This window comes from Helianthus annuus, chromosome 5, assembly GCF_002127325.2.
Source record: "Helianthus annuus cultivar XRQ/B chromosome 5, HanXRQr2.0-SUNRISE, whole genome shotgun sequence".
Classification (NCBI taxonomy): Eukaryota; Viridiplantae; Streptophyta; class Magnoliopsida; order Asterales; family Asteraceae; genus Helianthus; species Helianthus annuus.
The window spans coordinates 141417378-141489466 of record NC_035437.2 but is presented as its reverse complement, the minus strand read 5'-3'; the positions used below and the strand labels follow the sequence as shown (position 1 = coordinate 141489466).

The 72089-nt window shown below is 40.0% G+C and overlaps 4 protein-coding genes across 16 annotated transcripts; 2 read left to right on the top strand and 2 right to left on the bottom strand.

Annotated features, from left to right (window-relative positions):
* Positions 1-20799: 20799 nt before the first annotated feature.
* On the bottom strand, positions 20800-22777 carry LOC118492555. The gene is made up of 2 exons (XM_035990739.1): positions 21968-22777; positions 20800-21595 (listed from the first exon to the last, which is right to left on the bottom strand). Exons 1-2 carry the CDS (start codon positions 22513-22515, stop codon positions 21451-21453), a joined length of 693 nt encoding a protein of 230 aa, XP_035846632.1. The 5' UTR covers positions 22516-22777; the 3' UTR covers positions 20800-21450.
* Positions 22778-24297: 1520 nt separating this feature from the next.
* Positions 24298-36501, bottom strand: LOC110941476. 13 transcript variants are annotated; one of them, XR_004894469.1, is made up of 4 exons: positions 36135-36500; positions 35929-36067; positions 24409-24480; positions 24298-24319 (listed from the first exon to the last, which is right to left on the bottom strand). XR_004894469.1 is itself a non-coding variant. In XM_035990737.1 (3 exons), the coding sequence occupies exons 1-3, from the start codon at positions 36327-36329 to the stop codon at positions 24467-24469; spliced, it is 306 nt and encodes a 101-aa protein (XP_035846630.1). In that variant the 5' UTR covers positions 36330-36501; the 3' UTR covers positions 24452-24466. The 13 variants fall into 13 exon arrangements, 3 of the variants coding, with proteins under 3 accessions (XP_035846630.1, XP_035846631.1, XP_035846629.1); XR_004894467.1 differs by lacking the exons at positions 24298-24319; positions 24409-24480 and adding exons at positions 29136-32784; positions 35714-35816; XR_004894465.1 differs by lacking the exons at positions 24298-24319; positions 24409-24480 and adding exons at positions 29136-32784; positions 35714-35801.
* On the top strand, positions 27187-28825 carry LOC110889043 (O-fucosyltransferase 23). Its single transcript, XM_022136532.2, has one exon. The coding sequence runs from the start codon at positions 27493-27495 to the stop codon at positions 28705-28707; it is 1215 nt and encodes a 404-aa protein (XP_021992224.2). The 5' UTR covers positions 27187-27492; the 3' UTR covers positions 28708-28825.
* Positions 36502-59321: 22820 nt separating the features above from the next.
* On the top strand, positions 59322-60602 carry LOC110943715. The gene has a single exon (XM_022185450.1). The coding sequence runs from the start codon at positions 59322-59324 to the stop codon at positions 60600-60602; it is 1281 nt and encodes a 426-aa protein (XP_022041142.1).
* Positions 60603-72089: the final 11487 nt, after the last annotated feature.

Here is a 72089-nt window from a genome sequence, read left to right as displayed (position 1 = left end):
GTATATAATGATTTGATCTAGTGAAACAATAAGGAATCTGACACTTCTTGATTTAAACAAAAAAAAATTATCATGTGCAATCAGCTAGGCATTAACTTTGTTTGAACCGAGAATAATATTCTGACCCAAACCCACTAATTCATATTACTATTGGACCTTTGAAAATCAACACATGGGCCGAATAAGTATCTGTATGACAACAAATAAGGATATCTCAATTTAATGATGGGCTAACAACTCTGATTCTAATCAATTTCTATTGGGCCGCATCACTACATTGGATAACACTGTTTCATCTTGAACTGTCAGCTATGTACATTTTCTTTAACATGAAGACCACCAAACAGCCATTTATTAGTAATTTGGTACCACCAATTTCATGAAATATGTCAGTAGGGCTGTAGATTTGCATGAGAGTTATCACATGTTTTATTAAGTGTGCATCATATGTTTATTTAGATTACATGATTTAGTTGATTTTGGATCACTATTATGAACATTGTACGCATGATCTGGGACTTTTGTGTGGACCGAATATTTGGACAAGTTACATATATTGTTTGGGCTGATAATTGTTTAAATGGATTGTTAGAACTATTGGATAGGTTTATTAATTTGGGCCGCATATAACTGTTGGACACACACCCACTTCATGTAATTGAGAGCTTGTAACATGCAAAAAGGACTCATCTAGTTCATAAGGGCCAAAGCTGTTTTGGGCAGTGGGCAGCCGCACAATCAGAATGGGCTAGGCCCAAGCGGGCCGCACACACACACCTACATTTTTTTGAGGGCTCATTAGTTTGGGTCGTGCAATTCTTAGACGGACCACTAAATTGATTGTTACATACATTCAGATATCAAAGAATAGAATGCTATGTTAATCGTACCTATGAAACCATGAGTTGAATAAGCTTATGGACTGAATATATATTAAGAGGTTATTTCATGATATCAGGTTGATAAGTTATTATTATGACTCGAACTATAAGTGGATTACGTATACATTAACTTGTGTGGCTTGTGACTAGGAAATTCGTGAATTAATCGTAAGTGTAATATGTGGCTTATGTGCATCTGAGACTGATTGTTGTCGGTAACTATGATAGGACGTGTTTGACCATTTGATAAACAAGTAACTAATCTTACCGAGCAAACCAAAGGTGAGTTCATCTCTTGAGCATGCGTCCCGGTGGTTGGGATAGTAAGTGGGTATCCCGGGGAGGGATAAGTCTTTTGGGTAAAATGGGAATGTTGGATAATATACTATTCCTATCACCTTTAAAGTCCCTCCGTGTTGTTTGGTTACCAGAGAGGAAACATGGTATTAGTTAGTAGCGCTACTTAGGTTTGGCAACCTCACCCCGTACCTGGGAGGACGGGTGTTGAACTAATGACCTAGTCATGACCAATGCTTTGATAGGAGCATTGGAGAAAGGGCAAAATAATCAGAAGCCATCTTGTATTCGGGGTATAATCAACATTACTTTCAGAATTAATTTCAATGGATTAACTAAACACTTGGTAACCAACGTTTTCGTAAAACTATGAACTCACCAGCGTTGTCTGACACACTTGTTGCATGCTCGCATGTCGTTAGATGTCTTGGATTGGAACTTGCTGTCTGGAGTAGCTAGAGTGGTCATGGGTCGACTGGAAGGATTTATGTGATTGATTTCTTGATACTATACTTTGGTTTTGAAACAGTTTAACTTGGTTTACTATTTGCTTCCGCTGAACATATTGGTTTTTATTTAAACTTGTTGATGGTATTTATTTAATGATTAAGAACGTTATTTAGAATCTTGTATGGGTTCAATGTGATTAGTGGCTCATTGTTGGTACGTCACACGCCTAATAGGGACACTCCCTAGGTGGTATTTTGGGGGTGTGACAGATGATGCCATTCTGTTCACTCGTATGAGGACACGAGCGACGATGTAAAATACCATGGGATGTAAAAAACTGAGTAAGGTTCCGAAACTCGCCACCCCAATCAGTTTGAACACTTTTTAGTTTGGTGTTAAATTGGCGTTCAACTAGGCGAACGAAATTTGTAAAGGTGTTAAAAACGTCGGATTTTTGCATGAGCGAGAAATACCACATATAGCGGGTATGATGGTCAACACATAACAAAAAATAACGATAACCGTCAAAGGACGCGGTAGTATGGCCCCAAACATCACAATAAACCAAATCAAGTATGTTTTTACTATGAAAATATGAAATAGGCAAAGTAAGTTTGGACATTTTTCCCAATTGATAAGAAGTACACAAAGATGAACAAAGTTTGTCAGAAACAGGTAAAGAAAATGTTTTAACAATATGTTGAAAAACTCGAAAGTGAGGATGCCCAAGTCGTTGATGCCACATAGTAGATGGAGCCCGAAAAGCAGTGAACGCCATCTTGGAAACCGGATGAAAAGAAGGTAGGCGAATGGTGTAGAGACCCTGCTCACTGGGGCCCGTGAGGAGGATAGCCCTGGTAGCCTCGTCCTTCACAACAAAAAAAAAGAAGTGTGAAATTCAAAGAAAATGTTATTATCTTTGCAAAATTTGTGAACAGAAGTAGGTTACGTTGTAGGACAGGGACATGAAGTATGTGGTTAAGTCGTAAGTTTTTGTTTGAGGTAAAAAAGGATTTTGAACCGACATGAAGAATTGGAAGAGAGTTACCGTTACCAACATAGAGGGAGTCATTACCGTAATAGACGTCCGAGTTGTCCATACTAGCAAGATCAGGAGTACCATGGGAATTAGCGCCTGTATCCGATGTCCAAGTAGTATATGAGCCCGCCTCAGAGTTAGCATAATTCGCTTGAGGTGATCCACGAGAAGAGCCAGTGTGATTCGGGCACTATGAGGGAATATGACCAATACCGCACCTATTGCATTGACCGTAAACCATATTTTAAGTGGACGCCCAAGCAAATTGGCGAGAGCCTTGTGAACCACCACGGCCACGGCCCCCGCGAGAAAACGCACGGCCCCGACCGTATCCACGGGTCGGTCTTGAAGAAGCAGACCGATTCGCATAGTTTGCCTGAGGAGCCGATGGTGATGCTGACGGTTGAGTTGTGGAAGCAAGTTGGTTTGCCAAAAGTTGAAGGTTGGTAATCTGCCACTGAATCGAAGCCAAATCAGGGGCCTGGGAAGTAGTTGTTGCCGCAGTAGTAACATTGAAGACTTGTGGAGAGGCCGATGATGAAGAAACAGTGGACCGGGTGATATATTCATGATCACCAATCAGACCGTGAAGCTCGTTAAATTGAACCGGTGGGGAGCGGGCAAGAAGGTTGCTTTTCAAACCATGGTATTCCTCACGTAAACCGGCTATAGTAAGCATGACGAGATCTTTTTCTTTGACGGGTTCACCAATATTTTCAAGAGTCGTTGCATATTCTTGAGCACGACTGAGATAATCGATACCTTTTTCACCATCTTTCATTGAAATCTTTAAAAGCTGCGTTTTTAGTGTGAACTCATGAGATGAATTCGAAGGGACATATGCACGTGCTAGACTTAACCACACTTCCCGAGCCGTGTCTCCTTGGATGTGTTGAAACGAAGTCTCAGAAACGGTGGATATAATGATCATGCGGACATGTGCATCATTAGCAATCCAGTTTGCAAAATTAGGGTTTGTAGTAGTATCATCACCAGTTGTAATTTTCTCTTCCGGGCAAGATAACGTGTTGTCAACATAACAATATAATCCATTGGCCTTTAAAAACGATTCCATCATGGCTTTCCAGTAGCTATAATTGTTTGGATGTAAGATTGAATGCAAACTTGTGGGAATTATAGGATGTACGTTCTTGAATGCTAAAAACAGTAATTGTTGTCATGATGAGTAAAAACGGTGATTTTTTTTTATACCTGAGGTAGGCAAGTTGCAGGTCAAAGGTTCGTCAGATGATTGTTCGTTGACTGAGGGTTTGTAACTGAAGGTTCGTCACTGATGGTTCGTTGACTAAGCCGTTGTTTTTTGATGTTTATCGAAAATAATAGTGGGAATTACCCACTGATGATGTTTCGAATATAATATTAACAATTGCTATATGATTTCCGCCTATGCCCTTTGTCCAACTCTTGTGCTTTTCGAAAACAATTAATAATAAAAGCAAGCACCTAATTTTTCTTTGCTGCCTTTGTCGCCTGTTGCTTCTGTCTTGCTTTTTGTCTTTTTCGAAATTAATCCTCAGAATGTTGATTGATGGTTCGTAGATGGGGGTTCGTGATTCAATGTTCGTTGACTGAGGGGAACATTGTTTGACGGCTGGTTATTTAGGGTATTTAGGGTTGCAGCCGAGATGTTGACTGACGGCTGGTTGAAGGAACGTTGTTTTGGGTTTACAAGTTGATAGGCTCTGATACCATATCAACTCATAATTTCATTCATAATTAAATATTTATTACAAAGAGGTTTATATATATTCTACTAGTTACAATAATAACCCTCTAACTTATGACAATTAAATATTTGGCTTAACACTCCAAAACACTCTTATACTGCTCATAAGTACAAAATTATTAGAAATTAGAAAGCAAGTGCATCATACCAGATATGTGATTCCCAACGACCAGTACGCCGATAAAACGTCACACCGCGATATTGTGAGCTTCTAGACCTCGGTCCACGTCGACTTTTCTTTGCTTGCCGCAGCGGCGGCACAGGCAGATTATACAACGCCTGAGCAGGCTCCGGAACCTTCAGATTCAACCATTGTGATCCTAACAACGACGTTCCAACTGACGCCGACGATATTGATCGAGAACCTAACTCCTCCTCATCAATCTCAACTGGAAAAAACTGCCTCGTAATCAAACCAGACTCTGATCCATCCGAAACTCCTTCCACTACTTTTCATAATCGATCAACAACACTAAACCGATACGAACACCTCTCAACATTATACAACATCTCGTCTGTCACACCCCCAAAATACCACCAAGGGAGTGTCCCTGTTAGGCGTGTGATGTACCAACAATGAGCCACTAATCACATTGAACCCATACAACTTTCTAAATAACGTTCTCAATCATTAATAAAATACCATCAACAAGTTTAAATGAAAACCAACATGTTCAGCGGAAGCAATTAATAAACTAAAGTTAAACTGTTTCAAAATCAATGTATAGTATCAATAATTCAAACACATGAATCCTTCCAGTCGACCCATGACCACTCCAGCTACTCCAGACAGCAAGTTCTAATTCCAAGACATCTAACGACCTGCGAGCATGCCACAAGTGTATCAGACAACGCTGGTGAGTCCATAGTTTTACGAAAACGTTGGTTACCAACTGTTTAGTTAATCCATTGAATTTAATTCTGAAAGTAATGTTGATAATATCTCGATACTAAACAAGATGCTCCTGATTATGTTTTGCCTGTTCCCCAGTGCTCCTATCAAAGCACTGAGCCCGACTGGGTCATTAGTTCACAACCGTCCTCCCCGGTACGGTGTGAGGGTGCCAAACCTAAGTAGCGCTACCAACTAATACCCCGTTACCTCCCCGGTAACAAAAGATGGGACTTAAGAGTGATAGGGTGAGAATATTATCCAACATCCCAGTTTTTACCCAAAAGACCTATCCCTCACCGGGATACCCACTGACTGTCCCAACCACCGGGACGCATGCTCAAAAGTAATGAACTCACCTTAGGTTGCTCGGTATGTTATGTTATGTTATGTTACCCGTTCCAAGTTGGTCAACCAAACCCTAATGTGTTTATCAATAACAGTTAGTTTCGTATTCACACAAAGCACGTATTCTCTACACATACCACACCAGTAACATACAAGGATTACACACACCGTCACACAAGTCATACCAGTTATTCACTTAACTTATCATTACAATGTCCTCATATACATATAATGGGTATTTATTCCTCATACAAGTCCACATTGCAAGTCCATGTTTTATAAAATATGTAACAGTTCTTAACACCCCATAACTTACATGAAATGGAAATCATCACATACCACATTGATGGCATTCATGTCACATACATATCCCTAGCACGATTTATGATTCTAGTAACAGTTTCACCACCTAATCACATTATTCGATATGGCGTACGGCCCAATTGGTTTAAGGGTCCAACCGAAGGTGTGCGGCTGGGTTGTGCGGCCCATGTCTTAGCAGGCCCAACAACGCGAAGCCCACAGGACTATGCGACATCCCAAGAGTGTGCGATTCAACTGAAAGTATGCGATAGTGTTAGTGTGTGCGATCAGGTTTTGGATTATGGCCCAACACTTCCTTTCGGCCCAGTTCTAAGTGTGCGGCTGACTTAATTATTTGGTCAATACGTAACCCCCACCAATTACAAGCCCATGATTTGATCAAGTCAGTTATGCAATTAGTAATGTAATTCAATCAGTTACATCCCAAAACAACTTTCCAAATATTTATGAAACCTCTACTCATTAGTAATAAAAAAAATCAACCATTTATTTTGGATCAGATCATCACAGTCAACACCTAATGAGATTCTTAACATTCACCAAAATTATGTGATCATTATCATAACAAGCATTCGATTAGCACAAGACTTATCATTCAGATCTAAGTTTCACATAAACAATCTGGCTCCATCGCTATCACATAATCGCAATTATTCTTGTATACATGATACCATTATTCATCAATTATTCACCATGTACATTCATTACTGCTCATACCATAAACCAACTATACAAACAACCGCATCACGGAAGCAAGGATTGAGAGCACCAATTATTTATTGTTTCAAAAACATTAATGGTGGACGTCCAAAAAAACAAACTTGATCCAGCCATGCAAAGTCACGACAACACCAATAGATAATATTGAAATTGTTTAGGCTTTTTATCTTGTGGGCTTTGAAACAAAATAAGCGGGTTACAAGGAAAACCCTAGTGGAGGCATTATTCAAGTGGACGTGAGTTGAGATTTTAGGGGATATTCGACAACAGAGGCTATAACAATTATTATTGTTGTTTTCGAAACAAGGTGGGAGGACAGAAGGCAAGTATCAATAATATTTCATATAATCACACCCTACAAACAAGAATATTCTTTGTATGAATTGTAACACAATATAACTCAGAACATACTAACACAAACTCGACAGAAAATTGCAAGAACACGTAACGAACATACTAACCCGATTTCAAGACGTAAAGGAGGGTGTTAGGGCCAAGAAGAAGGCTTCAATCGAATGAAAGAGGCTGTCGACACTTCCAGGAACAAAGAGAATGCTAGGGTTCGTAAAAAGGGAATTATACGTATCCCCTAATACATATACGTGTGATACAAAAGGTGGGTTTGGGCCCGGTTTGGGTTTAAGGGTCTTGGGCCGAGATCATTGGGTCACGCAGCTAAGGTGTTTGATCCACTCTACAATGTACGACTCGGGGACAATGCAACTAATCATTTGATAATTAAGTTATATCGTTTATATAGTATGCTCTCAATCGCCAAAATACAAATCCTCACTAATCATAAATTATCTTATACAAGTTTAACGTAATAGTCCGAAACTAATAAACAGAAAATACAAATCCTCACTAATCATAAATTATCGTTTAAAAGGAGTGGGCTCATGCGTCTCAGAGTGGGTTTCACACGAATATGGGCCAAGATGATATGTATCGAACCACTTAGCTAAGAGGGGTGTGTGTGTCAAGTAGGTCTGCGGCCCAAAAGATTATACGACCCAGTTTAGTTAATACCCAATTTCCCAATAATTAACCAGCATATGAAAACATTCAATGGAAACATTCAATGGTTCCATTATAAATAACCAATACGCACAAGAACGTCTAATGATGCAATAGTGTAATGTGTAGGTAATTGAACGTAGAAACACACGCCAAAGATTGTGGAATATAAGTAGCGCTAACCTCAGAGATTCGGGTTGTCACATCATCCCCAACTTGAAAGAAATTTCGTCCCGAAATTTGACAAGTAAACACAGAAGAGTGAAGCGATAGAAACTCTAATTAAACTATATGTAATACAACACAAATAATAATCACAAATAATAATCAAGCATTACACGCAATCACTGAGCATCCAAATAACTGCACAGACACCACGTAAACCAAATTGTAAAACAGGATTGCGAGGTCAGTTGGGTGCCACATCATCCCCAACTTGAAAGGGAATTTCGTCCCGAAATTCGCCAATGATATCGAAAGTTGGTCCCACCGTTTGAACAATCGGGGATAACAGAGCTTCACCTGATCTTGGCGTTCTCAAAGGAACTTCGGTCCACATCTTGGGTTCCAACAAACACTCATGATTGGAATTCGACTAAGTTAACGAACCTTGACTTCCTGGTCCATGTGCTTGTTAAATTCCTCCAGTAAAGGTATCGCACGTGTTTCATAAGACAACCACTGCCTTAGATCCGAAACATAAATGACATCGTGTACGTTACCCGATTCGTCGGGTAACTCGAGTTTGTAGGTTACGCTACCGATTCTTCCCAGACCGTTGAATAACTCAACGTAACGTAAGTTAAGCTTGCCACGCTTCCCAAGCGTACCACACCCTCCTAGGGTTTTAAACATGATTCGACCGCCTACAATGACCTTCCAGTGTTATCCGATCCCAGCAATCTTCCCAAGAGTTTCGAGTACAAGTGCTAGACCCGTGATTAGGTTGTCATCCATCCCAGTCTATCAAGAAGGTTGGCATTATTGTCTTATGTAATGCCTCAACAGAGCTGTCTAGTTACCAAGATGATAACTGCTGCAGTAGTACTCAACCATAGGTAAGAGTCCTTCCAATTTGCACCAAAGCCAGTCACACACATGCTCGCAACATGTCTTCAGGTGACAGGAGAGTTTGTTTTCTCGGATCGTTTGCCCAACGACGATAAGCAATGCTCTGGTCCTGACGTGAGCCAAGGGTGTTGTGTATTGGCTGCATAGATCAAATTCAGAGGTAACAGGAGTTGGCACCTCATGCCTAGAAGCCGCCTCTCTCAGAGGAACATTAACCACTGTGAAGACTCGTCAGTTTTCTTGATTGCAAGAAAGCGTGCTGGTAACGTGTGTCCATCAACGATCATCCAGGTGATAATGTTTCCGTTTCAAGTTGTAAGTAGACTAGTGATAAAATCAATGGCAGTCCGTTCCCATTTCATGCATTTCTGGTTGCCAATATCCCGCCTTGACTTTCCCACAAGTCAAACATCGTTCTCATGTGTTGCTATGTGGGCCTTCAGGCCCGGTCACCCATACATGGTCTTCAGGTTTTAATTCATCCTATCTAAACTCAGATGAATATGATATCGAGGCCTGTGTGCCTCGCCTGCACCAGTTCCCTAAGGTTGCTGTATAGTGAGGTCCATATTCGTTCCATGAAGTAGCAAATCGTTCGACCCGCCAAAGGTTGCTTCCCCATGCCCCGCATGGGTCAATCTTGAGAACTCTCTACTTTCAGTTCTTCAGTTCGAGCAAGGCGAGTCTGATCAGGTATGTTAGAGTCAATAGCAAGCTGCAAAGCTCATGCACGTCTAGGTTTCGCGGCCGTATTCATTCAAAAGTTCCACCCAGTATCACCATCACATGTTTAGCTCTCTTGAAACAAGGGTACACGGGAGGCCCTTGTGATCGGTCTAAGTGGTGCATTCGGTACCATCCAAGTAATGCCTCCAATTTAAATCCAAAGACTACGGCTCCCATCGCAGGTCGTGACTCATGCAGTGCTTCCTGTAAGTCCATTACGTAAGTCATCACTTTCTCGTGTTGCGTCGGTGTGTAACCATTGCAGAGTTGGGATTCGAAAGCTGAAAAGACGTCCACCTGTTTTGTCCTTCACGAACACAGCACCCTACTATGCTAAAGAGATTTAAGCTGCGCAATCTTCGAAAATCCTGTGGTGAATCTGCGATAGAGTCTAGTGTGACCAAGAAATTGCTGCATCCTCGAAGGGATCTTTGGTGCCGAACAATATCTAACGAAATGGTTCTTTAGCGAGATCCACGTGTATTCCCACTTCGTTGATCATATGACCGAAAAGGTATCTCTCGAATCCAGAAGTTACCTTTAACAAGACTTCACCCGGAGTGGCTCCTCCCTCAGGAGCCCTAAAATAAGATACAAATGCCGCCCATGATGTTCCTTCCTCTTGGAAATGATCCAGAATGTCATCCATAAATATGGTCGATTCATGTGGTCCATAAAGCTGCTGGTGTGTTGATTAACTCAATGGTCATGGTGTACAAAGTCTCAATGGCCGTATTGCGTTCGATATGCCGTTTCAAGAACATTCTCCTCTTGGTCTTCCGTCAATACATGGTCGAGGCAAACAGTTCTTGATTGTCACCTTGCTGAGTTCTGGATAATCAGTTAACATACGAAAAGGCTTTATCTTCCTGCATATAGTTGGGGCTCCCCAAAGCGAACAAAAACTATGTCCAATAAAACTCATGTCCAACAGTTCCTGTAGATAGTCCTTGTAAACCTCTTGGTGCAAGACGGTATGTAGCACAAGTGATCAGGGCTGCCCCTGTCATGAGATCAAACTGAGATTCTGCCTAACAGTGGTGGAAGTAAATCTGAAAGCTCTCGGGTAGCACACTGAGAGGAATCACGAACAATTGGTGGATCCTCGATCCTCTTTTCCTTAGCCTCAACATCAGTAACGGTTGCTAACGTAGCGGGGTGATCCCTCCGTAGACACTTCTGGGCCTTCATAGTTGATATGGTGCTAACCTTTGCACCACTCTGTTGCTTTAGAACAAATAACGATTCTCCACACAAAATTTTCTCCTCACAAGGTATGTCTGCGCGATTTCTAAATAACCAATCCACACTAACTACTGCATTATAATCATCAGGGGTAGTAGAAGGAAGGTCGATGTCGAACACCTGTCCCCCAAGGTCAAGTTTGCATCCCAGCGAACATATAAAGCTTCAATTGACTTGCATAAGCCGATTCCACAATAGGTTCGGTTTCAAGAAGCATCAGGGTTAAACAGAACAGAGACGAAGCAAATAGCTACCCATCCAAGCTATCGTGTTGCTATTACGCCTGGTATAGCCTATGCCAATACTAAATGTCCTTCCATGAGCTTCATTTCCAGTGTTGTTTTCGTCACGAGAATTTCCAGTACTGCCGTCGTTCCCTTGGTCGTCGTCACCTTCGTTTCCATACTGTAAGCTACGATCACGAGTACCTTGATGTTGCCGCGACCGTTGCCTCTAATATTGTTGCCTGTAACGGTGTCCTGCGTCCTTTCACCAACAAGGTCCATCTTTTCACATTCTGTGCCACGTCCTAAGGCACTACTCATGGTGCGGGCGGTTACACAGTCCGCTCTACAGTCAATCGTCATCGATTTTGTCCCGATTGGTTCGTAAGAGTCGACTCCCATGAGTCGCTGGCTGGGGTTAAGGATTGGAGTCAAATCGTTGTTGTTCGTTGCCGGTAACTAGGGTCGTTCAAATGCTGAAGTCGTTAAGGTACTGCGTTTACCCTCTTGTCCATCGTTCTTAGAAGTTGACTGAGTAATACACGGTATGTCGCGAGAGTGTTGCAGAAGTGATCGCACTTCGGGATCTAAGGCGTCAACACGCTAGGTTCCAGCAAAAAAAGATAAGTGAGGAAAGTATAGTCCAATCATTTGACACTGAGCCATCCAACTCAGGGACGTTCGTACTAGAACCTAACATTCTACACAGTTCGCTAGGCGTTCAGATGTGTGATCAGGTGATACTCGATCGCATCGAGATTCGTAAGGATTCAGAAAGGGGTGAAAAGATCATGTTCGAGTAGGAGACGATCACTGCTATGACTCCTATAGACTGCTGAATTCTAACATAACATCAATTAACAGAGCGGAACCCCTCTCACACTCGTTAAGCCTTACTGGGACTCACATGCACCCCACATTATTATTATGTGTGCACCCATAATAATAAGGCAATTTGCATGCTTATCTCAGTGCCTCTTAACTCGCACTAAAAGGTTCCCCGAATTCGGCAATAAGACAGATGACGCCACAACATAGATCATGAAAGTTCAAGAAGAGTCGCACCCTTAAAACACGTAACATGGGTTGGTAACATAGAAGTTCATACTGCAGTGCTAAGTGTGCATTCACGTGTGATGTTACTCATAAGCAAACACTAGATATACTATGCAATAGTAACGAGAAACGAACCTTGCAGTCTGGAGCTGAGTGTCATGGTCGATTTTGGATCTGTTCAGTTATAGTCTGGTTTTATAAAAACGTTTTAAAACCAAGTTCACTATAACTAGTGGCTCTGATACCAAACTGTAACACCCCCAACATACCACCAAGGGAGTGTCCCTGTTAGGCGTGTGACATACCAACAATGAGCCACTAATCACATTGAACCCATACAACTTTCTAAATAACGTTCTCAATCATTAATAAAATACCATCGACAAGTTTAAATGAAAACCAACATGTTCAGCGGAAGCAATTAATAAACTAAAGTTAAACTGTTTCGAAATCAATGTATAGTATCAATAATTCAAACACATGAATCCTTCCAGTCGACCCATGACCACTCCAGCTACTCCAGACAGCAAGTTCCAATTCCAAGACATCTAACGACCTGCGATCATGCAACAAGTGTATCAGACAACGTTGGGGAGTCCATAGTTTTATGAAAACGTTGGTTACCAAGTGTTTAGTTAATCCACTGAATTTAATTCCGAAAGTAATGTTGATAATATCTCGATACTAAACAAGACGGCTCCTGATGTATGTTTTGCCTGTTCCCCAGTGCTCCTATCAAAGCACTGGGCCCGACTGGGTCATTAGTTCACAACCGTCATCCCCGGTACGGTGTGAGGGTGCCAAACCTAAGTAGCGCTACCAACTAATACCCTGTTACCTCCCCGGTAACAAAAGATGGGACTTAAGAGTGATAGGGTGAGAATATTATCCAACATCCCAGTTTTTACCCAAAAGATCTATCCCTCCCCGGGATACCCACTGACTGTCCCAACCACCGAGACACATGCTCAAAAGTAATGAACTCACCTTAGGTTGCTCGGTATGTTATGTTATGTTACCCGTTCCAAGTTGGTCAACCAAACCCTAATGTGCTTACTAATAACAGTCAGTTTCGTATTCACACAAAGCACGTATTCTCTACACATACCACACTAGTAACATACAAGGATTACACACACCGTCACACAAGTCATACCAGTTATTCACTTAACTTATCATTACAATGTCCTCATATACATATAATGGTTATTATTCCTCATACAAGTTCACATTGCAAGTCCATGTTTTATAAAATATGTAACAGTTATTAACACCCCATAACTTACACGAAATGGAAATCATCACATAGCACATTGATGGCATTCATGTCACATACATATCCCTAGCATGAGTTTATGATTCTAGTAACAGTTTCACCACCTAATCACATTATTCTATACGGCGTGCGGCCCAATTGGTTTAAGGGTCCAACAGAAGCTGTGCGGCTGGGTTGTGCGGCCCATGTCTTAGCAGGCCCAACAACGCGAAGCCCACAGGACTATGCGACATCCCAAGAGTGTGCGATTCAACTGAAAGTGTGCGACTAGTGTTAGTGTGTGCGATCAGGTTTTGGATTATGGCCCAACACTTCCTTTCGGCCCAGTTCTAAGTGTGCGGCTGACTTAGTTATTTGGTCAATACGTAACCCCCACCAATTACAAGCCCATGATTTGATCAATTCAGTTATGCAATTAGTAATGTAATTCAATCAGTTACATCCCAAAACAACTTTCCAAATATTTATGAAACCTCTACTCATTAGTAATCAAAAAAAAAAAAAAAACTCAACCATTTATTTTGGATCAGATCATCACAGTCAACACCTAATGAGATTCTTAACATTCACCAAAATTATGTGATCATTATCATAACAAGCATTCGATTAGCACAAGACTTATCATTCAGATCTAAGTTTCACATAAACAATCTGGCTCCATCGCTATTCACATAATCGCAATTATTCTTGTATACATGATACCATCATTCATCAATTATTCACCATGTACATTCATTACTGCTCATACCATAAACCAACTATACAAACAACCGCATCACGGAAGCAAGGATTGAGAGCACCAATTATTTATTGTTTCGAAAACATTAATGGTGGGTCGTCCAAAAAAAATAAACTTGATCCAGCCATGCAAAGTCACGACAACACAAGTAGATAATATTGAAATTGTTTAGGCTATTTTTCTTGTGGGATTTGAAACAAAATAAGTGGGTTACAAGGAAAACCCTAGTGGAGGCGTTATTCAAGTGGACATGAGTTGAGATTTTAGGGGATATTCGACAACAGAGGCTATAACAATTATTATTATTGTTTTCGAAACAAGGTGGGAGGACAGAAGGCAAGTATCAATAATATTTCATATAATCACACCCTACAAAAAAGAATATTCTTTGTATGAATTGTAACACAATATAACTCAGAACATACTAACACAAACTCGACAGAAAATTGCAAGAACACGTAACGAACATACTAACCCGATTTCAAGACGTAAAGGAGGGTGTTAGGGCCAAGAAGAAGGCTTCAATCGAATGAAAGAGGCTGTCGACACTTCCAGGAACAAAGAGAATGCTAGGGTTCATAAAAAGGGAATTATACGTATCCCCTAATACATATACGCGTGACACAAAAGGTGGGTTTGGGCTCGGTTTGGGTTTAAGGGTCTTGGGCCGAGATCATTGGGTCACGCAGCTAAGGTGTTTGATCCACTCTACAATGTACGACTCGGGGACAATGCAACTAATCATTTGATAACTAAGTTATATGGTTTATATAGTATGCTCTCAATCGCCAAAATACAAATCCTCACTAATCATAAATTATCTTATACAAGTTTAACGTAATAGTTCGAAAGTAATAAATAGAAAATACAAATCCTCACTAATCATAAATTATCGTTTAAAAGGAGTGGGCTCATGCGTCTCAGACTGGGTTTCACACGAATATGGGCCAAGATGATATGTATCGAACCACTTAGCTAAGATGGGTGTGTGTGTCAAGTAGGTCTGCGGCCCAAAAGATTATACGACCCAGTTTAGTTAATACCCAATTTCCCACTAATTAACCAACATATGAAAACATTCAATGGAAATATTCAATGGTTCCATTATAAATAACCAATACGCACAAGAACGTCTAATGATGCAGTAGTGTAATGTGTAGGTGTGACAACTGTGTTCTGTAGTCGTGGTTCGATGTAAAACAATGATGATTATTAATAAAACAAATTTACTTTGGTGTTATTATATGTTTTTGGTGTTATTTTGTGTGTATTTGTGTTTGGTAAGTTTTCAATTCGATTCGATTCCGATTTCAAGCTCTAAATCGCTTTCTGGAAGGTTATATGCGCACCGATGCGTAAATATAACCAGTTTAATGCAACAAACACTCTGGAATAGTGACATAGGCTTAACATACCTTAAATAACCTCCACATAACTTAGAAATAAGTTCTGGATGGTTTGGTGTGTTGAAATCAACTTTGTTCGATCGCAGGGACTATTTGTGTCAAACTGCGAAACTATACCGATTTGTGTAGTAACGAACATTCTGGAACTTGATCATAAGTTAAACATACCCTAAGTAACCTTTACATAGCTTAGAAATAGGCTTTGAGGGTTCGGTATGCTAAAATAAACTTTATTGATTAATAGGGACTAAAAGCATCAAAAAGTGCACAAGTTTGCATTTTCGCGCATATCCTACGTTCTGAATAGATCCGGACATCCAAAAATTTATGTAATCATTAAAATATTTTATTTTAGTGATTGGGATGCTAAAATTCCATTCGTCGCTTAATTTGGATCGTTTTTGCGTTCGTTACGACTTCCGTCGTAATTAACCGAACAACGCAACCGTACGACCGAACGAACCGACATCCGAGATATTTTTGAGCATGTTTTGAGTTCCCTATACTTTAACTTCATTTTAGAGCCTTGAAATGAGGTTAACGGGGCTTAAACGTGTCAAAAATGAGTCGAAATGCAAGATTCTGAAGTGCAGGGACCTGTTTTGACATTCTGAGAAACTTCCTCACACGGGCCGCGTAAGGTTTGGTGTGTATGTTACGCGGGCCACGTGGCCTTGCCAGACAGAAAGTTCAGAAACAGTAATCTGGGCTGAATTCAGGGGCTTTAATGTAATATTTGCAATACCTGGAGCTGGTTTTCGACTCCCATTGTATTCTAATACCATTAACCCACATGTATGGCCAAGATTTCACCCTCTAAACACATGGAATGATCCTATTGATCTCCATTTCCTATAAATAGCAAGATTTTTCATTTGGGTTCTTCACACTTTGATCTAAATTCAGCTCTAAGTTGGGGTGTTTACACTTCATACCTGAGCTATTTTAGATCAAACACCCTTCTTGGACCCTTTGTAAGTCCTCTTCTTGCCTGTTCTTATATTTCAAGCATGAAAGTCAAACAAGTTTGACTTTCAGCTTTGACCAAGTCAATGGTCAACACAAAGTTCCGTTGAACTTTGCAACGTGAGCGTAATCACGATGGCTATAGTCCCTTGTGACTATACCTATTGATTACCACGTTGACTAGGCGTAGTGACGAGTCGTAGTTTCGGCCAAAATGCGTGTTTATGCGTATTTTGTAACCAAACTACTCTAGGGTATCAAAACCGTTTGTTTTGATATCAAAACCTGTTTTCCAACTTAACTAAACATGTTCTAGCATGTTTAGCTCGTCACTTTTAGTTTGGTGCTTGTGTAGAGTCGTAAGTCAAGCGGACTAAACAGCCGCTTAGACTTTCGAACACGACCCATTTGGTCGATCGTTAGGATCCGACCAATCATGTTTAGTGACCATAGTAGCGTAGGGAATAACCTTCCGAGGTTTATGGTCACTTAGGTTTGATTAGTCGCATGATAGATAGTTTATATGCCTTTGGTAAATTACCAAAGTACCCTTTTCATACATAATTGGTAATTAAGCATATGTAACCTAAAACTTTTGTCACGTAACTGATTATGCAACATATTTAAACATGTTTAAGCATATAACACTTGTCATAGGACTAGTTAGACATCTCGAATGCGCTTTTGCGCGCACGACGCGTTAAAGTAGCGTAAGCTACCCTAATGGGTCGCAATGGGTCGAAAGCACTTAGGTTAGGTTCCGATTTAGGATGTAGGATTTGTTAAACCATATCACATGAGTTCCAACACTCAATTGGTTTACAATACCTCATTCCGATCTTCCGATTTAGGTGTCTATTGTTGACTAGTGATTCGATTACTAGGTGCTGCTTGATTTCTCTAGTTTGCTTGGGTTTGCTTGAGTTCTATTGATTAAGGATACTTTGCACTCCAAGTGAGTACATAGTTCCCCTATTTTACTATTTTCAATTGTTTTGGGGTGATTCATATGTGCGAAATGTTTTCAAGGTTTTAACGATGGTTTCCAAAACGATTTTTCGATATCATCACGATGATTTCAAAAACGATTAAGATGGTTTATACTAAACTAATAACGATTTCAATAATGTGAACAAAACTTCTTGGTTGTAGTTACATAACAAATGACATTCATTAATTTTGGCCCAACCGACCAGTATTAGGTTATGGTACCATAGGATCTGATAAATCCCGTTACTTTACTACACCCATGGTTATGTGTGGGGGTTGTAGGTAGCGACTGAATCTGATGTTTGTTAACTTACCCTTTGGTGGTTTGTTAATTCGAGAAGCGAGAAGCGAGGTGATCGAGTCACGAAGGTTTGAATGTTGTTAGCGAGACGACCATAAATAGTTTTTCACAAATTAAAACGAGGATGATTTAAACGATTTTAAACGAGATAGCGATTTCAAAACTATTTTTAACAAGTTAAACGATTTGGGTTAGTGTTTAGATAATGGGACGGGTGTAATGTGATGAAAGCATGGTGGATACGCCGCTGGTACTTCCTATATATAAGTGTTTTCATCATATTATATATCGTGGCGTTATTTAGTTCACTTGGGTAAACGATTTTGAAACGATGTCATACAACGATGTTTTTCTAAGAGATATAAACTATACGAGTTTTTAACGAGTTTTTTTTACAAGATATTTTACAAGTCGGTTTTCTAAAACAAATGTTTTTGGGGTTAAGAAGCATGGCTACGAGATTTTATAAACTATAATCAACTTGATTTGAGTTGGTTAACTATGTTGCAATACATTTTTCAAAATAAGGTTTGTATTTTGACTCTTGTAGTCTAATAAAGTACTGCAACATATAAACGAGCCATGATTCCGATACTCTTATAAAACCTATGTACTCGACAGCATTTCTTTGCTGACTAAGTTTTTACATATGTTTCAGGTGTTGTTGCTTGATGTGGTTTCTAGGATGCATGCGTCACATAGGATCTGGACAAGGCCTTAGTGACATAATAACAATGATAGTCGATATTTAACGTGTTTGTTTTGGGTCAAGACAATGTAATGTTTAATATGTTCAATAAAACGAAACTCTTTGTGTATCCATGGTTGTGAAACAATAGCTTCTGTTACAACACTCCCCGACGTTTCCGCCACGGTTTGTTGTCCTACGTGGTCGGGGTGTGACAGTAGGTAATTGAACGTAGAAACACATGCTAAAGATTATGGAATATAAGTAGCGCTAACCTCAGAGAATCGGGTTGTCACATCGTCATCATCACCACCAATAGCATTGACCACAGGAGGATCATCTTCAGCAAACAGGCTGAAAACTGCCACATGCCTTATTTAATGCATACATCTTGCCTAAACCGCTTTATTCTAATATTAATCTAATTTTATTGCATTGATATTGTATTTTATGATCTTTAATATTTATAATATTTCAAAAATACATAGAGAAATGTTTTCTGACCCAGCTCAATTCACCCAGTCCTAATAAAGTTGCATTCGCACATTTAACCCAAACATGTTTTGACCAGTTATCCACCCAACCTGCCATCTTGTATGCATTAACAATTGCTTAAGAGACTTTGCTTATTAGACAAGCTTCTTTTCCGCCCATACCTTTTTTATTTGACCCATTTAAGATACAACACAACTCGAATTAACCTAGGTATAAGTAAATTGGTCTAAACTAAGTACCTTGGTGCCAAATTTTAATTGGCCAGCTGAACGGATGGAAACATTAACATCACAACAAAGTGATTCTTCTTGCATATTTCCATTAGTAACTCCAAATTTCTGAGCACCATTCGTAACTCTACAACATATTCTACAGCTTCAATGTCTGTTCTCATATCAGGTTTAGGATTATTTCAAGCAAAGGCACACCAGCTCTGTTCAAATCAACGTGTTCCCAATATATATATATATATATATATTACCTCCAAATAACATAAAGAGTGAATTTCAAGTTTTGTCCTTTATCTTTAGGCCACTTTGCAAGTTTTGTCCTTTATGTTTAAATTTGACGAGTTTTGTCCTTTATGTTTAAAAATCAAGCACGTTTTACCCTTTATGTTTAAAAATCAAACACGTTTTGTCCTTTATGTTTAAAAAATCAAGCACGTTTTGTCCTTAAAAATCAAGCATAAAGGACAAAACGTGCTTGATTTTTAAACATAAAGGACAAAACTCGTCAAATTTAAACATAAAGGACAAAACTTGCAAAGTGACCTAAAGATAAAGGACAAAACTTGAAATTCACTCTAACATAAATAACATGGTACATTTTCTATAGGAGGATGATGTCTAGTCTAGATTCTAGCAGCCATCCCCATCAGCTTCATGTGAGACCGAATGTTAAGCATGGCATCCCTAGCTTCAAATAACATCGAACGTGATTACGGCTGCAAACGCAGCAACAAACGACTGTGTTTTTACACTCGTTTGCTGCTGCGTTTGCAGCCATAAACGTGCAGTTAAACCAAAAAAGTGATCAGCGGTGCTACTCGTCTCAATTTCAACTAAATATGACAATTGAATTAAGCATTCCATGTAGGGGTGCTAATTTCTGAGACGACCCGAAAACACGACACGAACCTAACATGAAATTCGCAGGTTTAGCTTTAGTCTAAACGGGTTCGAGTCAGTTTCAGGTTGAACCCGCGAACCCGTTTAGGTTAACGGGTCGGGTTCGGGTCAACCTGGTCGGGTTGACCCGTTTAACACATTTATATTATGCTATATTTTTTTTACAATATGTTTTATGTCACAAATTAAATGAGGTATGTTTTTATTCCATAATTATTACTTAAAAAGAGAATTAATATAAGATTTTATAATTTAAATATAATTGTGTTATATACATTTGTGTTTTTTACTTAATTTTTAATTTTAATATAGTTATTTCAGAAAAATAAATAAATAAAAAAATTCGGGTTGAACGAGTCGTGTTCGGGTTCATATGAATGATACGATTTTCGGGTTCGAGTCGGATTCGGGTTCGTGTAAAATTTTCGGGTTCAGGTCCGGTTGAACCCGCAAACCCGACCCATTTAGCACCCCTAATTCCATAAAATAGACTGTAATCAAAATGTTTTAATTACTGATATCAGCTATCAACGATCTAATCATAAAAGCAAGGGTAAATTACTTTTTGAGTCCCTGTGTTTTAGTAGTTTTAACTAGTTGAGTCCAAAAGCAAAAAGTTTAACGACCTGAGTCCCTATAAGCATTTTCATTAACCATTTGAGTCCTTTTGAGTCCAAATTTTAACCTTTTGAGTCCAATTTTTTGGACTCAAATCGTTATAAAATAAACAAAATTGGACTCAAAACGTTTTAAAATAAATGGCTAGGGACTCAGGGCGTTAAACTTTTTGATTTTAGACTCAAGTGGTTAAAACCACTAAAACACAGGGACTCAAAACGTAATTTACTCTAAAAGCAAATTAGATCTGCAACAAGCTCAAACAAATATGACCATATTGCCATCCTGTTAGACATAAAAAATATCATAGCTTGTGGAGATAACCAAACAGACGATTGTTTCATTTGTTAAAATATATTAAAAATGAAGGTTGATGGATTTTTTTAACAAATGCAATCATAACTTGGCGTATGCAAGTAAGACGACAATCAAGAAAGACAGTTACCTGCCTAAAGCACCAGCAATGAGATGAGCCGAGTGACCGCCAAGATTCAGATGTGTTTCTCGAATCCACTTTTTGGTAGTTTCTATCACACCAAAGTATGTTGCACCAGTTGCAGAAGATCCAGTGGCCCCAAGATCTGGTACGACTATTGCTAGAGGTGACCCAACATCAAGACGACTCATGCAAGTTTTCAGCTCTAAATTAAAGAATGCTTCAACTATTAATCAAGTGCAATGTAAAGGCGTAAAGCTATTATCACTTTGAATCTTTGCTTATATCACTTTGAATCTGGTGTATAGTGTTCCTATTATTGCGTGTTTTTGCCTTCGACATGCTTTATTTATGCATATACAAGGCCTTTAATTGCACCTTGCAACTTTGACTACATGTTCAATAAGCAGAAAAGCATACCTTGTATTTTCATATAGTATTTCATCTTTGGTGAAGCTATCCTCTTGTAATCCGAACTCGTGCATAATACAGGCAATCAGGATTGGTGCAAGGCTGCATAAATAAAACCAAATTATCAATAAAAGACCACGCAGAAGGTTTGTCAAACGGTATCTTATGTACACCCTGAACTCAGGTTTCTATTTCATTCTAGAGTAGTGCATTACTTTCTTTTCTAATATTCGCATATCCATAACTATGTCAAAAAAATGCACTTTTGCAGCAACTTTTTACAAGCATTCTGCATTGTTAATTGTGTTAAATAGATATGTGTTGCCTTTTTATTCCTATTTCCCCACATTAACTAACTTTTCAAATTCTTAATTCAAAATTAAACAACAAAAGGCCAAAAATAGCAAACAGATCTTACAAACAAAAAAAAATTATACTTAAAAAGCATTTGAAGAACAATATGGTGGCATGTACCTGTAAGGGGGTGAATAGTAGTAGCCCGGAAAATAAGATTGGTTCCCGGGCGTGATTGGGGAATTCATAACTCCGGTTGGCATGACCACCAGCTGATGGGGTGGCGTGGACAGTGCCGCCGTAAACGCTGCAGAATACAATGGCGGCATAGAGTAAGTGAGAGGTGGCTGATAGTACTGGGCCATATTCATCTGCTGGGTGGCGTTTCCTGGAGTCGCGGATGTTATCATTGGCCTGGTGTTGTGACGTATGGTCTGTGCATTTGTAATTGATACTGGAGCAGAAACGGTAGAGGTTGCCGCGGTCGAAGCCACCTGTCTTAGTTGCCATGAAGTGTACGATAAAGGGTGTTCAGACAACGACCCATAGGAGACGGCCGGAGTTCCCTGAAAACCAAGCGGGGCTTCTGCTTCGAACTCCAGGTCAAGGGACCTGGTTATTGCTGGTGATGCCGGAGTAGCAGTAACTGCAAGGATTGTCGTTGATGGCGGATGACTGGTTGTCACTGTCTGACTTGGTGTTGTTGCCGTGTTGTGACCGCTTGTCATTGGGTTTAAATTAACTGGTGCTACCGTTGGTCCCACGGATGGCGCCAATGAAGAAACACTGACCTGAACGGTAAGGCGCCGACTAGAACTTTAACTCTTGGCGATCCGAACAGCTGGCTGCATAACAGAACACCATTAGGACTCGTTACAGGAATGAGGTTATTCCTGTAACCACCCTCCGGCGTGAGAATAATTCTCAGTATTTGGGAGTAAGAAAGCATGTAGAGAAAGAGAGTAGGTAAGAGCAGATGACCATACCTATGACGTTTACCTCTATTTATAGTTTATGATTAGGGTTTCCCATAAACTAGGAGATAATCCGATAAGCAAGGGATTCGCATGATCTTCCCAAAATATTGGGGATTCGGTTACTTGGTTTATCCATGCAGAATGGAACATTCTAGAATAAACGTGGTTATAATTGATTATTTATAATAAAATAATAGGTGATGACCGAGTCGGGTTAGCCGGTCCGGGTCATACCTCGTCAGGTAACAACCAATAAATGTTTTTAATATGATTGTTGAATAATTTGAATCTAATTAGTTATATAGAAACCAATAATTGTTGATTAGAGGTTATTAAAAGTTAGGATAATTAGCAATTTAAAAAAAACGAAAGTAGTCAACTTTTATTTCAGGTAACTTTATTTAATAATAAATCAAATATAATTTCAATTTAGAATTACTATAATATGTTGGAAGAATTTAATCAATTAATCAAAATTATATATAAGATTTTAAATTTTAAACCGCTAACATGTCTAGGTACATTGAACCAACCTAAAAAGGAAATCAAATTAATGTTATTAACTCAAAATCGTTTACTTCCATATTATCCTCCAAATAAAAATTCTAAATTTAAAATCAAGTTATTATCTATCCTCTAAATACGGAAATAATAATTAACAATAATAATTTATAACAAATGGATGGATAACACCGAACCATTATCATGATCCGAAATTCAATTGTCAAACATCAAGTATCAAACCATTAAACTCCAAGAACACATATGATATTCAATCAATCTTCAAACAAAACAATAGAAAAGTAAAGATCTACACTTGCAATAATACGAAACGATCATATACAAACCTAATGTTTTTAAGTGAACAAAATTAAGGAGATAGAAATATACCAAGTTAAAGGAAATGTACCATGAGCTTCAGCAAAGAGTAGTCGACAACGTCTGGCTAAAAATCAGAAAAATATATCATTCAAATGCCATAAAAATCCTGTAAAAAATTTAAACTATTAATAATATCATATCTGGAAAAAAAATTTAAAGACAAAATCATCTCAGACGACATCAATGTTCAGAACCTTAAATGCGATACAATCGACCAAATATTTTCACGATATAAAAACAAAATCTAATACACGGAGGTAAAAATCAGAATAATATATGAATATCAGAATCATACCTTGTTGGAGACAACATTCATGTGTAAGAGAAGTATACAGATCGAATTGCAAGAAACCCTAGGTATAAAAGAATAAAAATCAGTGAACCATGAAATCAAAGATTGACAGACTGGAATGACAAAATCAGTAACAAAATCTGTATGTATAATTGAAACTATTGATGATCAACGAAAAGACTGATAAGATGAAGATGTTTTTTACAATCCAATCAAATAACTTATCTATTTGGAGTAAATCTAAAACTAATTTTTTTAACTAATGGGTGAGTTCCACCATTACTGATGATTCTGCAGCAGCAAGTTAGAAGTTGCATGTGGACCAAAAACCTGCCATGTCCAATGTGGAGTAGATCTTCTACTATTCTCTATTGTTGTCCCCTGATTATGACAAACGTTAATGTACATGTTTTGGAGTTAATAGACCATTATACATTCATGAATACAAAAAAAAAAATCGTTCAAGTTACCTAGCCAACAGGATATAAACCGGAAGCCACAACACCGCTCAGATTGAGAGGGACATAATCATCTAAAATACACTGAAAGTTCAAAAGTCAATTCCGTATCTATTATTTTAATGATTTAAAGCATATATGGTAACAACCAACAAATGTTTTTAATGTGATTGTTGAATAATTTGAATCTAATGAGTTATATAGAAACCAATAATTGTTGATTAGAGGTTATTAAAAATTAGAATAATTAGCAATTATAAAAAATAAATGTAGTCAACTTCTATTTCAAGTAACTTTATTTAAAAATAAGTCAAATATAATTTAAATTTAAAATTACTACAATATGTTGGAAGAATCTAATCAAAATTATATATAAAATTTTAAATTTTAAACCACTAACATGTCTAGGTACATTGAACGCACATAAAAAGGAAATCCAATTAATGGTTATTAACTCCAAATCGTTTACTTCCATAATATCCTCTAAATCAAAATTTTGAATTTTAAATCAAGTTATTATCTATCCTCTAAATATGGAAATTATCAGCCAAAAATACTAAAAATACATTTTTGTCATTTTTTAAGAATATTAATATATTCTTAAAACAGACTTCTAATAATTAAAACGATATCAGAAAACATACAAATGCTAGTATTGTCACTGCCTCCGACCCCACCCTGGAAGCGGGAGCCATGAACCAGTTATGTAAAATTAGTTTTAGTAAGCTTACCCAATTCCTTTTACCTTATTTTTTTAAATTACATTTTTCTTCATTTAACTGTTATTATCATGTAAAATTTTAATACGTGTATTACACAATTTTTAACTTTCGTGTATTACTTTTTTGGGTTATTGGATTTTAAAAATCCTAAGTTTCACCTGTTGGCTCATAATAATCTCAACTTTAAAAATTCACTCCAACGATCTCAACTTGTAAGAATTTGGCGTACATTGATCCTTTTCAAACATATAAGAAATTGGCCTACAAAATAGACTAAGTGCACCTACAGTTTTCTTAATTAAATTAGAGTAAAATGCACGGATAGTCCCTGTGGTTTTGCAAAATAACACCTATAGTCCCTAACTTTTGGAAATTACACCGGTGCTCCCTGTGATTTGACAGTTTGTTACCCGGATAGTCCCTAGAGTAGATGTCCGTTAATTTTCTCCGTTAAGTGGATGTGAAATGACAAAATTACCCTTCATCTTCTCCACTCTATAATAACAAAACAACCTCACCCCAACCCCACCTTTCTCTCTGTTTCCCCCCACCATTAACCACCAACCACTGCCAACTCAAAAACCGTTGACCCATCTCATCACATGCCTTACGTTCCTTCTTCTTCAACACCGTAAACAAACACACATTCTCTGAATTCACTCAAACCCTTTCTAATGATCTTGTTCTTCATGTCTTTCTTTAATCAACAGTCATAAAGATTCACGTGTCTTCACTTCTTCGTACAATTTGAGTTAAAACAATTTGTGGGTCTTGTAATCAAGACCCAAAGTTCGAATCTTTTGATGGAACAACAACATTCGGGTACTTGATCAGTAGCCGGAACCAGTGGGCGTTCAATAGCGTTAGAAATCGATCTAAACGAAGCCCCTTTACCCACCCCTCGAGAATTCGCCGACGCCGGTGGGTTGCCGCCGGAGCACCGGTGTTTGTCCTGTGGTCAAGTAGAAGGGTCGATGGTGATTTGTACTGATTGTGGAGAAGGTCTCATGTTGAGTATTTAGGGGTTAGGAAAGTGCAAAGGGGTTGGAAGTGTTTCGAGTGTTTGACTGAATACCACAATGGGAAGAGGTTGCTGTGAAGTGTCGCTGCTGCCCCGGTGCCTTTAGATATAAAAACCGTTGAGTTGGCTGTGGATGGTGGTTGGTGGTTAATGGTGGGGGTAGGTGGGGTGGGGTGGAGTGGGGTTGTTTTGTTTATACAGGGTGGAGAAGATGAAGGGTAATTTTGTCATTTCACATCCACTTAATGGAGAAAACTAACGAACATTCTTTCAGGGACTATCCGAGTAACAAACTGTCAAACCACATGGAGCACTAGTATAATTTCCAAAAGTTAGGGACTATAGGTGTTATTTTGCAAAACCACAAGGACTATCCGTGCATTTTACTCATTAAATTAAGTGCACCTGTAGTTAGAAAAGGATCGATGAGTGCCAAATTCTTAAAAGTTGAGATTGTTGAAAGGAATTTTTAGAATTGTGATTATTAACGACTAATAAATGAAACTTAAAATTATTAAAATTCAATAACCTTATTTTAATTGTTGAGGTTGAACACTCTGTTTCCATGTGTATTTACACCTCCATCAATAATATCGCCGTTCAATTAATTACTCTTTAATCATTATAATATAATAATAAATGGAATAATTACAAGTTTTGTCCTTTATTTTTATACCACTTTTCAGGCGGTGTCTTTTTTAACGAATGCTGATAGGCGGTGTCCTTTTCTATGTATTTTGTTGCAAGTTTAGTCCTTTACGCCCAACGCAGTTAAAAAACCATGTTAATTGTTGGGTGTAAAGGACTAAATTTGCAACAAAATACTTAGGTAAAGGACTAAACTTGCAACAAAATACCTAGTAATGGACACCGCCTGTTAACAATTAACAGAGTTTTTCCTAGTAAAGGACACCGCTTGTCAGCATTCGTTAAAAAGGACACCGCTGAAAAGTGGTATAAAGATAAATGGATGTAATTTTTCCATAATAAATTAATTAATCACCCACTTCCCTTTTGGCTGGTTTCTTCTTCTTCCTATCCTTTTTTTTCTTTTTCGAATTTTAGGTTTCTTTGCTTTGGTTTGAAATGAAGGGATAAATCTCAATATTACAGAATTTCGTTTTGATATCTTGTTCCTGATTTTCTTTTGTTTCATGGAATTCCCGTTCTTTCTTTAACCAAAAATAGAGTCAGAGTCTGTTTGTTTGTGTGTCAGAAAAAGTGGCTGATTGCATGCAACTCAATTTGGGTTTTCATATTTCTGTCACGGGGAGAGAGAATTGAATGACGACGACCTGAATTTTGTTCAAATTACACACTGACACACACACTCTCTGCTAGTTGAGGTTGAAAATGGACTTGAAGAAGTATTTGAAATTCTTTGGGGTGCGTGTAGTCTCAAAGAGCTTCTTCTTGATTGCAATGGTTTTGGTCATCCGTACCCTTTTACTCCCCGAATCATGGGGATTTGGTGGGGAATCTCCCCCCCGAGTGAGGTACCTAGAGGTTCCCCAGATTGTATGGGGATTAAACAACCAAAAGATTGCTTTTGCAAGAGCCTGCCTAACCGCAAGACTTCTCAACAGAACCCTTCTCATGCCTAGCTTAAGTGCAACTTTGTTTTACAAAGAAATCCATCAGTTACACCCCATTTCTTTCGATAAGGTCTTCCAGTTTGACAAATTCAATTCGCTTTGTAAAGGCTTTGTCCAGTTGGGTCGATTTTCAGATCTTCAGAACCGTAGCGACACCCTTGTGGTTCAAAAGGGCAGTGGTAGAAAATGGACCGTCGAGCGAGATCTTGATCAACTCAAGGAATTGAACACTAATGAGGTTGAGACGATTCAAGTGGTTGGAAAGAACCCTTTTCTGTGGCATGATCATTTTCCAGTCAAGGATTATGCCAAGGTGTTTGAGTGCTTGGTTTTAGTAGACGAAATCTCAAAAGAGGCTGATAAAGTTGTCGCTAAGATTAAAGAGTTGGGAAGTGAATCAAAGATGATGAATGGATATGTAGCAGTCCATATGAGGATCGAAAAAGATTGGATGATACACTGCAAGAAGCGAGAACAGAGATCGAATATGTCAGAGATATGTAGTAGTAAATATGAGATCATGAGTAGAGTAGCCAACATCCCGGGCCTGAAATTGCCAACCGTTGTTTACCTTGCTGTAGCTGATGCACTTGTTGAGGATGGCTCGATTCTGAATGGTTGGAGGGAGGGGTTGGTGGCAGTTGAAAAGAAGAAACTGGGTGTGCTCGAGATTTACAAGAAGCATCCATATCTGATTCAGGCTGCAATTGATTATGAAGTTTGCTCAAGGGCGGATGTGTTTGTGGGGAACAGTTATTCGACATTTTCTAGCCTGTTGGTGCTTGAAAGGAGTGCCAAGATGGCGAGAATGGGCGTTGTGACAGCGTGTGGGATCGGGATGGATGTAAGATGGCCATCTTATGCTTATAATCTTAAGGCCATGGGAGAGTCAGGTCCTCGCCCATGGATGACAACTTTAACTGATTCAACTTTACAAGCAATAAGTTACGGATCTAACAACATTTCATGTTGAGGAAATTGAATACAACATATAACTTTAAATTATACATCATCCTTTCTTTTTGCTTGTATATGATATCTTGTAAACAAGTTTGGTTTTGCGGTAGATATTGAATTAGATAAATTCCTATCGGTGTTTGGATATATCATGTTACAAACTGTGGAGGTCAAAACTCTAAATATTGAACCAGAGTGAATTTTGCGTCAACTCAAATGTTTAGACGTGTTGGGTCTAGGATCCTTAGGGGCTTTGGTTCACAATTTTTTTTTTTTTTTGAGAAAGTTGGGATGTATTGAAGGAATTGGAATGTTTAAAAATTAAAATGACAAGATTACGCGTTCCAATTCCATGTCATCTCATCTTGTTGTGGTAAAAGACTCCTACAGTGTTAAAACTGATAATTAGCAAACTCAAATGATTACCATTGACGACAATTACGATTGATAAAGATTTTGTTGATTGAGATTATTGGAGTTGTTGTTAATGGACATGAAATGTGAATGATGGTATTGATAAACATTTCCTTCTGAAAGCATGGATGCTACCACTGTGTCAATTTGCTAATGGCAAGTTGTTACCTGTTAAAGACCATTGCCATTGATAGTAAGTTGCTACTGAATAATGAATATTGAAGTTAAAGCTTAAGCAATTTGCTAATGAATGTCGTTAAGTCATGCAAAAACTTAAAAAAAAAAAAATTACACTTCGTCAAGAAAGTTGAGGGGTATCATGGACACCCTCTTAACCTCTAGATCTGCCCCCTGCCTCTTGATCAGGGGCGGACCCACCACCATGCCAAGGTGGGCGGGCGCACCCCCGAGAAAAAAAAATTATGTTAAGTTCCGACGAAAATCCCGTCCGCACCCCTTGGAATTTTTCGTCCGCACCCCTTGGAATTTTTCGGTCGCACCCCTTGGAATTTTTCGTCCGCACACCATAGGTAAAAAATATTATGGATTTATATTATACATTTTTTAAGTAAAGTTTGATTTTTTTTTTTTTTTATAAAAATACTACCTATATTAATACATTATATACACTTATACTACTCAAACCCAAACCAAAGCTTAACCCATTATGTAACCTTACATTAGCCCACTAACATTTGTAGCCCATTAGTCCATTACCCAACATAAGTTAAATAAAAATACTAAACTTAAGCCCATAATTCAGTCGCACCCCTTCAATTTCCCATCATCCCGCCCAGCGATCATCTGCGTTCTTTATGCCCTCCTGCCCAGCGACATCATCAGCAGCAACACAGGTCGATCACAGCCGGAAAGTGACCGGAATCCGCCCCAAAACTGACCGGCGATCTTCAAAGGTATGTTTTATTGTTTTTTTTTGATGATTTTACTTGATATTAAGGTAGAAAAGGGGTAATAAAATTCTTAAATAGGTTTGAAAAATCTTGTGTTTAGTCGTTGCTTTACTGCTTTTGATGATTTTTATGATGATTATGTTATTTAGATGAATTTTTAGGGGTGATTAAACAATTCTAGGGCTTGATTGCTTGAATGGTTGAAAGTTAAAATTAAACAAAAAGGTTATGGAACGATGAACTTATGGTCATGGATCAATTTGATTGTGATAGGATTATAGGAACCATGAGTAGAGACGTTATGACGCGATTTCTCAAGAGGAAAGTGGATACATCTTCCGAATGAATTGATTTGGATACTCTTCCTTCGGATCCGTATGATCGCAAGCCGATAGAATCATATAACGTGAATCAACGGGATGAGATTAGAAGGGCATATATACTAAGAGGACCGTATCAACCAAGAGGTATCGAATTCCCACAAACAACGTTTCAAGGTGACGAGTTAAGAAAATTTAAGGAAGAATGGTATGACAAACATGAGTATAAGGGATGGTTAGAGTATAGCTCAAAATCGGATCGCGTGTTTTGCTTATGTTGCTATTTGTTTAGGAGCCACTTCGGAGATGGTAGAGACACATTTATGAGTGGTGGGTATAACAATTGGAAAAAGGTACATGCATCACTTAAAAAACATGTTGGTTTAGTTAATAGTCTACACAACAAATGTTTCCAAATGAGTGCCGATTTAGTTAACGAAAATCAAGCGGTACACACACAATGGGACAATAGGACCCCTAAGGAGAAACGTGAATACCGACTTAGACTTAGACTTAGTGCTTCTACTTTGCTTGGGAAAAGGTTGTTGAATGGCGGATTGGCGTTTCGTGGACATGATGAATCAAAAGATTCATTAAATAAAGGGAATTTCTTAGAGCTTTTAGAAATCATGGTGAAATGAATGAAGAGCTTGCTAACGTTATCTTAGAGAATGCACCCGCGAATAACCAAATGACAAGTCCTAAAATTCAAGCGGACATCAAACATTGTTATGCTCAAAAGGTAATTAAACAAATTCTAGAAGAACTTGGTGATGATGTTTTTTCTTTATTAGTAGATGAATCATGTGATGTATCAAAAAAAGAACAAATGGTGATTGTTATTCGTTTTGTTGATAAAGTTGGGATTGTTAAGGAGCGTTTTATTGGGCTTGTTCATGTCAAAGAGACAAGCGCAATAGCACTCAAAACGGCTATTGATGATATATTGGCACGTTATGGGTTAAGTTTGAAAAGGATTAGAGGCCAAGGCTATGACGAGGCAAGTAACATGTCGGGCGAGTTTAACGGCATAAGGGCTCTAATCTTAAAGGAAAATGTTTCGGCTTTTTATATTCATTGCTTTGCACACCAACTTCAACTAGTTGTTGTGGCGGCGGCTCACAACACATACCAATTTGGAGAGTTTTTGAAACGATAACATGTTTAACAAATGTCGTTTGTACATCTTCTAAACGACAAGATATGCTTCGTGAAAGCCAAAGAAGACAATTGGAAAAAATGGAAGACGTACTTTGTACCGGAAGTGGGTTGCACCAAGAAATGACACTTTCAAGGCCCGGGGATACACATTGGAATTCCCATTACAAGACACTTTCCCGTTTAATTTCTTTATATCCAAACATTATGGAAGTTCTTGGATAGTTAGTATAAACGGGTCAAACTCTTCCTTGTAGTAGACAAGCGGACGGACTTTTAGAGGATATGAAAAAATACGACTTTGTATTTTACATACACTTGATGGAGCATATTCTAAACATCACACATACGTTGTCCCAATGACTTCAAAGAAAGGAGCAAGATTTGATGAATGCGGTTAAATTGGTTTCTTCCACCAAAAACCAACTTGAAAAGTTTAGGTTGGAAGGTTTTAATGAGTTCTTGGAGAAGGTTAACTCCTTTTGTGACATGTATGAACTTGAGGTGAAAAAATTGGATGATGAATACGTTAACCCAAGGTGGCCAAGAAGAAAGACGAACATCACAAATCGGCATTATTACGAGTATGATTGCTTCAATGTGGTTCTTGATTTGCAAATACAAGAATTTGAGAACCGTTTTAATGAGGTAACATCGGAACTCCTTGTTTGTATGAGTTGTTTGAGTCCTTGTGATAATTTTAGTGCATTTGACATTCCAAATATACTAAAGCTAGCCGAGAAGTATCCATATGATTTCAATGAAGAGGAAAAACGAAGGCTTCCGGTTCAACTCGGAAAATACTTTAATTTTCTGAAAAAAGATAAACAATTCGCCAACTTGGATGGTTTGTCAAGTCTTGTAAGGTTAATGGTTTCAACAAATATTCACGTAACTTTTACATTGGTATATCGGTTATTGAAGCTTGTTCTCGTATTACCCGTCGCAACCGCAACCGTTGAAAGATATTTTTCGGCAATGAAGAATGTGAAGACCGACTTGCATAATCGGATTGGAGATGAGAATTTAAGTGATAGTTGTGTATATTATATAGAGAAAGACTTGCTTAAAAAAATAGCTTTAGATGATGTTTTGGATAGATTTCAAAAAATGAAAACCCGTAGGGCGACGTTTTAATTATGTTTGTACAAAGTTTGACGTGTTTGCCAAATATATAAATTTAGTTTGATGTTCGTTTGTCTTACATGACCCGACCCGATACAACCGATTTTTTTACTTCCCATGGAAAAATTCCTGGGTCCGCCACTGCTCTTGATGGATCACGTAGACCTGAAAGACGACGACGAAGAAGAAGAAGAAATTGTATGAATTAAAATCCCTTTGTATGAATTAAAATCCCTACTCATATGCTAAATATCCATAATGTCATGTAGGTAAAGTATGTGGGCTATCAAAAATACTTATGTGGTGAAAACATAAATGGGCTTCAAATGTTTCACCACCAAGGGGCCAGGGCTGGAACAAAACGAGATGTGGGCTGCTCCCTCGCAAATTAAGTCAGGCCCAACAGGAGAAAAGAAATAACCATGAGAGACTTTAGATATGTTTTTGATGTGTAGTTGATATGATTAATTTCAAAAGTTAGTAAATTAATGGGTTATTGGATTTTAATAATCTTAAGTTTCACCTGTTTGCTCATAATAATCTCAACTTTAAAAATTCCATCTAACGATCCCAACTTGTAAGAATTTGGCCTATATTGATCCTTTTCAAACATATAAGAAATTGACATCCTAAATAAATTCAAGTGCACCTGCAGCTTCCTTAATTGAATTAAGTGCACCTGCAGTTAGAAAAGGATCGATGAGGGCCAAATTTGAGATTGTTGGAGAGAATTTTTAGAGTTGGGATTATTATCAGCCAACATGTAAAATTTAGAATTATTAAAATCCAATAACCCTACTTTTTTTTTAAGTTATAAACTTAAACTATATGATTCTTTAGTTAATGGATTTTTATTTTTAAAAAAATTAGAAACTTTTAATACATTTGCTTTTGTGTTGGGATGGGAGTTTGGATACGTCAGTAAAGTATCCATAAAAACTAAAAAGTATTTCTTCACTATGTTTGTTAGAGTAAATTGCCATTTTAATCCCTGAGTTTTTTCTAAATTTGTCATTTTAGTCCAAATAGTTTTTTTTTTGCCTCTAGGTCCCTGACCTTTCCCTTTTGTTGCCATTTTGATCACATACACTAACTCCATCCAAAAACTCCATCTTTAACCAGGGGTATTTTGGGGATTTTTATTTTAAATGTTTTCAATTGCCATTTTAATCCAATTCCAAAAAATCAAAAAGATTCCAAAAATTCCAAAAAATTCTAAAAGATCATAAAAATTCTAAAAAATTCTAAAAAAATCCAAAAAATCCGTTTCGGCGCGAACCGTTTCGAACCCAAACAATTTCGAGCTGAACCGTTTCGACGTGAACAGTTTCGATCCGTACCGTTTCGACCCGAACCGTTTCGACCCGAACCGTTTCGAGGCGAACCGTTTCGACCCGTACCGTTTCGACACGAACCGTTTCGAACCGAACCATTTCGAGCCGAACCGTTTCGACCCATACCGTTTCGACCCGTACCGTTCCTACCCGAACCGTTTCGAGCCGAACCGTTTCGACGCGAACTGTTTCGACCCGTACCGTTTCGAACTGAACCGTTTCAAGCTGAACCGTTTCGACGCGAACCGTTTCGACCCGTACCGTTTCGACCCGTACCGTTTCGAACCGAACCGTTTCGAGCCGAACCGTTTCGAGCCGAACCGTTTCGAGCCGAACCGTTTCTACCCGTACCGTTCCGACCCGAACCGTTTCGACGCGAACCGTTTCGACGCGTACCGTTTCGAGCTGAACCGTTTCGACGCGAACCGTTTCGACGCGAACCGTTTCAACGCGGAACCGTTTCGAGCGGAACCGTTTCGAGCGGGTACCGTTTCGAGCAGAACCGTTTCGACGCGAACCGTTTCGAGCGGAACCGTTTCGAGCAGAACCGTTTCAAGCCGAACCGTTTCGAGCCGAACCGTTTCGAGCCGAACCGTTTCGACCCGTACCGTTTCGACGCGAACCGTTTCGACCCGAACCGTTTCGAGCCGAACCGTTTCGAGCCGAACCGTTTCGAGCCGAACCGTTTCGACGCGAACCGTTTCGACCCGTACCGTTTCGACCCGTACCGTTTCGACCCGAACCGTTTGGAGCTGAACCGTTTCGACCCGTACCGTTTCGACGCGAACCGTTTCGACCCGTACCGTTTCGAGCTGAACCGTTTCGACGCGAACCGTTTCGAGCGGAACTGTTTCGAGCCGAACCGTTTCGACCCGAACCGTTTCGACCCGAACCGTTTCGAGCCAAACCGTTTCGAGCTGAAACGTTTCGAGCCGAACCGTTTCGAGCCGAACCGTTTCGACCCGTACCGTTTCGACCCGAACCGTATCGAGCTGAATCGTTTCGACGCGAACCGTGCCTCGAAACGGTACGGGTCGAAATGGCTCAGCTCGAAACGGTTCGGGTCGAAACAGTACGGGTCGAAACGGTTCGCGTCGAAACGGATTTTTTGTATTTTTTTTAGAATTTTTTAGAATTTTTATGATTTTTTAGAATTTTTATTATTTTTTAGAATTTTTTGGAATTTTTTATTTTTTGGATTTTTTTTGATTTTTTGGAATTGGATCAAAATGGCAATTGAAAACATTTAAAATGAAAATCCCCAAAATACCCCTGGTTATAGATGGAGTTTTTGGATGGAATTAGTGTATTTGATCAAAATGGCAACAAAAGGGAAAAGTCAGGGACCTAGAGGCAAAAAAAAAACTATTTGGACTAAAATGACAAATTTGGACAAAACTCAGGGACTAAAATGACAATTTACTCATGTTTGTTATTAAATTTATTATTTAATGTACTCATTAAATTTTTAGAAACGGAGTTGAAACCATTTCCTTTACATAAATTTATACTTGAGTAAACTTTCGTTTTGCTTTATGTGGTTTGGTCGTTTTAATGGTTTTGCCTCAAACCTTTAAAAATAATCATTTTACTCCCTGATCTATGAAGCTAATCTCTATTTCACTCTCCGCCCATAACACCATCTAATTCAACAGTTAAATCCTGATCGCATGCCTCTCACATAAGGGCATTTTAGTCTTTTCCCATCCTAAATAATTTTAACATTTTTTAATTGATAAAACAAAAGAAGATGGGCCCACCCCATCATCTTCTTCATCATCTTCATTTGCAAGCCCGGTTGCAACTACTTTGTGAGCTTTATATGACACACCAATGCAATAAAGTCATCTGTAAATCAACATGCTGGAACTAACATTAATAAAAGCACCAAAAGATAAACAAAATAACCATAAACTAAACTTTTATCACACAAAAATTTGACCACAGCGAAGAAATCAAGCAAAGCAAACCAAACCTGAAATTGTTGAGGAACAAATAGAAAGTTGAGAAACTGGAAAGGTATCCACAACAACCATATCTTCGAACCCCTGCTCGGAGACAATATTTAAAACCTCCGGCACCACACCAAAACACCAAATTCAACCTCCGGCAAACTAAAACAAGAATCACACAGTTTAAAAAACAAAATTAAACCTGCAAGCGGATGTTTCTGAATCTCACCTGAGCATCAAACATTCTAAACCCTCGATCCGTCTTCGCACAAATCTCCCTCCTCTGCAGCTTCTTAACACTATTCACAAATCCATCACCACTACCACGGCGCCGCTTCTTCACCACCACTCGCCGCCGCTTCTTCGCCACCACTCGCCGTCGGTTACACGGCCGTGGACTCGCCGTAATCCTCCCTCTATTCATCGATCAAATTGAATTCCCCCGAATCTTGAAACCCTAAATATGAAGATCTGGTGTTGAAATTAGAAGAATTTTGGGTTGTTTGTGGGGGTGTGTAGTGAAATTTTAGGGTTAAAGTTGTGAATTTGGTGTGATGTGTCTGTGTACGTAAATAAAGATGAAGAAGAAGATAATGGGGTGGGTCATCTCCTTTTTGTTTTATCAATAAAAAAGATGTTAAAAATATCTAGATGGGAAAAGACTAAAATGCCCTCATGTGAGGGGGCATGTAACCAGGATTTATCTGTTGAATTGGATGGCGTTAGGGGCGGAGAGTGAAATAGAGATTAGCTTCATACATCAGTGAGTAAAATAACTATTTTTAAAGGTTTGGGGCAAAACCGTTAAAATGACCAAACCACAGGGAGCAAAACAGAAGTTTACTCTTTATACTTTATACAAATTATCTTTTACATTCTCTCTCTTCTTGAATTCTTTATAAGCCACAACCAATTACCGCTCTTGTTTTTACAACACCTACTCCAACCCCAAAACTACATAACCACCATCGGCAATGGCACCAAACAACAGGGTTACCGACCCGTCACTACTACGGCACCGCTACCGGCCCGTCGCGGTCTCCGTTTGCCACCACACACGGGAAACACTCCGCCGTCACAGATTTTTTCGGGATTTCGACATGCAAATGCTGGTCTAACGCCTTCGTCATTCTCTAATCATTTACCGTCGTGATCCGACTCGATGTTACCGTTGATTACCAAGGTCGTCGTTTCCGGAACACATGCGACCACTGGTTCGGAAAGTCGAATTTTCCAAAATAAAAATATGGATTCCATGTTACAAAACACCGGCATCGCCTTCGCCGCTGCCTGGGCATGGCAGCGGCTTCCTTTCTTCTCTTGTTGACAGAAATCGATAAACCACCACAGAACCAAGATCGTGGCCTGGAATGCATGCATATATATTGAATGAATCGCTCCCTTCTTTGTTGACGAATCTATGCGAAGGTTGGCCAAAACCATCAAACACAGTGGACGAAGTGATGCGATGCGATAGTTGGTGGCTAACCGTCATACCCCATGAAGATACATATCCGTAGCCGGACATGACCCCTTAGGCCGAACCAAACTATACTCAGACGTACATATCTCATATGTCCGCCCCCTCACAACTCCGAGGACGAATCTCCGTTTAAGCGCGTTCGGACGAATGACGTCATCTCAGTTGACCACTATAAATACCCCATCAAGTACAAGCCCAAGTACGATTTTCTGAACCCTCGTCCTTATTTTCTCTCTCTACTTTCTCTCTCTACCAATACTTATCCTCACGCCGGAGGGTGGTCGCAGAGGGGCCCTCCCATCTCTGCGGCGAGCCTAACGGCTTTCTGTTTTGTAGGACGATTATCCAGCTCGTTTACAAGATCCAAACCCTCGATCACAGGCTTCGGCCTTAACTCGATTCTTTGGTTCTTCAATTGCCGCCATCCGTTTTCATGGCTCACAGTCCTTCACTTTGGTGAATTTCTTGAGCAACAAACTGATCTATGGCGGCCTCGAGTTCTATGAATTCAGGATCCATAGCTGTTAGTACGCAAACTACAGCACCAGCAAGAATTAGTTCCACAGTCTCAGCTCCTTTGAGCTCGGGACTAGGAACAACTCTGCCATTCATACTGATTCCCACTTCGCAAGCATCAGAATTCGATGCGGAATTTCTGTCTAAAAATGCAAGTCTTCTATGAAGATTAAAAGCCCAACAAGCTAGGGATGAAGAGATCCTCGGTTTACGAACCAGGCTCTTCCATGATGAAACACCGGTAAGGACTACAGGTCCTACGATTTTCACTTCTCCTACTTTCTCCACAGTAGTTACTTCGGAAACTTATAATGGATACGTGCAGGGATCCTCCGGACCATCCCCAGCAATGGCAATACGAAATGAAACGCAAATGGAAGTAGTTAATGATCCGGAACTCACCAAGCCATATCATCCGGTTTCCACGATTGCTAAATCCAACTTCAGTGCTCGTATCACACACGCTAATCTCCCTCCGAAGCTCAAAATGCCAACCACAGTCAAGAAATATGATGGTACCACTGATCCGGACGATCACATGTTCGATTTCGATGGGGCTGCACGTGTAGAACAATGGCCGATGCCGGCATGGTGCTTCATGTTCGCACAAACACTAACCGGGGCTGCTCGGGTGTGGTTTGATGCCTTGAGCGAAGGAGAGATCAATGATTTTGAAGAGTTCCGAAGGTTATTTCTCCAGAACTTTAGCCAACAAAGGCATTACTCCAAAGAAATCACTGAAGTTCACAACATCCGGAGAAAGGATGGGGAATCTCTGGATAGTTTTATCGATCGATTTAATCGAGAAAGCATGCAGATCAGTGGGGTAGTGGACCAGTTAAGAATCTCCGGATTCTGTCACGGTGTCCGGAATAACCAGCTGGTCGAAAAATTACATGAAAACCTCCCAAAGACAATGGAAGTACTCATGGAGCGAGCCAGAGCTTTCGCTCGAGGGAAAAACGCATGTAATCCAGCACCGGAGTCAGACCATAAGATGTCCTCCTGGAAGAAAAATGGTGGGTCTGTATTCGATAAAACTCCGTCCGAAAATAGAGGACGACCACACCCTTACAGTAGAAATGATAGGCCTCAACGGGAAAGAAGTTCCGGATCAAGATTTTACAACATATCGGATCTTTTCAAGACTCCCAGTGAAATCCTCAGTGCCGAAGGAGCGAACTTCCCTGCCCCACCAAAGCTCCGAAATCCAGGCGACAAACTCCAAAAAATATTGTGAGTACCATCATGCGCGAGGCCATAATACAGACGATTGCTGGTCCCTGAAGCAAGAAATAGAAAAAGCAGTGCGGTCCGGTAAGCTATCGCATTTGGTAAAGGAAGTAAAAGAAGGAAAATCTTCAGGGAATTCGGCAGATAATTCGAACAATCAACCGGCAATTTGCATGGTCAGGAAAGTAAATAACCAAGGCATTAAGCGGTCCAATCATCATATGGCCGCTTGGATGCAACAACCGATCGCCTTCCCTCCAATTACCCCCGGAGAAATCAAAGACGGACCAATCGTAGTGTCTGTGATAATAGCAGGCCACAAGGTCCGGAGAATCTATGTTGATAGCGGAAGTGCCACTGAGATCATGTACCAACAGTGTTTCCAACAGCTAGCTCTGCAAACTAAAGCAAAATTGATACAAGTCTCTATGCCGTTGGTAAGCTTCTCCGGAGAGGTGGTGCAGCCAATTGGGCAAATCACCCTACCAACAACGTTGGGAGCCGGAAGCTTGGTCAGAACCGTCAACTTGACATACCTAGTGGTAGGAGCAAGGTCCATCCACAACGTTATACTAGGGAGACCAGGGATGTGCACTTTCAGTATTATCAGCTCTACCATTCATGGGTCTTTAAAGTTTCCCACCGAGGCGGGAGTAGCAACTCTTCACTCCGAATCAACAATGCACATAGCTGAAATACGACAAAGCGAAGGTAATGTGCAACCTCCAGCCCTCCTTACAGAGGAGTGGGCTATACATCCACATTTTCCAGAACAAAAAATCGTCGTTGGGGCCCAGCTCCCTGAACGTACCAAAAAACGGTTATGGAAGCTCTTGTCTAGTTCACTTGATGTATTTGCGTGGCAAACTTCTGACATGGTCGGAGTTCCTCGGTGTTTGGCCGAACACAAGTTGAAAGTATCACATTCGGCAAAGCCGGTTGCTCAAAGAAAAAGAAACATGGCTCCAGCCCGTCACAAAGCCATCTCTGAGGACGTACGGAAACTACTAAACGCCAGAATCATCAGGGAAGTGTGGTATCAAACATGGGTCTCCAATCTGGTGATGGTAACAAAGAAAGACAAAACTTGGAGAATGTGCGTTGATTTTTCTTATCTAAACAATGCATGTCCGAAGGATTGCTACCCTCTATCGGAGATCGATCTGAAGATTGATTCTCTTTCTAGCTTTCGTCTTAAATGCTTCCTGGACGCATATAAAGGTTACCACCTGTAACGCCCCCAAATTTAATTGTAAGCATGCATATTTATAACTCTATGATATGTTCTAATAAGTAAGTAGGATGTAAACCTAGTTAGAAGGTAAATTAAAATTTTAGTTAAGGGAAACAAGTTATGGCCATTTAAAAAATAAGTATGTAAACACAAGGGGTGGGATATGTAAATAGTGAAAGTCAATTTACTAAAACATAAAAGAAATACACCACCCACACATAGGAGGTGTGGGTGTGTCGTCTGGAACAAGGAGAAAAGAGGGGAAAACCCTCTTATTCAACAAATCAGTGAAATTGGAAGGGAAATCAAAGTCTGATTGTATGCATGAACACCAATCCTTGATCACCTAAGAATTTCCTACATAAGGTATGTCGAAAATTATGATTTAATGATCATGTATGAAATGGGTTTTTAGTAAAACTTGAAGTTCATATGAAATTAGTATAAGCATGTGTTAGAAATTCCATATGGAACTTGAAATATGCTTGAATTCGACCTAATTGATAGTTAGAGGTAAAAACCCACTTGGAATTTGGATAATAGTGACTTGTAACATGAGGTTATGATGTAGATTAGCATAAATGATGTTACATGATGATGTTCTTGATAAAATGTCACCTTTGAAATCGAATTAGGATGAGGGTTGTATGAGATTTCAATTAAAGTGGATGTTCTTGATGATTTAGACATGAACTAGCCAAGTTATGCAAATAATACTTGTACACTATGCTTAATTAATAGTATGCACGCCAAGTGTTCGTTAAAATGCTTGAATGATATAATCGGATGATTTTGCAAGATAAATGACTAGAAGTGGGAAATTGTTGCTTGTAGTAAGAATATGTTAAAAACGGAATGTAGAGAATGACATGAACTTAAAGTATGTGATTTGAATTGTAGGAATCAAGGAAGAAAGCTCGAGTCGTTCCGGGTCGCAAACAAACAACGACAAAGGTAAGTTTTTGCTTACACAATATTATTAGCATGTATTATTATAGAACATTATTGATCAACGGTTGAAGTTATTCACTTGTAAAGAGTCATTGTAAGTCGATTACATAATATAGGTATGGGTCGAATAAGTTAGAAGGGTAATGTACCAAGTTAAGGACAAGTTCATGTATGAATGAAGATTAAAAAGGTTTACTTAAGGTTCACATATGTAGTTGATGTTGTATGAATTTTTGTAATGAAGACGTCTAACGGTTTGGTTGAATGTAGGTAAAGCAACTTGTTGATGGCGCCACTTGGGTTGAACACACTTGTGATGCACGTTTCCGCGAAGATATTAGTTTGGGTTAAAACTTTTGTTAGATGTGCTTTTTGACTAAAACGGGTCTTTTTGTAAGTAACATAACTTGGTCGTTGTTAGTTGTCGAATTTGTAGTTGAAGACTATGTAGTCGTTTATGAAATGTTGGGTTGTAAACTATTTTTGTAACTCTTTGTTAGTTATGTCATGGTTAAAAGCAGAATTTTTACATGTGAATTATTTGACCCGTTTGGTATTTTGTTAAGTGAATCTTGTTAGTTCTTTCAAAAGTTTTAGACCTTACAAGTTGATATCAGAGCCTGGGTTTGAGAGATTCGAGTAAATTATGATGCTCGAACTCAAACCAAGAGCTCTTGTGGAAGTGTGTTCGTTCCGAGCGCCACGCAAGTAAGTAATTTAAGGATTTCATACTTGTAGACAGAAATGGGAATGGGTTATGGTTTTGTTACTAGTATGACATGGGTTTGGATGATAATGGGTGCTATGGAAGGCTTCGGGACTGCCCAGGACCGTTTCGGGTTGGAAAAGGGGGGCAGGAATTGAAAGTTTTTGGCTAATCAGCGTTTGCACACCAGGAAGCCCGTCGGCGACGGCCTATATGCCGTCGGCGACGGCACCCTCCCACCCGACGGCTTATGCTCCTGCTTACGGGCAAAATGTGGCGACGGGGTTTTCCCGAGCCCGTCGGCGACGCACCTAGTGCCGTCGGCGACGGGTCCCCCTTAATTGTTTTGCTGAAATTGTTTGTTTATCATGTTAAGGCCCTTGATTATGGCATTCGTTAAACATAAGGAACGCCCCGAATCGACTATGAAACTAAGATATTCAAGGTAGCTAGCATATTTTAATAATGAACGTGCGAAAGAATGAGGAGTTCTTATATACGAATGGATAAAGTAAGTGACACATTAAGAATGTTTATAAAGAAGGATTGGATGGGTTCACGACTCGTGAAAATGAATTATTAAGAACAAATGATATATATATAGAAAGATGAGGAGTGAAAGTAACAATGATTAATATGAATGTTTAAATTGTAGATGGCAAGTGGAGGAAACACGGATACCACAGAACGTATAACTCGAAACGAGTTAAACAAGATGATTTCGGATGAAGTAACGAAGGCATTTGATGCAAACGTTTCCAAGCTAGCACAAGAAGTGGAGGGCCAAGTACTAAGTACGATGGAGAATATGATCACGAGCAAAGTGGATGAATTGAAGGAAATGATAACCGGGATTCAAGGCAAGAAGGAAGCAAGACGGTGCACCTACAAGGATTTCATGGCATGTAAGCCTGCATGTCACACCCCAAATTACCACCTAGGGCGTGTCCCTAATGGAGGTGCAACGATCCAACAAGGAGCCACCAATCATATCAAACACGAGTATAATGTATTGAAATACCCAATTGAAATAAATGTATCGTTTGAAAAGTTAAACCAAAACCAAAGTACTGAGCGGAAGCATAAATGTATAAGTGTGTAAATGTATCAAAACCAAATCAACATAATTGTTTATTATGACCACAACCACTCCAGCAGCATCAGACGGCAAGTTCCCAAGTTCCTTCAATAGTTACCTACAAGCATGTAAACAAGTGTGTCAGACTACGCTGGTGAGTTCAAGGTTTGTGTTTGTTTACCAAGTTGTGTTACCGATCATGTGAGTAAAACATTTTACAAGACGATATGTTGTTTGTTGTTATGATGTTTGATGTTTCGATGTTGTTATTACTCGATTACCGAACGGCCATATAATATGTGATTGCCAACCCCAATGCCTCTATCAAAGCATTGGTCATGTTTTAAGGTAATTAGTTCACGCCCGTTCTCCTCGAACGTCGTGAGGGTGCCAAACCTAATAGCGCTATCAACTAATAACCCCCGTTGCCCTACAAGCAACGACCCGGTAGATGTAGTGGTCTTACAATGATAGAAAACTGAGTATGATAACCAACATCCCATTACACATGCATTCCTCCTCGGAACGTTACCCGTTATCCCTTCCCTGGGATCCATGCTTGAGAAAAGAGCAATGAACTCACCTTGATTTGCTCGGTATGTTATAGTTTACTACCCGTTCCAATTGATTAACCAGACCCTAGTGTGGTTATCATTAATAGTTAGTTCATAAACACGTGACTCATGTGTGCTATGCATGTATCACATAGATTTCAAGTAAGTAAACATATATCGTATCACATCAGATTGCAACCGTTCGTATTCTATCATCAATCATAATACCAGTTCAGGTTACTAGTTCACATATTACAAATCTCCGGTTAGCTAAATCGACTTCACATTCTGAGGTGGCCCAACAACGATATATTATTACAACCTGTTAATACATTCCAGTCATGTGTCCGCCACACAAGTGCAGCCCCAACTCGTCCCAGCCCACAAACTGTGCGGCCCTAAACCCACATCCACCAATACTGTTGCAGCCCACCCGTGTGGCCCAAAACCCCTGTGTGCGTGTTTACGAGTTTATATGCGGCCCAGTTAACAATTTCTTTGTGCAATTATATTAACAACCAATAAAACCACATATCAACATCTACTCCTAATAATAATCATGAAGGGCTTTTGTATCCAATTACTTAACGGCAAGCATGAGTTCGGCCGGTTTCTAAAATCAACAGACTCACCTATTTTGTATAAATTAAGCCCAACCCATCTATTAAGCATTCATCATTAACCAACCACTTGATACTAATACTACCCAATCTAAATGCAAAAATTACATCATCAGTAACAATTTAATATACTTCAGCATCATTATTAATACTCTAATTATATCATCATTCCATGCCCAAGACACCTATACCCATCACATGTTTCCTGACAACTATTAACATCCCCAAGAGGCTATTGGACCAATTGTTTTAGTATTTATGTAGTGGTCCAATTAACACTAGCCTATAACAATCCTATGAAATCTAGAGACACATCACATGCAAGACTTTAATGCCACTGAGGAAATCACATACAAACGTGGATGGCTCACATCATTCAGGATATTAATACTATCTCAATGGCCGACACTTATGGATTATCTCATGATGTTATTGGACCACTTAATAAAAAAAATCACACAATTCTTGTTACACAATCCGGCCACTTTGCATGAGATCACATTAATAAGAACACATACAGCATCATCAACTATATTATCAAATATCAATATCAACAAGCAAGAATTACTAACCAAGATCTTGACCAACAGAATGATATTACTCGAGGGGGGGGGTCTCCACAGAAGTCGTGCGATCAGGGGAAAACCTTTAGGGTTTTAGACTTGTGATATAAGTAACTTAATATTGATCCCTAATACGTATTCATATAGGATTGTTAAGTTGGGGCGGTTCTCCTCTAGCCGAAGTACTCTAGCCGAAGTAATAGGCTTAAGCCCAAGTAGAATAGGCTGCCAAAACTTAGTAAACAATCAATATATTGACAATTAAGGGAGTGGGGTCCGGCTTGGATTTGGGTCTCATATTTAGGCTTGGGTCTCTATTTAGGCTCTCGGTTGCAAGTGAAAGTAATCATTTAATTAGGCTGGACCACAAAGGTTTTGGGTGCGGCCCACTCGAACATGAACACTAAAGTGTGGCCCGATGCACTAATATACGGTTACCGAATCATACAAACGCAGAACGTGTAACGCTTAAAGGGAAGTAACGAGGCGTTGAGACCACAAGGTTAAACGATACTAACCTGAAATGTTCGGGTTGTCACATCATCCCCAACTTGAAAGAAATTTCGTCCCGAAATTTGACAAGCGTCAAGTGTGCGAGAAACTAAGTGAGAAATCAGAATTGTTGCGGGTTCTGCTCAGTGGTGACATCATCCCCAACTTGAAGCGGAATCTCGCCCCGAGATTCGCCAGTTTTGCTTGACTCTGCTTTGTTTTTGGGAAAGAGGTGAGGGTACTTTAGCTTCATCTGATCCTCGCGCTCCCATGTGAACTCTGGTCCACGTCTTGAGTTCCAACGAACTCTAACGATGGGAATACGACTATGTTTACGCACTTTGACCTCACGGTCCATGACCTCGATGGGTTCTTCAACAAACTGCAATTTGTCGTCGACTTTTAACTCTTGTAAAGGTACCGCTAATGGGTCATCAGCATAACACTTCTTTAACTGGGATACATGAAATACGTCGTGAACATTACCCAGCTCAGTAGGTAACTCCAACTTATAAGCCACCTTACCGATACGCTCAAGAACTTTAAACGGCCCAACATAACGTGGGTTTAGCTTGCCACGCTTCCCAAAGCGTACAACCCCTTTCCACGGTGAGACTTTCAGCATGACGCGATCATCTACTTCGAACACTACCTCTTTGGCACGTTTGTCCGCATAGGCCTTCTGGCGGTCACGAGCAGCTGCCATACGTTCTCTGATTTTCACAATCATATCTGAAGTTTCGAGTACCATCTCAGGACCGGTGATCTGACTATCACCCACCTCAGCCCAGCAGAGAGGTGAACGGCACTTCCTCCCATACAGTGCCTCAAATGGTGCCGCTTTGATACTGGTGTGGTAGCTGTTATTGTAGGAAAACTCTACCAACGGTAAGTGCTTCTCCCATCCTTTCCCAAAATCAATAACACACGCCCGCAACATATCCTCTAGTGTCTGAATAGTGCGCTCACTCTGACCATCCGTTTGTGGATGATAAGCCGTGCTCATATCGAGACGTGAGCCGAATGACTTATGCATAGCCTGCCATAACTCTGAAGTAAAACGAGGATCTCGATCAGAAATAATAGAAGTCGGCACCCCGTGCCTAGAAACCACCTCTTTAAGGTACACTGCTGCGAGCTGCGAATACTTATCTGTCTCCTTGATTGCTAGGAAATGTGCTGACTTTGTGAGACGGTCGACAACCACCCATATAGTATCGTTCCCTGCCTGTGTTCTAGGTAACCCCGTAACAAAATCCATAGCGATCTGTTCCCATTTCCACATAGGTATCTCCGGCTGCTGAAGTGGACCCGAAGGCTTCTGGTACTCTGCCTTGACCCTAGCACAGGTCAAACACTTACTCACGTAGGTGGCAATAATAGCTTTCATGTTCGGCCACCATACAAAACCTTGAGGTCCTGGTACATCTTATCAGACCCTGGATGAATAGAATATCGTGACTTGTGTGCTTCGTCCATCACAAGTTCCCGAAGATCACCAAATGAAGGAACCCATATCCGTTCCAGGAAGTAGTAGATATTGTCAGACCGTTGCTCGAACTTCTTCTTGTGTAACCCTCGTAATCCTTCGGCTTCGATATTTTCTTCCTTTAACGCTTCAATCTGAGCTGAACGAATCCAGGCAGGTAAATCAGAGTGAATAGTAAGCTGTAGGGCACGAACACGCTTCTGTTTCGGTTCCTTGCGACTAAGGGCATCAGCTACAACATTAGCTTTACCCGGATGATACTTGATAGCACACTCATAATCATTGAAAAGCTCGACCCAACGACGTTGCCGCATATTCAATTCCTTCTGGTCGAAGATATGTTGAAGACTCCTGTGATCGGTATAGATGGTACACTTGGTACCGTACAGGTAATGCCTCCAAATCTTCAACGCAAAGACTACGGCTCCTAACTCCAGGTCGTGTGTCGTATAGTTCTTCTCGTGTACCTTCAACTGTCGAGAAGCATAAGCTATCACCTTGTCTCGTTGCATCAACACACAGCCGAGACCCTGAATAGACGCATCGCAATAAACCACAAAATCTTCAGTACCCTCTGGTAGCGATAAAATCGGCGCGCTGCACAACTTCTGCTTTAAGAGCTGGAATGCTTCTTCTTGGTTCGATCCCCAAGAATAAACAACTTTCTTTTGAGTCAGGGCGGTGAGGGGTTGAGCAATCTTAGAAAAATCCCGAATAAACCGTCGATAATATCCCGCAAGACCAAGAAATTGACGTACCTCCGAAGGATTCTTTGGTGCCGCCCAATTTCGAATAGCATCTATCTTGGCAGGATCCACATGAATACCCATTTTGTTAACGATGTGCCCGAGAAAGTGTACCTCCCGAATCCAGAAGTCACACTTAGAAAACTTTGCGTACAACTGCTCCTTCCTCAGGAGCTCCAAAATAAGACGAAGATGGCGCTCGTGGTCTTCCTTGTTCTTGGAGTAGATCAATATGTCGTCAATGAAAACGATAACGAAGTCATCAAGGTAAGGTTTGCACACGCGGTTCATGAGATCCATGAAGACCGCTGGTGCGTTGGTCATCCCAAATGGCATAACCAGAAATTCATAGTGGCCATACCACGTTCGAAAAGCTGTTCGAGGCACATCCTCCTCTCTAACCCGTACCTGATGATATCCTGACCTCAAGTCAATCTTGGAATAGAAACTTGACCCTTGCAGCTGGTCAAACAAATCGTCAATGCGTGGCAGAGGATAACGGTTCTTGATCGTCACCTTGTTGAGCTCGCGATAGTCGATGCACATACGAAAAGACCCGTCCTTCTTTTTCACAAATAATACAGGGGCTCCCCAAGGAGAAGAGCTAGGACGAATGAAACCCATGTCTAGTAACTCTTGAAGTTGATTCGATAATTCTTGCAACTCTCCTGGTGCAAGACGGTATGGAGCACGAGCAATCGGTGCTGCTCCTGGCTGGAGATCAATCTGAAATTCCACCTGACGATGTGGAGGTAAACCAGGGAGTTCTTCAGGAAAGACATCAGGAAACTCTCGAACAACCGGAAGGTCTTCGAGTTTCCTCTCGTCAGTCTGAGAGTCAGTAACAAGGGCCAAAAGGGAAGGATAGCCCTTACGTAGACAACTTAGAGCCTTCATGGCTGAGATAATACCTACTGTAGCACCGCTACGATGACCCTGAACCGATAAAGATTCGCCACTAGCAAGGGGAATACGAATGACTTTCTCCTTGCAGAGAATTTCCGCCTGATATTTGGATAACCAATCCATTCCGACAACTACATCGAAGCTTCCGAGAGTGACAGGGAGTAGGTCAATGTCAAATACTTGACCTAAGAGATCTAATTTGCATCCCATGAGGACATGTGACGCTTCAATAGTTTTACCATTCGCTATTTCCACTACATGCTTAACAACAAGAGGTGTAGGACTCAATCCTAGACGACTACTGAACCCCGTAGACACATAACTCCAATCGGCACCCGAATCAAATAAAATAGAAGCATAAACACCATTCACAGAGAACGTACCAGTAACTACATTGCCGTCGTTCCGAGCTTCACCAGCTCCAATAGTAAATCCACGCCCACGCGCCACGTTGCCCCCATTGTTCCCACCATTGCTCCCTGCGTTGTTACCACCTGTATTCTGTTTCAATTGTGGGAAATCCCGCTTCATATGCCCCTCAGCCCCACACTGATAACATCCTTTTCTAGACCCCTGACTCTGCTGAGATTGCTGCCCTTGCTGTCTCTGATTCGACTGAGTCTGCTGCTGCTGCTGTTTTGGCTGAGGAGCCCTACAATCCTTGGCCTCATGGCCTACCTTGTCGCACCTGCGACAAACTCGATCACACTGCCCATAATGATGAAACCCACATTTGCTACACTGGGGCTTCTTTCCCACATAAGATCTCTGATTTTGATTCACTGAGGATGATTGGCTAAAGCTGCGAGTACTGCCAGTGTCTGTCTTCTTTTGGGGCTGAATCGAGTGGGACGCCTTGTCCATATCACCCCACTTGCGCTTACTATCAGTGACAGGAGTAGTGGCTGTGGTGGTGGCAGCAGTAGCTTTAGAAACACGCGGTGGTAGTGAGTTGCTTTCCACCTCCTGATCAATAATCTTGTGAGTCAACCGGACAATCTGGGTCAAGTTATTGAGGTTTGCAGCAGTAACCAAACCCTTCACTCGTGGAGGTAACCCCTTGATGAATAACTCGATCCTTCGAGACATAGGTCGAGACAAATTCGGACACAAGTCAGCCAACTCATACGACCGCTTCACGTACGCTTCAACCTCAGATCCCACCAGTTTCAGATCGTAATACTCGTTCTCTAGCTTCTGTATCTCATCACGAGGACAGTATTCCTCCCTCATTATTCCTTGAAGTCGTCCCAAGTAGTAGCGTTTGCTGCATCAATACCCAGTAACTGAACCTGGGCATTCCACCAGGTTAAGGCACCATCCTCAAGCGTGCCTGTCGCATACTTCACGCGGTCCCCCACGGGACAGTTACACATAGCGAACACTGACTCAGCTTTCTCGAACCACCTCAATAGTCCCACAGCCCCTTCCGTCCCGCTGAAGGTCTGTGGCTTACAATCCATAAACATCTTGAACGTACAGGCAGGCTGGTTGTTCGGGTGCGTTGAGTGAAAGAAGATACGACACGGGAGTAAGAGTTGTGTACATGATACAAAATTAAAAGTATTTGGTACAGTTCATACCAGCTTGGTAGGCTGCCAGAGCCTCAGCCACACGTGTGTTTACAGATTTGTTAACTCAGCTTGAGTCATGTTGATGCTACCACGTCCGTGTCCTCGTCCACTCATGTTTCTATATATGGAAATGAACTAATTTAGGGGTCGAAAACGAGGGAAGTATCCAGGTTTATCATGTTAAGAACGATTAACTACCATATTCATACACAAACAGGGAAGAACCCCTCTTACACTCGTTAAGCCTCACTGGGATTTGCATGCACCACGCGTTATTATTATGTGTGCACCCATGATAATAAGGCGGTTTGCATACTCCTCTCGATGCTTCTTAACTTATGTCTGAAGTTTCTCTCACCCCAACCAACACAAAATAAGCACTACCAACAAGATTAGGATTTACTAGATGCAAGTGTTATGTTACACTATCAATGTGTCATGATGCCTACCATGTCGTATCGTGCATGCTATAAATATAGTTACGTTTACTAGGCATATAATGCATAAACTAACGAGGAACGAACCTTGCAGTCTGAAGCTGAGTGTCATGGTCATCGTTTGGATCAATTCGGTTATAGTCTGGTTTTATGAAAACATTTTAAAACCGAGTTCTCTATAACCAGTGGCTCTGATACCAAACTGTCACACCCCAAATTACCACCTAGGGCGTGTCCCTAATGGAGGTGCAACGATCCAACAAGGAGCCACCAATCATATCAAACACGAGTTATAATGTATTGAAATACCCAATTGAAATAAATGTATCGTTTGAAAAGTTAAACCAAAACCAAAGTACTGAGCGGAAGCATAAATGTATAAGTGTGTAAATGTATCAAAACCAAATCAACATAATTGTTTATTATGACCACAACCACTCCAGCAGCATCAGACGACAAGTTCCCAAGTTCCTTCAATAGTTACCTACAAGCATGTAAACAAGTGTGTCAGACTACGCTGGTGAGTTCAAGGTTTGTGTTTGTTTACCAAGTTGTGTTACCGATCATGTGAGTAAAACATTTTACAAGACGATATGTTGTTTGTTGTTATGATGTTTGATGTTTCGATGTTGTTATTACTCGATTACCGAACGGCCATATAATATGTGATTGCCAACCCCAATGCCTCTATCAAAGCATTGGTCATGTTTTAAGGTAATTAGTTCACGCCCGTTCTCCTCGAACGTCGTGAGGGTGCCAAACCTAATAGCGCTATCAACTAATAACCCCCGTTGCCCTACAAGCAACGACCCGGTAGATGTAGTGGTCTTACAATGATAGAAAACTGAGTATGATAACCAACATCCCATTACACATGCATTCCTCCTCGGAACGTTACCCGTTATCCCTTCCCTGGGATCCATGCTTGAGAAAAGAGCAATGAACTCACCTTGATTTGCTCGGTATGTTATAGTTTACTACCCGTTCCAATTGATTAACCAGACCCTAGTGTGGTTATCATTAATAGTTAGTTCATAAACACGTGACTCATGTGTGCTATGCATGTATCACATAGATTTCAAGTAAGTAAACATATATCGTATCACATCAGATTGCAACCGTTCGTATTCTATCATCAATCATAATACCAGTTCAGGTTACTAGTTCACATATTACAAATCTCCGGTTAGCTAAATCGACTTCACATTCTGAGGTGGCCCACAACGATATATTATTACAACCTGTTAATACATTCCAGTCATGTGTCCGCCACACAAGTGCAGCCCCAACTCGTCCCAGGCCCACAAACTGTGCGGCCCTAAACCCACATCCACCAATACTGTTGCAGCCCACCCGTGTGGCCCAAAACCCCTGTGTGCGTGTTTACGAGTTTATATGCGGCCCAGTTAACAATTTCTTTGTGCAATTATATTAACAACCAATAAAACCACATATCAACATCTACTCCTAATAATAATCATGAAGGGCTTTTGTATCCAATTACTTAACGGCAAGCATGAGTTCGGCCGGTTTCTAAAATCAACAGACTCACCTATTTTGTATAAATTAAGCCCAACCCATCTATTAAGCATTCATCATTAACCAACCACTTGATACTAATACTACCCAATCTAAATGCAAAAATTACATCATCAGTAACAATTTAATATACTTCAGCATCATTATTAATACTCTAATTATATCATCATTCCATGCCCAAGACACCTATACCCATCACATGTTTCCTGACAACTATTAACATCCCCAAGAGGCTATTGGACCAATTGTTTTAGTATTTATGTAGTGGTCCAATTAACACAAGCACAAAACACTAGCCTATAACAATCCTATGAAATCTAGAGACACATCACATGCAAGACTTTAATGCCACTGAGGAAATCACATACAAACGTGGATGGCTCACATCATTCAGGATATTAATACTATCTCAATGGCCGACACTTATGGATTATCTCATGATGTTATTGGACCACTTAATAAAAAAAATCACACAATTCTTGTTACACAATCCGGCCACTTTGCATGAGATCACATTAATAAGAACACATACAGCATCATCAACTATATTATCAAATATCAATATCAACAAGCAAGAATTACTAACCAAGATCTTGACCAACAGAATGATATTACTCGAGGGGGGGGGTCTCCACAGAAGTCGTGCGATCAGGGGAAAACCTTTAGGGTTTTAGACTTGTGATATAAGTAACTTAATATTGATCCCTAATACGTATTCATATAGGATTGTTAAGTTGGGGCGGTTCTCCTCTAGCCGAAGTACTCTAGCCGAAGTAATGGGCTTAAGCCCAAGTAGAATAGGCTGCCAAAACTTAGTAAACAATCAATATATTGACAATTAAGGGAGGTGGGGTCCGGCTTGGATTTGGGTCTCATATTTAGGCTTGGGTCTCTATTTAGGCTCTCAGTTGCAAGTGAAAGTAATCATTTAATTAGGCTGGACCACAAAGGTTTTGGGTGCGGCCCACTCGAACATGAACACTAAAGTGTGGCCCGATGCACTAATATACGGTTACCGAATCATACAAACGCAGAACGTGTAACGCTTAAAGAGAAGTAACGAGGCGTTGAGACCACAAGGTTAAACGATACTAACCTGAAATGTTCGGGTTGTCACATCATCCCCAACTTGAAAGAAATTTCGTCCCGAAATTTGACAAGCGTCAAGTGTGCGAGAAACTAAGTGAGAAATCAGAATTGTTGCGGGTTCTGCTCAGTGGTGACACTGCAACTTATAATGGGGAAATTGATCCCATCGAATGCCAAAGATGGATAGCTAACATGGAGGGGGTGTTCATTCGAAGCCATTGTGACAAGGAAGATCAAGTCATGTTTGCCACGGGGCAACTTTTATGAAGGGCTAAAGATTGGTGGGACTTGTATAGTAAGGAGATCGGAGAGAATCGAGTTCAAACTTTGACTTGGCAAGAATTTAAACAACCTTTTATCAAGTACCATTGTCCACAATCAGCTGTGGATCGAATCCAAGAAGACTTTCTCCGACTCCGACAAAGAGATGAATCAGTCAATGAGATTACGAATACCTTCCTTGATCAACTGAAGTTTTGTGAAGAAATAGTCGGAACGGAGAGGAAGAGGATTATCCGTTATCATGGCATGCTTAAGGCTGAAATTCGGGAGTTCATAACTCCTTCTAAATGTGAAACTTTGGACGAGATCATTGATCTAGCAAGGGATAGGGAAATCGAAATAAAGAGGCAAGATGAACGTGGGGAGAAAAGGCAAGCTGAGAAGGGGTCAACACAAGGCTCTTCTAAGAAACCCAAAACGCATGATCAAGGAAAGAAAGAAGCTTCCAAAGGGGGGTTTCCACGATGTAAGACATGTGGAAAACCCCATTCGGGTGAATGTTTATTGGGAAGGAAGGGGTGTTACAACTGCGGACAAGAAGGGCATCCGTACTATAACTGTCCAAATCCCAAGAGGGTGTGCTACAATTGTAACGAATCGGGCCATGTGAAAGCTGAATGCCCAAAGCTCAAACAAGGGGTGAAGAAGGAAGGAAAGAAAGAAGAACCCGCGAAAGCTAAGGGAAGGATGTTCCAAATCTCCACGGAAGAAGCAAGGGCTCACCCGAATGTAGTCTCAGGTATCTATATGATAAACTCTATACCCACTTACATATTATTCGATACCGGAGCTAGTAGATCATTCATTTCTAGTGAGTTTGCATGTTCCCCTTATTTCACGATAGAAAGAATGTGTACACCTCTCGAAGTAGAAATTGCCGATTGTAAGAGTTACCTTTTGCACGAAATATGTAGAGGTTGTAGAATCACTATAGATGATGAAGATTTTGATATTGATTTGGTTCCCATGGTTTTGGTAGAATTTAAAGTAGTGGTAGGCATGGATTGGTTATCCCGTTATCACGCGGAAATTTTATGCGAAAACAAAATTATTCATGTGACATCTCCTAAAGGGAAACGGGTAACCATTCATGGGGAAAGGGAAGTAGGGGCAAAATTTTGTACTATCTTAGAAGCAACTAAGTACGTGAGGAATGGAAGTAAAGCATTTTTAGCCTATGTTGTCGATACCAAATTAGGAGCTTTAAAAATTGAAGATACTAAGATAGTGAATGAATACCCGGATGTATTTCCGGACGAATTGCCGGGACTTCCACCCGAGCGGGAAGTCGAGTTTCGTATCGAATTAGAACCAAATGCCAAACCGGTAGCCAAAGCCCCTTACCGGTTGGCACCCGCGGAAGTACGAGAATTAATGGTCCAATTACAAGAACTTCTTGACAAAGGTTTCATACGCCCTAGCGTGTCTCCGTGGGGAGCGCCTATTTTGTTTGTTAAAAAGAAGGATGGGTCGATGAGAATGTGCATCGACTATCGTGAACTTAACAAACTCACGGTAAAGAACCGATACCCACTTCCGAGAATAGATGATCTTTTTGATCAACTACAAGGGGCAAGTTGGTTTTCAAAAATCGACTTGCGATCGGGCTACCATCAAGTACGAGTAAGGGAAGAGAATGTACCTAAGACTGCGTTCAGAACTCGCTACGGACATTACGAATTCCTGGTAATGTCATTCGGGTTAACTAACGCTCCGGCCGCTTTTATGGATCTAATGAATAGGGTATGCCGAAATATGTTAGATCAGTTCGTCATAGTGTTTATTGATGACATCTTAGTATACTCTCGTAGCGAGTCTGAACATGCAAGTCATTTGCGTCAGGTACTTGAGACGCTTCGAAGGGAAAGATTATATGCTAAGTTTTCTAAATGTGCGTTTTGGCTTAGGGAAGTACAGTTTTTAGGTCACGTAATTAACGAAAAGGGGATTTTGGTGGATCCCTCTAAGGTGGAAGCCGTGATGAAATGGGTACCCCCGAAGAATGTTAGTGAAGTAAGAAGTTTCTTAGGTCTAGCCGGCTATTATCGGAGGTTCATTCAAGACTTCTCCAAAATAGCCCTTCCTTTAACTAAACTGACAAAGAAAGAAGAAAGGTTCGAATGGAATGATGAACAACAGAAGGCTTTTCGAATGTTAAAGGAGAAATTGTCAAGTTCTCCTATCTTAACCCTGCCAGAGGGGACTGAAGATTTAGTGATATATGCGGATGCATCTCATCAGGGGTTAGGATGTGTCTTGATGCAACGAGGCAAGGTCATTGCCTACGCTTCAAGACAACTAAAACAACATGAAATTAACTATCCTACCCATGATTTGGAACTGGCGGCAGTTGTTTTTGCCTTAAAAATCTGGAGGCATTATCTCTATGGAGCAAAGTGTACAATTTATTCCGACCACAAAAGCCTTAAGTATTTCTTTGAGTAGAAGGATCTTAATATGAGGCAACGAAGATGGTTGGAATTGATTAAAGATTATGACTGTGACATTCTTTACCATCCAGGTAAAGCTAATGTGGTGGCGGACGCACTAAGCCGGAAAGAATACCCACCGCCTATTCGAGTGAAATCGATGAGAATGTTAGTTACCCCAAATCTTCTTGGAACAATACGAGAGGCGCAAGATAAGTCCTTAAATGTTGGTGATCCGAAAAGTGAAAGAACAAAATGGTTTGAAAATAAATTTGAATTAAACGCGAGTGGGTTAAGAACAAGGTTTGGGCGGGTTTGGATACCGCGACACTGTGAAGCGAAGACCTTATTAATGGAAGAAGTGCACAAGTCCCGTTACTCGGTTCATCCGGGAGCCACTAAAATGTACCGGGATTTGAAAGAAAATTATTGGTGGCCGGGAATGAAACGCGACATTGTTAAGTATGTATCTAAATGCTTGACATGTTCTCAAGTAAAGGCGGAACATCAAAAACCTTACGGGAAACTACAACCTTTAGAAATTCCGGTATGGAAATGGGAGAATGTGACTATGGATCTTGTGACCAAACTTCCAAAAACAAAGAAAGGGCATGATGCAATATGGGTCGTTGTCGACCGCCTTACCAAAAGCGCCCATTTTCTACCCATTCGAGAGACTTATTCCTCGGAAAGGTTAGCGGAAGTTTATGTGAATGAGATCGTCTCCCGCCATGGTGTACCGGTGTCTATTGTCTCAGATCGGGATACGCGATTCACCTCCCGCTACTGGCGGAAATTTCATGAAGAAATGGGTACCCAATTGCATGTAAGTACCGCATACCACCCACAAACGGATGGCCAATCCGAACGAACGATTCAAACTCTCATAGACATGTTGAGAGCATGCGTGATGGATTTCGGGGGAAATTGGGATGAACATTTGCCACTAGTAGAATTTTCATATAATAATAGCTACCAAAGTACCATACAAATGGCGCCGTATGAAATGCTGTATGGAAGAAGGTGTAGAACCCCGGTTTGTTGGGGAGAAGTAGGGCAAAGGGAACTCGTACCGAATGATGTAGTGGCGATAACCAATGAAAAGATCGACGTCGTACGGGCTCGATTAAAAGCAGCGCAAGACCGACAAAAGTCCTATGCGGATAAAAGAAGACACCCTATTGAGTTCCAAGTCGGGGACTGAGTATTCTTGAAGGTGTCCTCGTGGAAAGGCATAATTCGATTTCGTAAGCGAGGAAAGTTGGGTCCCCGATATATCGGACCGTTCGAGATTCTAGCTCGTGTTGGAAAGGTAGCCTACCGTTTAGAACTACCCTCATCATTAGAAGGAATCCACAACACTTTTCACGCGTCACAATTGCGGAAGTGTTTAACGGATGAAATGGCTCATGTACCCCTTGAAGACATTGAAGTAGACGAGAAGATGAATTATATAGAAAGACCGGTAGCTATAAATGATTCCAAGATAAAGACTCTTCGTAACAAAGAAATCAAGCAAGTTTTGGTTCAATGGTAACACAGAAAGGGGTCAGATCTTACCTGGGAACCGGAGGATGAGATGAGAAGGTTCTACCCGTTCTTGTTCGGTAAGTAATCAGGTTTCGGGGACGAAACCTAATTTAAGGGGGGTGGACTTGTAACGCCCCCAAATTTAATTGTAAGCATGCATATTTATAATTCTATGATATGTTCTAATAAGTAAGTAGGATGTAAACCTAGTTAGAAGGTAAATTAAAATTTTAGTTAAGGGAAACAAGTTATGGCCATTTAAAAAATAAGTATGTAAACACAAGGGGTGGGATATGTAAATAGTGAAAGTCAATTTACTAAAACATAAAAGAAATACACCACCCACACATAGGAGGTGTGGGTGTGTCGTCTGGAACAAGGAGAAAAGAGGGGAAAACCCTCTTATTCAACAAATCAGTGAAATTGGAAGGGAAATCAAAGTCTGATTGTATGCATGAACACCAATCCTTGATCACCTAAGAATTTCCTACATAAGGTATGTCGAAAATTATGATTTAATGATCATGTATGAAATGGGTTTTTAGTAAAACTTAAAGTTCATATGAAATTAGTATAAGCATGTGTTAGAAATTCCATATGGAACTTGAAATATGCTTGAATTCGACCTAATTGATAGTTAAAGGTAAAAACCCACTTGGAATTTGGATAATAGTGACTTGTAACATGAGGTTATGATGTAGATTAGCATAAATGATGTTACATGATGATGTTCTTGATAAAATGTCACCTTTGAAATCGAATTAGGATGAGGGTTGTATGAGATTTCAATTAAAGTGGATGTTCTTGATGATTTAGACATGAACTAGCCAAGTTATGCAAATAATACTTGTACACTATGCTTAATTAATAGTATGCACGCCAAGTGTTTGTTAAAATGCTTGAATGATATAATCGGATGATTTTGCAAGATAAATGACTAGAAGTGGGAAATTGTTGCTTGTAGTAAGAATATGTTAAAAACGGAATGTAGAGAATGACATGAACTTAAAGTATGTGATTTGAATTGTAGGAATCAAGGAAGAAAGCTCGAGTCGTTCCGGGTCGCAAACAAACAACGACAAAGGTAAGTTTTTGCTTACACAATATTATTAGCATGTATTATTATAGCACATTGTTGATCAACGGTTGAAGTTATTCACTTGTAAAGAGTCATTGTAAGTCGATTACATAATATAGGTATGGGTCGAATAAGTTAGAAGGGTAATGTACCAAGTTAAGGACAAGTTCATGTATGAATGAAGATTAAAAAGGTTTACTTAAGGTTCACATATGTAGTTGATGTTGTATGAATTTTTGTAATGAAGACGTCTAACGGTTTGGTTGAATGTAGGTAAAGCAACTTGTTGATGGCGCCACTTGGGTTGAACACACTTGTGATGCACGCTTCCGCGAAGATATTAGTTTGGGTTAAAACTTTTGTTAGATGTGCTTTTTGACTAAAACGGGTCTTTTTGTAAGTAACATAACTTGGTCGTTGTTAGTTGTCAAATTTGTAGTTGAAGACTATGTAGTCGTTTATGAAATGTTGGGTTGTAAACTATTTTTGTAACTCTTTGTTAGTTATGTCATGGTTAAAAGCAGAATTTTTACATGTGAATTATTTGACCCGTTTGGTATTTTGTTAAGTGAAGCTTGTTAGTTCTCCATCGTTTCGTCTCAAAAGCGGCCGATCGAACCATTCCTTTCATGAGCGTATTGAAAAAACGAACCGGAAAGGGTCAGATAGAATGGATGACGGAGGCCGATTAAGCATTCCAGGAGTTGAAAGTTTGTCTTGGGTCTTTACCCACTCTGACCGCTCCAATTACCGGAGAAAACGTCACTGTTTATCTCTCCGCTTCACATTTTGCCATCAGTGCAGTACTTGTGGTACACCGAAACCAAGCACAAATACCGGTTTACTACGTAAGCCGCATTCTAAAAGATTATGAAACTCGATACCCGATGATAGAGAAACTGGCACTTGCATTGGTGCATGCATCTAGACGTCTCCGAAGGTATTTTCAAGCTTTCAATATAGAAGTGCAGACCGACCTTCAGATTCAGCAAATTCTCAGAAAGCCAGAAGTTTCCGGACGTCTTACCAAATGGGCGATCAAGCTCAGCGCTTTCGATACTACCTACCGAACTAGAGGTCCGGTAAAAGGCCAGGCTGTGGCAGATTTTCTTACGGAGGTACCAACCGGAGAAAGCACCAAAGAAAAATCCACCCTTCCGAAGGTATGGAACTTATATACAGACGGAGCCTCCAGTAAAGAAGGGTCGGGAGTCGGTCTAATTTTGATAGATCCGGATGGAAAAGAATATACTTATGCCTTGCGTTTCGAATTTAAAACTTCAAACAACGAAGCAGAGTACCAGGCCCTTCTCGCAGGACTCCAAACCGCAGGTAAGGCTGGTGCAACCTCCGTACTGGCCCATGTTGATTCATTGCTAGTCGCCAATCAGGTCAGCGGAGAGTACGAAGCACGAGAAGCTAACATGATCCAGTACCTAAAGCAAGTTAACAATTTAATCTCCTCATTTGACTCTTGCAAAATAGTTCACATACCACGGAGCAAAAACAAAAAGGCGGACGCTCTGAGCAAGCTTGCGTCCGTAGCATTCTGCCACTTGTCCAAGGAAGTGCTAGTCGAAACTTTGCAAGCACCGGCCATCCACCAGACGGAGTCCGTAATGTCAATCTCCGTACAGGAAAAATCATGGATGACTCCAATCTTAGACTACCTGAGAGACGGCACGCTTCCGGAGGAAAAAGGCCAAGCTCGGAAGCTGAAGGTAAAGGCACTACAGTATCAGGTCCATGGTGGAAAACTTTATCGAAAGACCTTTTTAGGTCCGCTCCTTAAATGCCTAACTCCGGAAGAGGCCAGTTACGTCATAAGGGAAATCCACTGGGGGATATGCGACATCCACTCCGGACCAAGAATGGTCGTGGCTAAGGCAATGAACGCGGGATATTTCTGGCCAGGCATGCATCAGAGCGCTGTTAGCGAGTTACAAGCATGTGAATATTGTCAACGGCATGCTCCCATCAGCCACCGAGCTAAAAACAACCTCATCCCCGTAACTTCGGCATGGCCGTTTCAGAAGTGGGGGATTGACATCGTCGGTCCTTTCCCTGTTTCCACCGGAGGAGTGAGGTTCTTGTTGGTAGCCATCGATTACTTTACAAAGTGGATTGAGGCCAAGCCCTCCGAACTATCACCGGGGATCAAGTACTGAGATTCGTCTGGGAAAATATAGTATGCAGGTACGGAATGCCGCTTTGCATTATCAGCGACAATGGGAAGCAGTTTGCGGAAAAACTATTCAAAACCGGGTGCGAAAGAATGCATATTGAACAAAACTTCACTTCAGTTGCCCACCCCCAGGCCAACGGGCAGGTAGAAAGAGCCAACCGTAGTATTGTGGAGGGCATAAAAAAACGTCTGGGAAAAGAAGGCATTTCTTGGGCAGATGAACTTCTGCACGTTTTGTGGGCTCACCGGACAATGCCAAAAATGAGCACGAAGGAAACTCCTTTCAGCTTAACGTATGGTACGGAAGCAGTCATCCCCGCCGAAGTGGGCATACCCATCCCTCGCATGCAGCAAAATCAAGAAGTAAACGAGCAAGAACTCCGCCTGAACCTCGACTTGGCCGAGGAAAGAAGGGAACTAGCGGCTATCCGGGAGGCAAAATACAAAAAAGAGTTGGAGAAACATTACAACTCAAAAGTAAAGGAGGTTCGATTCAAGGTTGGAGATTACGTCATGCGAAGCAACGAGGCAAGCCTGGTTGAGGGTACAGGGAAGATGGCTCCGAAGTGGGAAGGTCCTTATCAAGTTAAGACTGCTGGAAAAGATGGCGCTTATACGCTCAGCAGGATGGACGGAACTCTCGTCCCTCGCACTTGGAATGGAGCGCACCTCAGGAAATGTTTTCTTTGAAAAACTTCATGATATTTTGAAATAAATTTGTAATACGGAGGCTACGACCTCCGTCATCTTTACTTCCTTTGTAATGCGGATGGTTTTACCCGCACCAAACAATCTTATACTTCTAAGAACTACGGAGGGTTTTACTCGCAGATTATTTTAAATGTTTTACCATATGTTAACCGGAGAAGCATACTCCGGATAAATTAAATAGAATACGTCAAGTTTCTATCAACAAATGTTTCTATCGGCCGAATCAGGGATTTTAACCCTAAAAGGCAAGAACGAACTGGCATTTGTTGTATTCTTTCCTTCCATCTAAAAAAAAAAACTATTATCCTAAAGGTATACAAAAAACCGGATCCGTGCAATAAAAAGAACGTTCTAAAAAAGATGTAGATACAAAAACATGGACGCATGCAAAACAAACCGACTGCATCAAAAAATAACCGGATTAATATAGCCGGAAATCATTTACATTCAAAGGGATAATAGTCAATTACATAAGAATGGTAAAAACATCACCTACATTCATTCCAAATCAAAAATAAGGTGCATATCCGAAGTTACCGGATATGTCCACCTTCTAAAAACAACAGTTTAACAAACTAAAACCTACCAAGGTGCATAACCCAAGAAACGGGGCATGTCCACCTCATTCTTCCGGAGAAACGCCGCCTGCAAAATAAAGGGCATCCTTGATTTTGGACAGCGGTTCATTCACCAACTTCAGAAGATCCTCAACCACCGGAAATGTGAGAGAATCAAAACAAGTAACCGTTGTATTCAACTCCTCACCAGCATTACGATTCAGCAAAGGAACTTCGGCATACGGAGTCTTCTTCTTCAGAGCATGAATGTATCCGTTTTGAAGTCCAGAATTGACACCTACGGCGCTCATCGCGTTGTTTACAGCGGCAACAGCGACAGTCATCTCCGGACCTTTATGTATATTCTTGGCAAGAAGTCTCGCCCCCTCCGAAAGAAGCCAGGTCTTCGTCACTTGGAGATCATCCACTGACGCCTTCAGGGCAGCTGGTTAAGTTCAATAAGGTACATACCAGCCATCATATTCGCATAAGCCAGACGAGCGTTCGAAAAAGATTCCTCCGTCTTCGCCAAGACTGATTTATGCTCTTCGTCCTTTTTCTTCATGGATTCGGAAAAACCTTTTAACTCCGCAGAAATCCTATCCCTGTCTTCAGCTGCAGAGGCGGCAGCCGCTTGAGACGATTGATTTTGGGCAATAAGGGACTTAACCTTCTCTTTCTGAGTGTGAAGATTTTGGGTAAGTTGGGCAATCTTTTTCTCAACCTCCGAAGTCCTCTAAACCTTCCGTTTCAAAGAAAGGGTCTCCTTCTCCAAACTCTCTCTCACCGACTCCGCTTCAATCCAACGCCGATAAAGTTCGGTCACAAAAATGTTAGACTGAGCCTGGTTGGATAGAACCATGGCACCTAGGTCTTGGTTTTTCATTTTCCGACTCCGTGCATGATCCAGCGGAGCACTTATGTTAAAAAGAAGAGTCCTGGCAACCAACTCATCCATTACCGAATCTTTGTTCCGGATATCCCAATCCGGAACAAACTCCTCCTCGGCTGTGGCCGGGTCGATTTCCATATCGTCCGAGAACACATCTGCATATCGAAAAAAGGACATCAACACAGGTCCGAACCAAGATGGAGGAAGAGAAGACACTTGGTCTTCCTCATCATCAATAAAACGGTCCGGACCCAAAGACGAGTCCAAAATCGTACCTGAGAAAGTCACCACTTTCGGCTCACCATGAGTTTTTCCTTATCCTTGCTCATAGTTTCTGGGGCCTCCGTCTCCATACTCTCCACTTCACTAATTGGAAGAAAACAACCAGAAAAGGTAGGGGTTGGTTCAGATCGAGCCCGTGCGGCTTCTTCCCTAGAAAACTTGCCACCAGTAAGGTGCTCATCTAACTCAACCATCACGTCACCACCAGAGTGAGAGGAACCTTTTTAATCTTCTTTATCCGCGGCATCGGAAGAGGGTCAGAAGAACGGATCTGTACAGATTCAGTTTTCCTCTTACGAACAAGAGCTTGCGGATCAACCTCATGCATAACACCTTTGCTTTTCAAAGAAGCAGAAGAAGGACGGTATTGAAGGGCTTCGTCCAGACTACGCACCTCCGGATCACTATCCACGTCATCTAAAATTGACTTCTTACCCGCCTGAGATCCGGAGGAACCAGCAGCACCTTTTGTAGGCGTCGGAATGGAAGAAGTAGCTTCTGTAGTGGCTTGTTCAGATGTGTTTTGGGGAATCGCAGGCCGGATCTCTTGAGCCGAAGGAGCCACTTGCTTCATTAGAGGAACTTCACCTTCACCTTGATCGTCCAAATCAAAATCAAGAACATCAAAGCTCGGAACCTTTAGAGCATCCCGGAGAGACATTTTGACACCTACATTTTAAAAAAAAATAAAATAAAAAAGAAGTTAGTAAAATAGCAAAAAGAAAAGCGCCGAAGGGGAGGTAAAGGGCCGGAACTTACGATCACGCTTTCTACGAATAACCGGCCAATCCCTATCCCCTTGGCTCCAAGAAAAACAGAGTCGACCCAGTAAAAGAAAATGCTCATGAAGGGGACGGATTGGGGACTTATGTTCGTTTAAGGCACGAGCCAGTTCATGGTCGAAGACGAAGTCTTCGCCCAGATCGAAGGACATTGTCTGGTCCTTAAAACGCCATCCCATATCCTTCGGAAGACAACGATCGTCCAACCAGAAAAAATTATCTTTCCAGTTTTTCAAGCTGGATCGTTCGTCGGAGGAAGGGGGAGGTATACCCTTCCGATGGGCAAACGTATACCAGTCCCCGGTGGTAATGAATTCGTAGAAATACCGGAAGACATTCAAGTCCGGTCTCCGATCTTGGGCCCGACAGGAAATTTCAAAATGACTCACACGACTCAGACCGAATGGGTTAACTTGACTGATATGAACCCTAAAAAATTGGAGAACCCTAATCAAAAAACGAGAGAACGGAACCCTGTAATTCGCGAAATTGCAGACGCGAGTGTAAAAGGGAAAATTCCCTTGGCGGAAAGGGTAAATGGTTTCGTCCTTTGAGGGAAAGACCGGGTGAAGATCCAGAGGGATCCTATATTCTCGAACAAACTTATCCAACTGACGTTGGGCAAGAATGCTCACACTCGCCGACATATTATCTTTACCGGGAGCCATAACAAGCGATCTATAAAAGAGACGCACCTTTGAAAAAGAAGAAGAAGTTGAGAAAACTAAGAGGGTAACAGGGGAGAGAAGGTAAGAAGAGTAAAAAGGTAAAAATAAAATGGAAAAAGGAGTTTTTATAGGGGAAAGTAAGTCAGTTTGGGGGTGTCAAATCAAAAAACCATCCTATCAAAGGACGATTGCGGTTCCCAAAGCAGGTTTTCGTAACCATCACACATGGGTGACTGACGGTCAAGTAACTAAAATCACCCACGCCACGAGGGCACCGTTCAGACCGTGCCACGTCATTTCAACCAAAACTACTCTTACAACGACGCGTCATACGGACGAAACAACTTGTGTAAACATTTTGCTAAGTCCCTTACGGAACTTAACAAAGTGGGGGACTTGAAGATACATATCCGTAGCCGGACATGACCCCTTGGGCCGAACCAAACTATACTCAGACGTACATATCTCATATGTCCGCCCCATTACAACTCCGAGGACGAATCTCCATTTAAGCGCGTTCGGATGAATGATGTCATCTCAGTTGACCACTATAAATACCCCATCAAGTACAAGCCCAAGTACGATTTTCTGAACCATCGTCCTTATTTTCTCTCTCTACTTTGTCTCTCTACCAATACTTATCCTCACGCCGGAGGGTGGTCTCAGAGGGGCCCTCCCATCTCTGCGGCGAGCCTAATGGTTTTCTGTTTTGCAGGACGATTATCCAGCTCGTTTACAAGATCCAAACCCTCGATCACAGGCTTCGGCCTTAACTCGATTCTTTGGTTCTTCACCCCATAAACATAGTACTCTTGCCCGGTGAATGCATATATTTAACGAAAGGTTTTTGTATTATCCGGTGTTGTAAATGATACTTGAACGGTGTGGTTTGGGTGGACATGACGATCCAATAGCCGGTTGTGGATTATTATTTCAACACCCTATAAGTTTTGAACGGAACACACTATTTGTTGAACGAGGTGTTTGAATGGACATGTCGGTTATATTACGGATGGTGACTGAAGTTGCTTTAAATAATTCAAAACTCGTTTAAGTGCATGACGTCGGTGGTATAATATGTGGTTATAAATTTAAAGCAGGGCCGGCCCAAGGTTAAGCCTAATGAGGCTTGGGCCTTGGGCCACCAAAACTATAGGGCCTCCACAATTTGATGAAACCACATTCCATTTATAAAAGATTTAGGGTGTGAGTTATCAATAGATTAATGGATGGTAGTGTAGTGGTTTTGTGTATGTATGGATGTTGGTGAGACCTAGGTTCGAATCCCTGGTTCACCATTTTTTTTCTTGTTTTTAAATTTTAACACAATCTTTCAAATAATTACACTTGGGCCCTTCAAGTTTAACTTTCAATCACATACATTTTTTTTGGGAAAAAGGCCACAAGATTTTACTTCGCCTTAAGCCACCAAAATGGTTGAGCCGGCCCTGATTTAAAGGTATTATTTAAAGGGTGAAATGTTAAGAGACACAACTATTAAGTTAGCCAATGATGTCCTATGTTACTTTTTGTAGGGTAATATATAATTATGAGGGTATGGCTGAAGTTGTTAGGCTAGAGGATATGGTGATGGTCCTCACTTGGAGGATGGTCCGCCACGTAGGATGAGCATGAGGATGGGGCAAAGAGGATGAAGGTATGGAAATGGGGGATGATCCTAAAATATATATATTACATATTGTATGTATATATGGTGTGTGAGGAAGTTTTGTCCTTATTAGGACCGTTTTGGACGTCGAGAAGAAGACGGAGAAGACGCGACGTTGGGGGGGCAGCATGGAGGGAGGATCGGCGACGGTAGGGGACGGTCCAAAGCCGATCCCCATACCGTATAGCCTTAGAATCACACGTATTAGGTTTTTCTTTTAATTAAATACTGATTTCTAGATTTCAATACAATATTATATTTAAAGTAAGTTTTATTAAAAAAAGAAAGTTTTTCGGTGAGATTCTTAAAAAAAGTAAGATACACGAGAGAACAAAAACCATGATTAATTTGACATTTATTTAATGTATTTGGCTTTAAAGCCTAGTGACATTTTAGGAGTGTGATAAGATTTTGGGACCAATAGGTCCTGAGTTCGATTCCCACAAGTGGGTTTTTCTCATATTTATTGGATTTTCTCCTGATTTGGTGTATAGGCATTATGCCTAGTGGAGATAGATATGATCGAATTGATATTTATTTAATGAATTGGGTTTATCTAATGAAATTAGGAGAGAGAAACAAACAAACCTTCAAAAATACCATAATGGTAAATATATTTTCAAGAACACCATTTTAATAATTACTTTTTCCACCAACACCACTATGTGAAAAAAAACTCACGAAAAGTATTGACAACAATGAACTTTATTAAAAGTCAAATCTACTAAATTGACATTTTTTTTAAATAAAGGAAGAATGTGATTGACAAATCATAAATCTCAAGAAAAGGTTTCAAAAAATTGATATGTTTTATTAGGGTGTATGTATTATATAGATTTCTAGATATTAAAAAGATTTTTGTAATTGTTTGTGATATGTTTTGAAGACAAAATTTGAACTAGAAAAGTTTGAGTGGACTGATCAGTTTGATGTTGGGCTAGTGTAAAATTGTTTGGGCTTTTGTTATTGTTTCTTATTGAACCAAGACAAGCGTATTAGATTGTGAATGTGAGTAATATCATTGTTTGGGTCGTGATTTTGTGAATGTGAGTAATATCATTGTTTAGTTTTGGGTTGTTGGCATTTTATTTTGGACAGAAACCACGTGTTTTGATAGTGATAAGATTGTCAAGTTGGGCTGGATTATTGTGAATTAGATTTTGGGCTAAAAAACCGTTTTGAACCGGGTTTAATCTACAAATTCGGGTTTGACTATTTGGTTCAAGAGACGTACAATTTTTAACAAGTTCAAAGCTTAGGGGCTGTTTGGTAGCCTCTTAATAACCATTCAGATGCTACCTCTTAATGGTTTAAAACCTCTGAATGAATAAGAGGTAACCTCAAGTCTGAATGGTTAAGAGGTAACCTCTGAATGGTAAATCATCACATGTCACGTTCTTCTACCTTCTCATTGGTAAAATTCTTAATGGTTCCATTAAGAGGTATCCTCTTAATCACCATTCAGAGGCTACCAAACAGCCCCTTAGTTGGTTGCCAAACGAAAAAAATTGAGAAAAATTAATGATTGGGATTTTGAATTTTTCAATCAATCAATCATACCCAGTAAAATTCCACAAATAGCAAAGCTATTGGTAGAGTCTGGGAAGGGGGGATATAGACACACTTTACCTCTACCCCTAGTTTTTGAGGACTTTAAATATGGGGACTCAAGAGAACAAAAATCTTCGGTTAAAGAGATTTGAAAATTTTATGTGTACATCTTTGTTGATAGAACGGTATTGTTGTTTACTTAGAAAGATAAGTGAGTATGGGTTCAAGGTGTCGGATGCTGAAGTGATATCGAAGTTTGTAGAAGCTCTACCTTCGGAGTGGGATGATTTTGTGTTTGAATTGAAAAAGTATTCTAGGTTTTCAAGGTTTACTCTATGTGAGTTCATAGAAAGGACTGAAGCACGCCAACTAGAAATAGAAAAAAAAAGGCTATGAAGAAACAAGCTTGTGAAGCTATAAAGATGAAGAATAATGAAACCAAAAAATTTACCACATTTACCACTGAGGCTTCATGTTCATAACCGGGTTGTCCAAAATGTGTTGACATGGTAAAAAGATAAATCGGGCTAACAATAGCAAACTCCTGAAAGATAGATTCGGAGAGTTTGGCATTGGAAAAATAAAAAATTAAAACAAAATGAAAAAGTTTTGAAAACAAAATAAAAATTTTAGAAGATGAAAAATCAATTTTAAATAAATAATAAGAAATAAATTCTCATCTCGATAAAATAACTCAGCTAGAAAAAGAAGTTTTTGATTGCTAGAAGTGAAGCTTAGAATGTGAACTAGAAATTAAAGAAATTTTTTATTGCTAGAACTGAACCACATTATTCCTAAACCTATAAAGAAAAATGAGGAAACTGGGGAGGACGAATATGATTATTGTCATCGTGGAATTGGTTATTAACCGTTAGAAAACGTTATTTCAACTCTTGTTGATCCGATAAGGGTTGTACCTGATAACACTGAAATCAAAGCTCCCTCAGTCGAGATTCCAATAAGTGACGATCTCGCAAAACAAAAACAAAATATTAAAAGAAAAATATCTTGAGACATTTCCGCCATTTGCTGAGAACGGTGAATGTTCAAAGCAAAACGGGGATCAAAACAAAAGTAATAGATCATTAGTACGATCATACAATCATTATGAAAACTCACAAAATTTTCAGAATAAGTGGCGCAGGTTTGACCACTGTGCTTCGAAGTCAAATCATTACAATGATCGAAGAAAGAGGAGTTATGATGACTATACGTCAAATCAATTTTATGATCTAGGAGTATGGTTTGAAAGAAAAGAATGGTGTGATAACAGAACATGCTACAATTGTGGATTAATCGGGCACATTGCTGTTTATTGCAAGAAACTAAGAAAAATACAGAGAAAGTTTAATGACATATGAAGATGTTTCAAATTACAAAGCAAATGCCATGTCGTCAGAGATTTTTCGATAAGATCGAGGAGTGGATCGTCGGATGAATCTCAAGGGGAGAAAAAGAAACATGTAAAAAAGACAGTAAAGATAGACGAAAGCCCAAAGAACATAAAGTCAAATTATTAAGATGGCAGAAAGATAATATGAGGAGGAAACGAAAGAAAGGGATAGAATATTTAGAAAAGATTTTGTCTTCGGATACAACTATTGATTCTGATACAAGTTCAGGAGAATCGTTTCATAATACTCAAAGTTTTTATATTTCTAATGAAATGTGTTCATCACATACAAAGATACAAATTTGAAGACAAAAGAGAATTCATGAGAAAGAACGGTAGAAATGAAAGTTATTCCTCAAACAATTGCGAAACCAAAGCGGTTTTGGAAAGCTAAGGTTTTAGATTACCCAGTGGAAATTTCGAAACTGTTCGATGATAAACGGGATTATGAATGGACTGTAGTCTCATCCGTTGGTAAATTTGATCAACTCAAATCCAATATGGTTTGGGTTTCATTTTGAAACTAATTAAGTTCATTTACGTGTCCAAGATAACCAAGCTGTGAGAAAACGTATTTTCAGAAGTAGCAGTTGTTCATGCAATGGTTTAAGAGATGAATAATGGAAACGAGATGAAATGTTTGGTGTTCCACATAAACAAAATGGTAGTCACGCGTTCACATTTGTAAAATTTGGTGTTTAGGAAATTCTTATTTTCGATTTTGAAAAGATGTTTTGGATTTAAGTGGGAGAAAAACTTTTAAAATTTAAAATTTCTGTAAAATTCAAAAACATCATTTCAAAATCATTTCAGATTGATAAATTTTTCAAAAAGCCAAAAATAATAGAAAATCTAAAAATGTCAAAAACATTGAAAAATTTTAAAATGAGATTAATGCGAAAAGAGAAAATGATAGTACATCGGTGTACTATCAGTGCATGCTAAAGATTTGTAGTGTTTAAAATGGTTAAACAATCTCACTAAAGATGTGTCGGTAGGCTCAGCTAGACTGGTAGTTTTGCGAAAACGATACAAACTAAAAAGAAAAGCCTAATTTTAGTGGGAAACGCAGTTGAAAACATAGTACTTAGTTTTATCCTTCGTGACTATATACCTATTCGGTAATTGCTGAACGTTGAAACGCATAAAAACCGCTGTTAGTTTGTGAACTTTCACAACTTACTGAAAAGTCACTTTAATTGTGTTTTTTTCATTTTCAAAAGATTTAAACTTGTTTTATTTCTTTATTTTGTTTAAGCATTGGACATCCTCTGCGTATACGAAAGCATCGAATTGGATGTTAGTGCCTAAACCTTCTACTATATTGTACTTGGTGTTTCGTTTAAATCTTGGATCACCTCTGCGTATATGAGAATATCGAACTGGTGGTTAGACCTAAACATTTTCAACTTGTTTTTCTTTCTTATTTTGTTTAAACATTGGACTTTCTTTGTGTATCACAGTTGATGAAAGTTTAAAGGCATTACAGTGTATTACATGAGGAGGGGATATGCTGAGATCGTGGGGTTCATAAGAACTTAGTGCAAATTAATGTACCTTAACATATCGGTAAGCATTACAAAAGTTTCAGATTGAGTTTAAGTGGATAAACAATAACGATAATCCATATGAATCTTTTAAATTGGGTGTTTCTTAGATCAACTGTGCAGCTGATATGTCTTAGTAAACTGATAAGAACCTCTAGCACGTTTTCTCACAAATGACAAAATTATAATCTGTAAATATTACATTTCAGTATGTTTACATTTCTGCGTTCAATATTAATAATCCAAAAAGATTTTCTTCCGCAAATCTTCCATGGAAACCTGATAATGTTGAATGTGAGCCAGACCAACGAGACTGTTAAGATATTTGTGTTTGGATACATGCGATTGTTCATCTAAGTCAAACCTAATAAGATATTCAGAGCATCGTTCAAGGAGGAGACCACGGTGTCACTTGAAGATGTTATCCAAGAGAGATTAAGACTTAAAATCACAAATTTCTAGCTATGTCCAAGGGGGAGACTGTAAGTGCACTTTTGTGTGGCGATAGTTAGAAATCTAAATGAAAATAACGTAAAGAGTTTTGAGTCTATAATGTATCCGGATAGAGGTTTCGCTAGAGTTTTTGTTAGGATATGGTTTGGTAGGATGTTAAGAAGTGAGAGTCATGTGCATCATCATCATAATCATATATTATCACGAGAATGCATCATGATATCATGATATATATGTGATGATATACTAATTTTATGATAATGCACTATAGAACGAAGTATGATACATATATGCACGTAGGACATCATATGATGATCACAATGTAATAAGCTGAAGTCAACTTGCATGGCACTAATAATCACATCAAAGAAACGTAAGAGTCCTACGTTATCACAAATATATATGCAGGACTCATATGTATTGAAGTCATACGCTCAAAGCAAGCACTCCTGCGCATGGTTCAAAGCAAGCACTCCTACGCATGGCTTCTCAACACTATATATATCATGTTCATACGCACAACTTGAAGCGCATCTCATAACTTCAAGTTAGACTTTAGGTGGAGAGCTATTACAAGGTGTCGTTTTACATCGAAACTCTGTCCGGATCATGTCTGATTCGTAATAAAACGTCAAAAGTTTGTATATACGATTGCGTGTCTCGAATAAAACTCGATTTTACGGATTCCGCACGTAAAATCGTTTAACGCAGATCTTGTGTTTATTACAGTGAACCGTTACTTAACCTACATAGACCAACAAAACCAATAAACAACTAGAAAACTCCAATCAACACTAGTATGCAATATTAAAAAAAAAGGCAAAATCACGTAAGTCATCAACATTAGTATAGTTCATTTAAACCTAGTTAGCATAAAATGTTCAGCCGCTTATAGTCAAGAACAAACAAAAACACCAGCAAGATGCGGTTCATCATATAAGAAATAAAAAATATTTGAGCTACTA

Coding starts and splice junctions, on each gene's coding strand:
- LOC118492555 (XM_035990739.1), bottom strand. CDS start 22,515: ATGACAAGCGGTCACAACACGGCAACAACACCAAGTCAGACAGTGACA. Junction 21,596..21,967: donor TACTATTCACCCCCTTACAG/GTACATGCCACC, acceptor TTATTTATGCAG/CCTTGCACCAATCCTGATTG.
- LOC110889043 (XM_022136532.2), top strand. CDS start 27,493: ATGGACTTGAAGAAGTATTTGAAATTCTTTGGGGTGCGTGTAGTCTCA.
- LOC110941476 (XM_035990736.1), bottom strand. CDS start 36,329: ATGAATAGAGGGAGGATTACGGCGAGTCCACGGCCGTGTAACCGACGG. Junction 36,026..36,134: donor TTAGAATGTTTGATGCTCAG/GTGAGATTCAGA, acceptor GTGGTGCCGGAG/GTTTTAAATATTGTCTCCGA. Junction 35,802..35,928: donor TTGTTCCTCAACAATTTCAG/GTTTGGTTTGCT, acceptor GTTGATTTACAG/ATGACTTTATTGCATTGGTG.
- LOC110943715 (XM_022185450.1), top strand. CDS start 59,322: ATGATAGAGAAACTGGCACTTGCATTGGTGCATGCATCTAGACGTCTC.